Below are 55,260 nucleotides of genomic sequence, written 5' to 3' on the forward strand. Positions count from 1 at the left end.
AACTTTGAAATTTTGCGTTGGAAGGTATCTTTCACGATGCTAGATATCAGTAATTTAACCCGAAAAATTGTAATCTTTTTAACATGAAGCAGTAAAACAGATGAGAAATACTTCTCTCGTCTTGCGCCTTAGAAATGCAGAAGTTACATCAACTGTACTGTTTCTTTATTTAGGCAATGCAAAGGTATGCTTTGAAATGAACGGATGAAAAGACGACAGCATCTAACAAAAAACCATGAAAAGAATTATTTAGGAACTATCATACTATATCATCTTAGAGCTCATAAAAATCCTACCAATTATTATGTGTAAATAATGTTCAATGTTATGGAATAAAATAAAAATTAAGTTATACGTAAATCACTATCACAAAATATATCTTGTAGTCACGTTACACAATTTTACATTATAACAATGTGACTTTAATTGGTGCGAAAAACCACGTGAGATTAAAAAGTGTGTTGAGCTGTACCTTCATCACCTGCATTCGGAGTTTATATGTATTAGTTGACTCGAAACGCAATTTCTAAAACGAGGTATATTAATGACAAACAGATTAATGAAACAAGAATATCAACAGTCTCGTTTAAAGTCATCATTTCGTAAGTTCTATGGTCGATACAATGACTTTGTCAGTAAATACGATTGATCATTGAATCAAATTCTTACTGACGTTTTTCATACTAATTGCTAGTCCTTTTTGTATACACTGAATTGATGACGGGTTTTTCCATTTTTTCCCGATCATGACAAGGAACACAGGGGATGCTCACTCCTCCATGGCACCTGATCACACCTCTGGTGTTTTAGAGGTCCGTGTTTGGCCTGGTCCTTCATTGTAATGTACGAATGGATTTTTATCTTGAATCCTATCTCCATAAATTTCATTACAGTATATTTTTTAATCATTGTTACAAGAGTAGAGTACAAACGAGTCCATAGAAAGTCCATGAATGCATTCCAGTCTCTTACTAATAGATACTGAGATGCAAAAATCAACATCAATAATAGCTCTTTGCATATGGTGCAAGGGTAATAATAGAAATGTTTGAGTTAGTAACATTGACTGAAATGAGCTAAGGTCTTAGAAGAAGAAATATTGGCTAATAGGTATATAGATTATATAGAAGGTAAGTATAATGTTTTTAGATTCTTTCTACTAAATAACCTAATTTCAGAAGTTTGTTTTGTAAATACTGAATAAAATCCCATATGAAATTTATAACTTTGCATTTATTCAATCACTACATTACATGACATATTGTTGTGAAACATGGACACTTTGGTGGGCCGGAGAATGTTGTGAATTATAGACAATAGTACTTTTCTAATTTACCTTGATCATGTTTATGTATGACTTTTACCGCACTATGGCGTCATAGTACTCTGACGTCATTGACGTTACTATAACGTTATGTTATATACTTGTTATGTTTCAAATAAACCACTGTACGGTTCAGATGTGTTTTCTATGAGTGTTACAATCTTGACATTGGTGCCGTGACCAAAAAGGAGAGATGACTTCTAAACTGAAGGCAGTAAGAGCAGGACAGAGAAGTGCTGTAACCAGACTTCTGAAAAGATTGTATGAAGAAAATGCAGATGCAGAGGAAATTGAGACAATTTTGGAGACATTGGCAGGCAAACAGGAAATTCTCAGAGATCTGGATGAAAAAATTCTAAAAGAAACATCATCAAAGGGGGCACCTCAAAGGAAACTTCAACAAGTGGGAGAAAATATTCATTCAGATTAAAAGCAGCAGAGAGAAACTCAAAGAGGTCAAATTACTGGTTTGAAAAGGGGGTCAGAGGTATCCAAGAAACTAGACAACGTTCATAAGAATAACCTGGAACAGAGTTACAGAGTAGGGACCCAGGAAAAGATGAACATCGTCAACCAACTGGAAAAGGAACGAAACCGCTACACTAATGAGAGCAACAATCTAACTCAGAATAACGCAGAGGATAACACAGTTAATGGCATGCAGATTGTTGACTTCAAAAGGATTTCCGCGAATGACACCAATACTAAGCAACAGAACATGTACAAGTCTTTCAGAGATGTCGAGAAGACATACAGTAACAACATCATCGAGTCACGGGATGAGATCGCAGAGATGAAGAGGAGAGTGAAGATTATGGATCATAAGATTGATCAGCATAAGGAGCAAATTCAAGCCAAGGAGAACGCATTCATCAAGAAGTACTTTGGGCATTAGAGTGATGAGAAACACAATTTCCTGTGTAAGACTTTGTTCATACATTGTGATGGTATCAAATTCAAAGACAAAGAGCAAATCCGAACTAAACCAATGTGAAAGAGCGTTACATTTTATGTGACACTGCGATTAACTTTTCGGGGATTTTTTATTCATCAATCATTCAAATTCCCTTTTATTTCTCGGTCCAAGGACTTACTCAATTCGTTCTTTGGTGGGCCGGAGAATGTAGTAAATTCGTACTTTTGTGGGCCGGAGAATGTTATGAAATTTATAACTTTGTATTTATTCAATCACTACATTACATGACATATTGTTGTGAAACATGGACACTTTGGTGGGCCGGAGAATGTAGTGAATTATAGACAATAGTACTTTTCTAATTTACCTTCCCAGATAGCAAGACATAGTTGGGCCAACGTTGGCCCAGTTTTTTTTTCAACGTTGGCCCACTGTAATTTTGCTTATCGGCCCAACGTTGGTCCAACATGTTGGCATATTGTTGGGCCAACGTAGTTATTTGTGTATGCCAACTAGCAGCCAACCTTAACAACTGTTTGGTTAGGTTGGCCCAACGTTGGCCCTATGTTGAAATGTCAGATGGCATATTGTTGGGCCAACGTAGTTTTTAGTGTTTGCCAACTAACAGCCAACCTTAACAACTGGTTGGTTAGGTAGGCCCGATGTTGACCCCTTTTTTTACAATATCAGATGGGGAATTGTTTGGCCAACGTAGTTATTACATAGAAACATTTGAAATTGGTTAAGTGATGCTTTACATAAACCTATTTTATGACTGTTTAAAAAAATTAATACACAATTCAATCTGCATTCATAATGCATACATGGGCAATGAAAAAACATTACTAATGATTCACTGTGAAAATATTTTATATACATCAATTCAATCATAATTTACAAAATAAATTTTAAAATAGACAATAGAGGTAAATTATGAAAAATTATCAATTCAAAGTTTTTAATCAGAGCTCACTCCCTTTATTACTGTCCTTTTGTTGTATTCCCGCTCTTTTTCCGTCCCTTCTCCGCCTCCCGATTTCTTCATCTTGATCTTTGTCATACGTACTCGTACTTTATACACTTCTTTATGCATGGTCTTCGATTTCATTGCTATTTACCGCCACAACATTTGTTTTCCTTGCAGTCTCTGACTGAAAATACAAAATAGTTTGATATCAAAAATAATACAATTACTGGTCCAACTTCTGAAAAGATATTACTTAAATTAAATCTTTAAATAAAGAGAATGATGTATCATACTATTAGTGCACCTTACTTTCCTTGTTACAATCGTGTCTGTAATAGACAGTTAAGAATTAGATAGAAACAAATTAAAAGATGTTATTTAACCTTAACTTACAGTGCTTGTGTGCAAAAACATGAAAAGAATAAATTCCGAATCAATTTTAACAGTTAACCTGAATAGATAAGAATAAATATACATACATTGCTTCTAAATGCAGCTATAGCAAGTGTATAATCCAAAAATTTAAATTTCACTTCTTCTTGCTTGCCCTGTATTTTCAGTCTATCACAACCTGTGAGCAATTGAATCTGACAGCTCAATCCACAGTTTGGTGTAATTTGATTCCCGAACGAACTCTCCAATCTTTAGCGAACGCCTAACTTTTGTTTCCATTTAATTATAAAGCTGTGTCATTTTGATTTATGTATATGTAGGCTTCATTCACATCCTGTCCCTGAGAACTTATTCAGTCATGAATACAACGCTCATGAAAAAATTCATTATTTCAAGGATTTTATTTCAAATAAATAAGCATGCATGTGCACAATTCAAAAAAATATAATAAAACACTCTTTGGTGCTGTGATCACTTAAGTTCAAAGTTAAAATATTGAAAACATTTGATCTAAATAAAAACAGTCATCCAATTAATAGCATGGACATTGAATGTCCTCTTAATTATTTCAGAATGTGCATCTAAATTAAAACTAAATTGGAACCAACGTTGTCCGTACGTAAAGCTCAGCAGCTAAAAATGACACCATCAATTAGTTTGCAGTAAAATAATTTGGCCTGTGTTGGCCAAATATAAATATCGCAGTCTGATTAAAACCAGCCCCCTTCTCCTTTCACTCGTCTGACTAGTGAAAGGAGAAGGGGGCTGGTTTTAATCAGACTGTAAATATCCCATCTTTTAAAAACACTAGTGCTAACATCGGGCCAATGAAATATCCACCCTTACACGCCTCTGTCAGCGGTGAATCAAATTCACCTTGTGGATTAACATCAGCCCCTACTTCTAGCAGCAATCTCACTAAATCAATAAATCCAACCTCACATGCAGTTGTCAATGGTGTACCGAATTCACCGTGTAGATTAACCTCGGCCCCTGCCTTTAGCAGCTCCTTCACTATATTCAGATGTCCAACTCTACACGCTGCTATCAGTGGTGTATCATAGGTACCGGTACCTGGAGAATTGGCACAAGCCCCTGCCTCTAACAGAGCCTTTACTAAATTCAGATGTCCATCTTCACATGCATTTACTAGCGGTGTATTAAACTCATTTAGTGGATTAATATCAGCCCCTGCCCCGAGCAGCTCCTTTACGATCATCATATATCCACCCTTATATGCAAGTGTCAATGGCGTATCATATTCATCTTGTGGATTAACATTAGCCCCTGCCCCTATCAGCTCCTTTACCACATCTAGATGTCCACTCTCACACGCAGCTTTAAGTGGTGTGTCACCAGTCATATTTTCAAAATCCAAATATTGAGAGCCCATGTTAACTGCATTTCTTCTAAGATATTCAATAAATATTCTTACAATTTCTAAATTACCATTATAACAACTCAGCAACAATAAGCGTTGTTGTTCAGAGATCGATCCATCAATGTCCAATATGCTGAATGGCCATAAATTTCTTGAATTATTTGCTGTAATGTTCATTTCCCCATGTTTTGTCGAATAGCTTAAATCAGGATTTAAAAAAAATCTTAAATTGTTCAGAATGATTTTCTTTTTGCATCTCGGTTTCTGTTAAAATATATTGAAGTATCTGACTATGTCCGTAGTAAACCACCCAACTGATAACCCGCACGTTGTATGTCCCTTTTATAAATTCAATCAACAAACTCTGTCTGTGCCACTCCCTGTTCCTTATATCTCTCTTCTTACTTTACTCCCTCACACGCTCTCCTTTACTCACTACCTTAGACACATCTTTCCGCACTGACAGAAATAAAGATTTTAACTCGGTATGGGACTTGTTTTTAACACCTCAATAAATGCCTGACATACCTTAGTGTGTTTTAAAACATTATTCAATAAAACATCATAAAGTTCCATACTTTCTATATCTCTGAATAAACGCTCAGCTAACATAGAACATTGCTCCTCTCTTAACCTTAAACAGAGATCGAATGACTGCATTTTATCACTGTTTTCAGCACTTAATACTCCCTTCTCCCCGTTTTGTGAACTTTCACAAGCAGTGATTATTTCATTTTTATCTCCACTATCTACTGCAACATTTTCCCTCGCTTGTTTATTTTCATTCTCTAATTTAAGCATTTCATCTTTTTGAATATTTACATAGTTAGCAATATAATTACTACTCATAAATTGTAAAATGAGATTTTGGAACTGAGAACCAATATGCAATGATCTCAAACATTGAATCATGAATAAAGGTATACTCAGAACCACAGAGTTTAGTATATGTCCCCTCCATTACTGATAATGCATCAACAAATTCAAAAACGTCCGTATAACTTCTAACTTTACAGCTATTCAATGCTTTTAATTTCATTTCACAAAAAGCCTTATTCTCTGTGTCTTCTATTATTTCTTCTGATAATTTATTGTCATTTAACAGGCATAAGACCAACGTAGCATAATGTAATCTATTTTGTTCTTGCATTCTGTCGAATTCCTCAGAAATGTATCTAGATGGACAGGTAAAAAACCGTTCAACATTGTTTCTAAATTTCTTCTCTTTTGAGTATAGTTTACACAAAAGAGGAAACATTGCAGATACTTCTCTTAGTAATGTAGGGGACAATAAATCTTTATCCAAGCTGTGTTTCTGAAGAATCGCTTTTTTGTCATCATCGTTCAATGCATTTTCTGAAACCAACATTTTGATTACATTTTTGTTATTTGAGAAAAAAGATTTATAGCATTCATTAAACACAGCTTCCCTGCATGACATCAGTACCTTTGTGTGTCTGGAAGGATCTGAAATAATTTTTCCATAGTCAACTAAAGTCTCCAACTTTTGTTTTTGAAGGCCCATCTCACCTACCACATCATCAATAACGAACACCTGTGGCTTGTGGAAGTCACAATAACGGTAAATCTAACTGATCTCTATAAGTGGTACAACCTCATATCCTTCTTTTTGTAGTACCTGAACCGAAACTCCCGCAAAATTTGTGCAAAATCTTTTACGTGAAAAAAAAACACTTGCTGTGACCTTCAACTCGACATTTAGAAAGATAGACTACGTATTGTCAAATAAAAATAGTCATTTCCATTCTTAAGTTGACACAATATATCCCGGTAAGCTTGAAATAATAGATACCAGAGAGCCTGACACATCTGATTCATTTACTTGGATGTTTGACTAGGAAAAGACGTTAGTGGTAATCTAACAACAAAGCTTCATGATAATAAAGATGATGACCTTAACTTTTCAATCGTCAACTTCCCTTATTTATGCAGAAAAATGCTGTCATCACCTGTATACGGAGTTTATATCTTTCGATCAGTTGATTCGATATGGAAGAGCATTGCTACGTACAAACAATCTCTAAAACGAGGTAAGTTAATGACAAACAGAATAATAAGAATATCAGCAGTCTCTATTAAAGTCTTCATTTCGTAAGTTCTATGGTCGATACAATTACTTTGTCAGGAAATACAATCTATCATTAAGTAAAATACTGACTGACGTTTTATACACTCTGATTTTTCACCTGATATTTCCGTTTTCTCCCGAACATGACAGGTATTGCAAGGCGGGTGTGACCGTTCGGCTGCAGATGCTCATTCTTCTATGGCACCTTATCCCACACTCTGATGTTCTGGAGATCCGTGTTTGATGTGCTCCTATTTTGTATTGTTTGATGGACTTTTGAGCTCGAATACTGTTCCCCACATGTTTTATCCATCTGACAAACTGTCAAGGTCTTTTATGTTTAGCCAGTTGTCTGGTGTGATTTTCAACAGAATTCATATTTTAAAAAAAATTGGGCTCCTCTTGAAAGATCAGGGTTCTCTAATTTTATCCTATTTAAAATTAGTGATTTAATATTCTCATTAATAATTGTTTTTACATCACTAGAAATGGAGTGTTCAGAAGGACTAATGTTGTGGGGTTAGGAAGAACACTAACAAGTTTCAATTGGAGGATTATGTTTCAGATGTTTTATATTTAGACGCCGTAGATTCTTGATATTAAAAATATTGGAAGCTGTTTATTTGTAAGTTGTGATCTTCAGCCTGAAAAGAAAGACCAGAGTCTCTGACGAGACTGTCGCTCTACTGGTTTAAACTTATAAAAAAGGAAGAGAAAAGTAGCATTGGAAGATGAAACTCTGCGAGAGCAAAACTACAGACTTAAAAAAAATTTCATTGCTTAAGATTTTTTTAGGCAAAGATTTATTGCTAGTAAATCAAAACTGTAGGAGAAGCATTTTGAAAATATTTCAAAGAAATTTCTATTTTTTGTAGCCATGGCAACACCGTTCATCGAAATCAAAAATCGCTAAACAGAGTATCTTAGTGTGGTTTACTTGTGTGCCAATTATATTGAAATCAGACCAAAACTGTGGGAGGAGTAGCATTTTGAAATATTTCGAAGAAATTTCTTTTATATTGTTTACAGACGGACAGACAGACAACTAGACGGACTGGCGGACGATGGACACCATATTATCGCATAAGCTCTTCGAGTATAAGAGCTAAAAAATTAAAGAAGGGTGACATTACAGTAATTTTATTACTAACTCAAAATAAGAATAAAATTCATTTGAGGTACAAAGTGAATATTACTTGAAACAACTAAACATTACTCTAATCGATCATAAATTGTCCACTGATTTGATTTACAAAATATTCATTGAAAACTAACGATTGAATTGAGCAACATACAGTAAACTTATCACATTTAGCTATTTATCCTTTCTAGTGCTTTTGGCGGAAAGAAACTCTTTCTTATTCAAATACACTTGCTAAATGTCTTACAGTAATATACAAATAAAAAAAATTAAGACATAAGCTAAATCAAATCAAATCAACACATCTAACCATTTCGACAAAAGTTGAAAAACACCAGATGATCTAAATATATGTCTGAATATATTTCTGAATATACAATGACACGATCAAGTTCAATTAAGTAAACTTTTCAATAGGCAAAAATAATGCTCAAAAACTTATGTATATGTACCTTAAAGTAAAATGAATGATAAGCATCGTTTTTAATGTTTTTATTATGTGACTTCATAAAAAATATATTAACAAATCTTTTGACTCTTTTAAAGATCTATTCTAAAAATCTACCTTTTTCATTTCATTAATTATTTTTTTTTTATTTTAAACAAAAGCAATAATATAACACACATCATATTAACACATTAATATACAACATTTCAAGATAAAAACCATTAGGGACAATACGGGATAAAACCTAAAAGATAAAGTGTAACTGAGCATTCACATAATTTTGCAGCAACTCTCATATGATATGAACTTGATTTTTAACCAAACAATTGTCGCATTACATCCAGAATTTCAAACATTGAAGTATGGAATCAAATATTGGATTCTTATATTTATGAATGTCAAGGGTGAACAAGTAAAATTTAATAATTTGTAAAGAATGATATTCTCCACTCATTGACAAATGTGACTAAAATTATTCCACCTTTGCAGAATGATTCAAAATGAGAATGCAACTAAACATGTTTATTACACAATGAGTCGGACAATTTATATAATTTACAACAACACATACTGAATAAACACAGATCAAAACATCAAAACAATCTCTTACTGAAACAATGCAAATCTTCATGCCTATAAATATCAACAAATCAAAATTTCAAGACTCCTTTTAAAGAGATCGAGAATTAAGTCAGGATATATGCTCGTATTTTCAAAATACTTAATGTATATTTTACAGAGTTACTTTTTTTCTTAAGAATATCAACTCTCATGTTTCTTTTCTTTATTTAGCATTATCTTCCTCTCAGTACGTTTTTGGTAGTCAAACAAATCTTCGATTTTTCTAAACTTATTTAAAAGTCACCATGTCCTCTCTAGAACCGACACACTCTCAATGTCTAACCCAGACATCAATACTAATTTCACCATCATTTTAACCTTGTCCAAGTTCACTTATCCCTCTTTTACTGACTTGCACATTCCTCAATACACTTTGCACTAATTTGCCCATATGTAAAGATTACCAAAAAAGTATCACCTATCCTATAAACTTACTCAACATTCGTCTTGCTTGATCTTTACTGACTGCCAATGCTAGAGTATCACAGAATCATACTCTCTGAACCTTACCCTAATAATAACACAAACAAATCCGGGAGAATATCCATCTAAAACTATGTCCAACAATCAGTGTTATCAAAAGATGTTATACATAAAACTCAAAATTTTAATCATCAATACTTAGAACTATTGAGTAAATATTACAATTTTAGTAAAGAGTAAAGATTTTAATTTTAGTAAAACCTATTCTCTACAGAGGAGAATTGTCTCTGAATATTTAGAATAAATACATAGCCCATACAAATACAAAATAGGAGCAGAGCAAACACGTACCTCCAAAAATTCAGAGTTGGGATCAGGTACATGTACCATGGAGGAGTGAGCATCCCCTACCGACCGTTCATACCCGCTGTATGTTCCTTCAGCAGGCCTGGGGCGAACTACATTGTAAAGTAATGTTTAACATTACCATACCTTAAAAAATTTGGGCATTAAATTACCATAACCATTACTCTATTTTCTTAAATCAATGCATTACATTACTTTTACTTTAGTAAAGAAATGCATTACCATTACAACATTACTTTTCTTTCTTTTAGGTTTTTAAAACTAGAAATTTATTTTAAAAAATTGCAATGTTATTTTTCATAAGCATGTATTCACCCCCCTTCAATACTAAACATGATAAAAGATGACTCAAATTTGATTTCAAGTTTTTGTATATATTGCACTGTAAATAACTTGCATTCACAGAAAGTTCAAACTTTTAAATTGGTAGTTATATAGCACATGCACAATATCCACTTTTTGTAAAACTATCGATGTCATGAAGCAACATTTTTACTTTTGGGGCTCTTTAAACCCTGCCTAAATTATCTAATAATAAAACATAAAGGCTGAAATGCATTGACAAACTTTTTTCAAAAAGTAGACAGGATGTATATTTTGATCTGCTAAGCACAGAATGCCTGCATGTCTTATATTTTCTTTTGGTACAATGAAGGATATGGAGATACGAACGGTATTCAATCTCAAAGTCCATAAAACAATACAAAATAAGAGCAGAGCAAACACGGACCTCCGAAACATCAGAGGTGGGATCAGGTGCCATGGAGGAGTGACCATCCCCTGCCGACCGGTCCCCCCCGCCGTGTGCTCCTTGTCATGATCAGGAAATAACGGAAAAATCCGTCGTCAATTCAGTGTATAAATAATGGACTAACAATTGGTATGAAAAACGTCAGTAAGCATTTGACTCAATGATAAACTGTATTTGCTGACAAGGTTATTGTATCGACCATAGAACTTACGAAATGATGACTTTAAACGAGACTGCTGATATTCTTGTTTTGTCAACTTGCTTGTCAATAATTTACCTCGTTTTAGAAATTGTTCATACGTAGAGCATTCTCTTGCGTATCGAATCAACTGAGATATATATACTCCGTATGTATTTTTCATGGTCGGTACAAGCTAGACCAGCTTAATTAATGTTTTATAAACACAGTCAGGAGAAAGGATTGGTAATTTTGAGCATTTCTTCAAACAATGCATTGTTTTATTGTTACCTAAATACGGAGGCATAGACAGTGTGTCTTTGTAACATTCTAGCTATGCAAAAGGTGGTAATTATTAGTTTCGGTGTACATTAATTAGTGTATATCTCATATGCGATTTTTTTTAAAAATAAACTTCTATAAAATTCTTTGTAATCAATTCTTATCTGAAATAATTTTGAAAACTTAAATGTAACGGTAAGTATACTTTCAACAGAATAAAAATTATATTTAAATAGATACAGCAGAAATATCCAAATAGGTTAAATTTTTAATTTAATTTTATCATTTGCAAAATAATAATTATAATAATAATAATAATAATGAAAATAAGTAAATAATAAAAAAAAATAATTTTCATCACCTATGTCTATTTTAATTTCTTTAAAAAATATAGGTAAATACAAAATATTGCTTTGTAATGCTATGTAATGCCAGTATTACACTGGATTTTATGAATTAATACATTACATTTACTGGCATTGCTTTACGTTCATATAATTGTCATTCATTACCATTACAATTAACATTACCCCAAGCCTTGTTCCTTGTCATGGTCGGGAAATAGCGGAAAAAAATCCGTCGTCAATTCAGTTTGTAAATAGAGGACTACTATTCAGTATGAAAGATGTACATATCCACCCTTAGATATGCACTAAAAACTCCTGTAAATGATAATTAGCCCCAGCCTGTAGCACTTCCTTCAAATATTAAACCTCTAGTAAATCTTCATAACATCTACCCCTCTCACCCTCATCCGATGTTACCTGTGGAGTAAGTATCTGACAAACCTTATTGATATAAGTCTGCTTCTATTGTAGCCACTCATATGTCCACCCGACATGATGCTGTCAGTGGTGTACTATGTTCATTAAGACCAGCTCCTGTCCCAAGAAGCTCGTTCACGACACTCAAAAATCCTTCCTTACATGTTGCTGTCACTGGTGTATCAAACTTACCTTTTTGATTGGTATCAGCACCTGCGTTAAGTAGCTCCTTCATTACACTTTTATGTCCACCTTCATATGCTGCTGTCAGTGGTTTATTAATTACTCCTTGTTGATTGACATCAGCTCCGGCTTCTATAAGCACCTTCACTACACTCATATGTCCACCTCCACATGCTGCTGTCAGTGGTGTATCAAACTCACCTTGTTGATTGACATCAGCTCCGGCTTCTATAAGCACCTTCACTACACTCATATGTCCACCTCCACATGCTACTGTCAGTGGTGTATCAAACTCACCTTGTTGATTGACATCTGCTCCAGCTTCTATAAGCACCTTCACTACACTCATATATCCACCCTCACACGCTGCTATCAGTGGTGAATCATCCTCACCTTGTGCATTGATATCAGCTCCGGCTTCTATGAGCTCCTTCACTACGATTATATGCCCTATCCTACATGCTGCTTTAAGTGGTGTATCAATCTTACTTTGTAGATTGATATCAGCTCCGGCTTCTATAAGCTCCTTCACTACACTCATATATCCACCTTTACATGCTGCTGTCAGTGGTGTATCATACTTACCGTCCTGATTGATATCAGCTCCGGCTTCTATAAGCTCCTTCAATACACTAATATGTCCACCCTGACATGCTGCTGTCAGTGGTGTATTACACCAATTTTGCTGATTGATATTCGCTCCGACTTCAATGAGCACCTTCACTACACTCACATCTCCAATTTTACATGCTACTATCAATGATGTATCAATATAATCTTGTTGATTGATATCAGCTCCTGCTTCTATCAGCTCTTTCACTACACTCATATGCCCACCCTCACATGCAGCTATCAGAGGTGTATCATTCTCACCCTGCTGATTGATATCAGATCCTGCTTCTATCAGCTCTTTCACTACTTTTATATGGCCACCATCACATGCTGCTGTCAGTGGTGTATCAAACACACCTTGCTGATTGATATCAGCTCCTTCTTCTATAAGCTTCTTAACTACACTAATATGCCCACCCTTACATGCTGCTATCAATGGTGTATCATTTTTACCTTGTTGATTGATATCAGCTCCTGCTTCTATCAGCTCTTTCACAACAATAATATGCCCACCCTCACATGCAGCTATCAGAGGTGTATCATTCTCACCCTGCTGATTGATATCAGATCCTGCTTCTATCAGCTCTTTCACTACACTAATATGCCTACCCTCATATGCTGCTGTCAGTTGTGTATAAAACTCACCTTGCAGATTAATATCAACTCCTTCTTCGATAAGCTTCTTCACTACAATAAATGCCCACCCTTACATGCTGCTATCAATGGTGTACCATTCGTACCTTGTTGATTGATATCAGCTCCTGCTTCTATCAGCTCTTTCACAACACTAATATGTCCACCCTCACATGCTGCTGTCAGTGGTGTATTAAAGTTTTCTTGATGGCCGATAACAGCTCCAGCTTCTATAGGACCTTTTAATATACTCATATGTACATTTCCACATGCTACTATCAGTGGTATATTATATTTATTTTGTTGATTGATATCAGCTCCGGCTTCTATTAGCTCCTTCACTACACTCAAATATCCACCGTCACAAGCTGCTGTCAGTGGTGTATGATATTTACCTTGTTGATTGATATCTGCTCCACCTTTTATTAACTCTTTCACTACACTCGTATGTCCAAACTTACATGCTGCTGTCAGTGGTGTATCATACCCACCCTGTTGATTAATATCTGCCCCCTTTTCTAGTAGCTCCTTTACAATACTCACATTCCCACACCCACATGTTGCTGTCATTGGTGTATCATACTCACCTCGTTGATTGATATCAGCTCCGGCTTCTATTAGCTCCTTCACTACACTCATATGTCCAGCCATACATGCTATTGTCAGTGGTGTATCATACTCACCTCGTTGATTGATATCAGCTCCCGCTTCTATTAGCTCCTTCACCACACTCATATGTCCACCCTCACATGCTGCTGTCAGTGGTGTATGAAACTTACCTTTCTGATTAATATCAGATCCGGCTTCTATTAGCTCCTTCACTACACTCATATGTCCACCTTCACAAGCAGCTGTCAGTGGTGTATTATAAAATATACATTGCGTATTGTTATTTATATTTTGTATATCGCCATATTTGATTAATATTCTGACAATCTCTAAATCTCCACTATAACAACTCAATAGAAATAAGCGGTCAAGTTCGGATACAATCCGAATATTGTTCTGTTTTTGATTTCTTGTATTGCTAATGGAGTTCCATAAACATGATTTGTCCGTTGCATTATCTGTTTTAATGTTAAATCCACTCATTTTTGCTTCATAGTTTACCTTTGAGCAATATACATTCCAAAAAAGTTCAATCTCTGTTTCTTTGTGTAAATCAGTTTGTTTTAAAATATATTGTAAGATCTGAGTGTGGCCGTAGTACACCACCCAACTGATGACCCTCACCCTGTATGGATTACCTGTTGTAACTCTCACATTCAGTAGCACATTCCGTCTGCGCCACTCCAAGCTCCACCACCAATCAGCTCCTTTACTTACTACCTTAGACACGTCTTTCTGTACTGACAGAAATAAAGACTTTAACTCTTTGTAGGACTTTGTCTTTAACACCTCAATAAAAGCCTGACAAACACGGGGGTGTTTCAAAACATCATTCATAAAAACATCATACAGCTCCATATTTTCAATATCTCTGTACAAACGCTCTGCTAACATTGGGCACTGATCCTCTCTCAACCTAAGACTGAGATCATACAAATTCTGGCTTCTTTCAGTTCTTAATGTTTCATGCTCCTCACCACTAAATTCCTCATTCTCATCTTGTTTACATTCAACCTCTAACTCTTTCTTGCATTCTTGTACTTTCACGTTATTAGCAATGTAACTACTGCTAATATATTGCAAATCAAGATCTGGAAACTGAGAACCAAAATGATATGCAAGGATTTCAAATACAGAGTCATGAATAATGGTAAACTCAGTACCAAAGACTTTTGTGTGTGTCCCCTCCATAGCTTCCAATGCTTTAACAAATTTAAATGTATCAGTGTAACTTTCAACTTCACAGCTTTCTAGTACTTTTGATTTCATTTCCCGGAAAACGTTGTTCCCTGTGTTTTTCAATGTTTCTTTTGATAGTTTATTATCATTCAACATGCACAAGACCAATGTGGCATAGCATAAACTATTTTGCCTTTGCATTTCATTAAATTGTTCTAAAATACATTCAGCTGGACAGGTAAAGAACCTTTCAACATTGTTACTAAATTTCTCCTCTTTAGAGTATAGTTTACACAACAGAGGAAACATACCCAATGTTTCTCCCAGTAATGCAGGGGACAACAAATCTCTATCTAACCCATGTTTCTGAAGGATAGCTTTTTTATCTTCATCGTTCAATGCATTGCCGGAACTATGCATCTTAATTGTGTTTTTTTCATTTGAGAAAAAAATTGATTTGTTACATTCATTAAACACTGCTTCCCTACATGACATTAATACTTTTGTATTTCTATTGGAAGGATCTGAAATTCTTTTTTCATAGTCTATCAATAACTCTAACTTTTGTCTTTGAAGACCTAAAACACCTACCACATCATCAATGACAAAAACCTGTGGATGACGGGAGTCAGAATAATCTTCAATCTTCCTGATATCTATAACTGGTACAACCTCGTAACCTTCTTTCTGGAGTATCAGGGCTATGTGATGAATGGTTGATGATTTTCCGGACCCCGGGACTCCAACAAATGTCATATAAGGTTGTCTCCTGACTTTGTTAAGCATTTCTTGGAAAATGTGAGTTTCACTGTAAACCTCATCTTCTTCTCTCCATTGTTTTAATTGTCTTTCATGAAGATCTGAAATATATTATACCCATTTTTGATAATACCTGTGAATTTAAGAGCACAAATATACGAAAAGGGCCATGGGCATTAATGGTCACTTGACCACTGTAAATCACGTTTTATTCGCGAGAACTAAATTCTTGCGTATTTTCACAAGACAATGAGTTTGCAAAAATTTCTTTCTCGCGTTTGAAGGTATTCCTTACGATTATATAGAGGGAAAACAACAATTCGTGAAAATTATAAATAGTAAAATTATAATAAAGAGTCAATGACTATATCGCGAAAAAAAGGTGTTGCAAAAATTTAGAGATCCACAGTATATTGGGATGTTACATACAGTACAAAGTACTGCAAGTACATACATGCATAACTGGACCTCTGCAAAATACCCCTGTGTAAGTATATAAGAGTTGTTTACAATTTGATTGAACATAGAATGTGAAAAATTAATTGCTCAGTGTATTTCTTTTATGAATGATTAATTAAGCCACAGTCCTACAAAGCATCAATGCTAAAACTTATGTAGATATTTTTTTAAATATTAAATTGAGGGGGATAAATATTGCAACTATATATTACAGTGTATTTTTATATTACTTCCAGGAATTCATTATTGATTTATATTTTATTTTTAATGAAAGATAATCATAGTACATGTCGTATATAATATCAATCTATCTTGATATCTTCATCCGAATTAATTATTTCATAAAAGTTTTGCCGACCAGTCACATTGTATTTTAATTTGAACAGACTATCAATTGCAACTCCAAGTGAGTCAGACCTTTAATTCTCCTGCCCCAAAGCCAGAGATATACATAACATCTGCTTTATCAGGGCTAATGTAGCAGCTTTCCAGAATAAAATAATTAATTAATCTGTAACCAGATGGATATATGCATGTATTCAACGAACATTATTCACACTCAAAAGTCAATACAAACAAAACAAATTAAGAGCAGAGCAAACACGAACCTCTAAAACATCAGAGATGAGATCAGGAATCATGAAGGAGTGCAAATCTCGTGCCGACCGGTTGCACCTGCTATGTGCATTTTCTCTATCGGGAAATAAGGCAAAATTCCATCGACCATTCTTTGGTTCAAATAAGAGCTTAACAATTAGTAAAAAAAAGCTTCAGTTGGCATTTGACTTAAGGAAGAAATTCTTCAAAGTCATGTGTCAGATTTAAATATTTTTAATTTTCCACAGAACCAAAATGAATTTGAACTTCCATATATATTAAAGTCCGAAACTTTATAAAAATCCTTAGAAACAAAGATACATTGCAGGTTCCAATAAATGTTCAGCCAAACCTCTTTCGTTACTCTTAGAAGTAAGGAAAAACTTCAAGAATACTATGCAACAATAAATTCAAGACGTTGTGTGAATCAGATGACGACACTCAAAAATTCCAAAGAACTTTTGGACAATTTGAAATCACAAGATTTTACCAAAATCAACAGCTTAAAAGCTTACGACTTTTCAACTTTATACGCAACCATTCCCTTCGATAAATTAAAGTCCATGGTTTTTAAATCATTGACAGCTGCTTTTTCAATAAAACTGGAACTCGTAAATTTACTTACCTGGTCATAGGTCATTTACAAAACTATTTTGTTAAAACACATTCTGATTGCACACACAAGTACTCTGAAGTTGACATCAAAAAGATGCTTGAGTTTCTGATTGACAATATCTATGTGGTTTTTGGAGCCATGTTACTGCATAATTCATGACTGTTAGATTTGCAGGATAATCTACCATAATTTTCTTAATCCTACAATGAAAGAAGAATACTCAGAGGGATTCTCTTGTTCCCTCTGGTTTGAACATATTCACTTGTAATTTCTAATTATAAAGGAATTGGAGACAGATTCTTAAAAAAATTGTCGCCCTCTCCCTAGATGTCAATTACGAAAAAATAAATTAGGTAACAGTTGAAAAGGTGCACTTAAAGTCGCTTGGTCCGATTCTAATCGCTAAAAATATATATTCGTTTTTTTTCTTGAAAAATAATTGTCCATAAATTGTTTATAGACTTTCGTCAAATTATATCCCAAAAGTCTTTTTCTTTTAAAAGATATCAAAATTCAAAAGTTAGAAAAATAATTTTTGTTAGGTCACACAAAAGATAATCCTATGTTCATATCGGGTGAAATCACCTTCGAAAAATTAAAGGACAATTCTCATTTAAGGCTTATCTTTGGTCCCCGGTTACTCGTCAAATTTCGAACATGTATCAAAGGCTTTAAAAATTAAATGTTCTTAATAACTAATGTCTTTATTATTTGAATCTTCATCTAAAAATGTCAAATAATAAATATACGCAGAATACGAAGCTGCGTTTTGAAGTTTGGGTCCTTTGATTTTCATGAATATCAAAAGAAATCACTGACAGGTACACACTTTCAAGCTTTCGTAAACACCGAGCACATGTTTGTTCAGAGTCGAGATTGATATATAATGTGTATATTATATGGGTAAAGGTTGAGTAAAAATATCTTTGTTGAACAACCTTGTGCTCTATGCTTTCTAATTACAAGTATTGTGATTTTGAACCTCTTCGCTATCTTCATTTACATGCGATTAACCTCTTATGACCTGTCTCGAATCACAACAAGCCACATGGATTTGTGTCGTTACAGGTAAATGCCCACAGTAAACGTGCTAGCAAGCACTCAGTTGAAATGTACTCAGTCGATCATGTATCAGTCAGCATATGGACTTGTTTGGTTAATCTTGTTATCGTGGTTCATTCACATATAGAGTTTTGTGAATAGAAAATTGTTTTAGTTGTTGATTGTGAATCTTGAACATATAATTCGTCTTTGAAAGGAAAAATATTATATATCACGGATATTCTTTTTTTAGTATCTAATCTAAATGTCTCCGCCCATTTACATATAACAGAAAAACCGTAGTCTGATGGAAGGGACAAGTTCCGGTATTTTGTAGCGCGATGGGTGTTAAAAATTGGCTTGTATTTTTTGATATATTTGATAATTCATTATGAATGCACAATGATATTATTAGAAATACTTTGTTATACACAATGAAAACATACAAAATACCCATTGCTACTATCTATCCATGAAACCAAGGGTGTAAAAAGGGACCACGCTACTATACTTAAGTGGAATACTTATTTATCGCTAACATTTATATATCAATAAGAACAAACCCTAGCATTTTTTCACAACAAAGTACATATATACTGTACACGGACAATATTTTAGCTAATTTTAAAAAAAATCTTTTAATATATCTGATTTTCCTTTATTCTTTAAATATGCATATTAATATAAAAATTACTATGGATTATATTCAATTAATTTCTTAATTTTTAAAAGATGTATTATGACTAAGTCTTCTACTAATGCAAAAAAAATGCCCGGGTTTGAATTATCTTCATTATTAGATATAAACGATAATTTTTTTTTTTAAATTGACTTCACAACAGATCTTAACTTCCCGTCAGGAAATACTGTTTGTAAGTAAGGTTTTTGATCTGCGTTTTCCATGTAAGGATTGTTGTAAAAACAATTAAATCAATTTTATATTTTATTTCTATATATTATCTATGTAATACTTTTATTGTGTAAGATAATATATACCTGTTTCGGAATAAGCGGAATTCAATATTTCTAAATTTAGAAATCAATGCATAATAAAGACCATACAAATAATTGTGTACATACATGCACAGATAAATAAATATATTTAAGGATATCCAATCCTCGGCCAGGAAGGATAACTCCAAAAATTAAAATTTAATGATGAACAGGCTTGAGTTTTCCTTTGGCGCCTCCTAAAGGAAAGTTAACAGGAGATGGTTCGCCAATGAAATGCATCAAAATGAAGCTTGAAATGAATTTTTTTCATGCAACAATTTTCATTTTATTCATCTTTATAGCGAGCGCAGCGAGCGTCGCGAAGCGACGCTCGTCACTGCGAGCTCTTACAGCAACGCCTGTGCGAAGAGAAAATTCGGACTACTGCACATTCATTCGATAGATTTTTTTGATGCCGTAATTTCGACCCACAATGCATCACTTGTTTTAGCTACGTTCTCGCGAGAATAACGACAAATGTTCAACAAAAAGTTTACCCGCCTTGATTTAATGTATATATATTGAAGATAAATAGAAAACGAAACGTTCTTCATTACCTTTCAGCAGTGTTCAGGCTTTTTCTTGGAATTGAAACTCACATACAACGTCATGTGACGTCAGAGTCTAGACGCACCAAATGTCACGTGCGGTTTGACGAGCCCGATCTAAATTAAATCAACAGACAAGTTTGCGCTCGCTCTAACGGTCGCAGCGTCAACATATTAAGAATAAAGGTTTTGGGAAGCCTTAAAGCTATATATGCCGTATTAGTGTTTTATTCTAAAAGTAATAAATATATGTGGTGTCTCATCAAGTTATGTAAGTTATATACTTTCTGCAAATAAGACAATTTCCCTCCATCACTTTTAAAAGTTATGAAATAAAATTTGGTAAATTATTTTCTCTCCGTGTCGGATAAAAAACCGCCTCTTATTGAAATATTCATGATCACGTTGTCTCGCATGTTTGCAGCAAACAATGGTCCAATCTCGTGAATGAACCGAAAAGCATGATGGTCTACTACGATATTACTACAAACACGTGAGTTAGGGATTGTCAATATTGAGAGAACCTCAGAGTTGGTTACTTTTTGTACCGAGGAATAATCACGTGCAATTGTCTTTTCAATGGTTCGGTTGGGTGAACTTCTACAGATGTCATTGACTATGGATAAAGAAGTGTGGAAACCATGTTGTGCCAAAATGAAATAACTAATACAAACAAATGATATAATTTGATCAATCAAAATGGTTATTAGATACATTCGATTCTGCATTTCTTAATGGTTCAAAACAACAAAAAGTATTCCACAGAATATCATGTATAAATCTGCACAAGATACCGAATGCCAAAACCAGAATACTACTAAATAATATAAATATATTCTTTACATATGAACCACAGTATTTCTGACCCCTTGAAAATAATATAAAAAATCTTGCAAGTGGGTTATCAGCATTGGCTCGGGCTAATTCGAAAGTGAAATTTGAAGTTTGGCGGTAAATTGTAGTGACTGAATAAAATTTAGTCATGTTTAGTAGTGAAAGATATTGGAACCTGTTTTCCTTGTCAGATTTCTTCGAGCTAGTTGATTTTTATTCTAACTGTTCTATCCCCCCCCCACCCCTTGGATGAGACCGTATAAACCGAGGCCCCGTGTCGCAGTAGGTGCTGGCACGAAAAAGATCCCTCCCTGCTCAATGGCCCTGAGTGCCGAGTATAGGACAGAATTTGCAGCTCTCCACCGGCAAATGGTGGCGTCTCCATATGAGTAAAAAAATCTCGAAAGGGACGTTAAACAATCAATCAATCAATCTATTCCCCCACCCACTTAAAAAAAACCCGATGCTACCTACCTGAATTAATTTTTCTTAAAGGTGTTAATCGAAATGCTTGGTTGTGCCCTCGAACTGGAATACTTTTTAGAGGCCTGGAATTCCTTGACCAATTTTATTTTATTAGCCCATCTATATTTCTAAGAAGGCAAGATGTATGGTATGTAAGTTTCACCTACATATGTTATGTAGTTCATATTAAAAAACCAAAAGGGATATTATTGTTTTACAAACAGCGTGACAGTTTGCTTTATAGGGCGTGCTAAACTTTTGTATGCTGATAATCATTTTACTCATCGATTGGATGTTTGATTCAAGGGAATCAAAAATACTTTGCATATGAAACATAGAACCCAACAATACCACTGACAATACTGACCAATCGTATTGAATCACATGTTTACTAGCATGCAGTAAACAACAGTTACATGTGGACGGACAAAGCAAATTTTACAACCTACAATGATGATATTGATAGCTGCATAGTACAGCAGCAGCAGAGTAGCCTTACTAATTCTATTCTTTGAATTTTCTTGTGCGTATATAAAACCATCCGGTCAAATCATAACAAATATAATACATGCTTTTTTGAGGACAGAGAACGGGCTTTGACTGACCACGTGTTGCTGGGGAGTACAAATGCCGCACTGGTGAACAAGCATTCTATGTGATTGGCCACTATTCTCAGGATATTGTTGTATTCTGAGTTTCATATGCAAATTAGTATTGATTCCATTGAAATAAAGCATCCAATCACTGAGTGAAATGAAAATCAGGTCACTAAATTTTAGCACGCACCAACTAGCAAACTGTCACGCTGTTTGTAAAACAATAATAATTGACGATATCCCATTCAGGGTGTAAACATAGCAGTTTAAATTACTTTCCATACATTGTACTTGACATAAAATATTTTTTGCGCATAATGCGCTCCATACTGAAGATCCGTAAATGTTCACCCAACCGAAAATGTCCACTAGCAGTACGGCACGCAGAAACTCTAAACAAACAGACCTGTACAATGGAGTGGGGAAAACTTTAATTTTCATCATTGTTAATCATTTGTATGCAAATATGAGCATGGGATTAGTAGATAATAATGTACATAATGCATCAAGTCTTTCTGAGAGCGATTTAAAAAACTAGCCTTTTTGAAAAACACATGTAGTATTTTATGTAGTAACCCATAAATGCATTAAATGCAACTCATTGAGCTGATTGGTCTATTTGTGTCCCTCACTGAACAGACGTCACAAAATATATTTTCCTCGACCTGATGATTCTCGCGATGGCTTTTCCCGCGCACATGCGCAGATCCAGGATAAACGTCAATCCTTTATAAATATGCATGAGAATATCGTGTTCTTTTCCTGACCAGTACTTTGTTAATATCGAATAAAATTTCGTCGAATTTGCAAGAATGCTTCATTTTTGGTAGCTTATTATACTCAGAAAATTTTTGTTCGGTTTCAGCTGTGCAAAAATACTGTTTAACACGGCATACATATCTTTAAAAAAGAATTTATAAAAGTTGACTTTTGTACCTCATGAAAGGAAAAAATGATTAATGATGTTTAAGAGAAATAAGATTTTCTTGAATTAAGCCTTAGAAACCCTTGAATCCAGTCTTACCAATGCTTATTAGCATGATATGAAATAAGAGGTGATTTGTGGTGTTTTGCAATGATTGCAAAAGCCTTTGACGCAATGTATTATAGAATACATGACGGAAATAGAAGACAAAAATACCAAATAAGTATGAAAACCATGACAATTTCTTTGAATGCCTTAATACCTATCGTTTTTTAACCTATAATATATTTGTTGATCGCTTTGCAATTAGAAAATGCATTAGTGATATTCCAATTCGCTTTTTCTGCAAAAATATTGGAATTTTGACAATTTTCACTATATAATATGATCAACTTTAATCTTTAACTTTAAAGAAATATTGTGGATAAATTTATGTAGCTTTGTGGATTCAGAGATACTTTTATGAGTATTTTTGATTACTTATCTGCTAGTTTTGTAAACCTAAGGACTGGACTACCCTGTTAATACCAATACCAACCGGAAGGGGATAATAAGCAAACTTCATTAATGACCCACCTAGAAAAATCAATCCTGTGTATTCTAGTAACATCATTATTCTGGACACAAAGTTAAACGGCAGCTAAATCATATGTTAGTTAAGGTCATTTCTGCTGCAGTAGGAGATTTTATCTGCGGCTGTAGAACTACACATACATGTTTTAGAGAATGATAAGTCAGGCGCATACATGTACATGTTTGTAAACATAACAGATACCTACGTACTACATTTACATTAATTGATACATGTATAATTCTTTGTATAAAATCATGCCTTTAAATGCATATCTAATTATTAATCCCGCTTTTATTGGCCTCATGTAAGTTTGTTGATAAATTGTGTCAAATTGATACTTGAATATATTGTCTGCTATGGAACGAAAGAGTCAAAATATTTGGTAGCAGTTTCTTGTGCATTCTGTGGTCTGTTTTGGTTTCCTCTAGATGTTTTCTTAATTTTAAGGACATTGGCAACGTTTCTGGATTTTGTATAGAATTTTTTAAGAACTTTTGAACATGTTTATTGGTACCAAACATGTTCAATTCAGGTCCTTTTTACCCATCAAGCCAGCCTTCCTTTAAAGATTTTGTCAAATCAATGTTTTTATAATTCTCAATGCATTTCCTATGTAAAATGTTGATAAAATGGTCTTATATTATTTTTAACCACAAGTTTTTTCTAAAACCCATTTATTTCATAAAGTTATACATAAAATACATTGTTGAATCTTCATTTCTGATGACAAACATATACTTTGGCTCAAATTGCAAATATAGAAACAAAACACAGAAATACCAGCACTGTTATTTGATTTTGAGTTACTTCCCTTAATATCTAATTATTATTCATAATGATCAAGAGACTGGTTGTTTGTTTCTATACTATAATTTACTTTATTTGAAAGGAACTGTCATTAAACATTTTGGCAAGGATTTATTATTAACTTTTAATGACGCCTCCTTCACAAAACTTATAGAATTGTTCTCATCTGGTCTACCTAGCTATCAACACTTTCAGCATAATTATGTCACGTCTGTGCACTTCCCAGCATACATGCACCTATTCTAAATGACGACATGTTGACTGTCTGCCCCCTCAGCACAATGTTAACACACCCATCTCTGCTATTCTTTTATTACTCTAGAATTGTATATCAGATAAAAACACACACGTGCTTTTGTTTACCTCTCAGTCTGTAACATACGCTTTATTGGTTTTCACCGCCTAGAGAATTCCTTACGGGAGATCACTCTCAATGACTATTTTTATAAATGAAAAAACCTAGGTATAAACCCTTTTTCTCCGGAAACCCTGCATTGCCAATGACCTAACTCTGTACTGGGAGAGCATTTATCAGCCGAACAGCAAAAAACTCTTTTACATCACTGACCACGTGTCTTAATTTATATCGCGCATACTAGATTATCAAACTCTTCCGCACTGTGGCTGAGTTTTGGAAATTTACAACTAAATTTTCAAATGTTTTCAATGTAATGAAATTGAAAAATGTTTTTGCATGTATTGATAAACAATGTGTTCATGATGTATTTCATCGAATATTTCGATCATTTTTAATTGCGTGAATTTTTCCTTGATGATTTTTTTTCTCTCAGAGAAGTGATTCGGTCGAAATACTGTTTGGTCTTGGCTACTGTTATGGAGAGTTTATAAAATCAATTCCCAAAATTGGTGTCTAGATTGATATATATTTTTTGACCTGTTTCTAAAATATTTAAAAATCATAAACTTTCTATGTGTTTAAAATTTTATCTTTTTGTTCCCATATGTATCAATCTATACACATTTTTATCACGCAAAATTCAATTATTGTAAAAGTTTACAAGAAAATTTAAAATTTTTGAAAATTGCGACTCGACTTATTCAATTTACTTATATAAATATGACTTAATTTGATATTTTCAAGTCTGTTTTAACAAGAAAACCATTGTTCAGTTGTTTCAAAATCACTTCGATACAAGTAGTCCTAATTGTAGAATATAGCTAAATGTCAAGATAATTTAAATTACGCTTAGCTGTTAAAAAATTACAATTTCCATGATTAAGGGCAAGGAAATTTAGTTAACAAAGGACAAGATGACTTAGGTTTGAAATTACAAATCATGACAAGATAATTCCGTTTACAAATTATAATTAGGAACAAGATAATTTAGTTTACAAATTAACAACAATATTTTTGAACAACAACATTTGTACATACCCTTAACATTTGGTGGGATAACATACTGTAGTTCCTCGATTTTATCTGAAAAATAAATCGGAAAAATAATTTTTAGTTGTCAATTTATAGAGTTCTTAATTTAAAAAAATTACAACTCCAAGCTCATTGTCCTTGTTTTTCTATTATGGGGCTATATGGAATGTAACCGAGATTACTTAGTACTACATAACAGTATCCCAGACTTCTGACAATTCCATGTTAGACACAAAATACTGATATAATATTTTTATTAAGTTACTTATCACTTAAATGTTCAAAGCTATAATATTATTTAATATTATTACTGGAATGAATTTTCATGAATGATGGTCATATGATAATCAAGAAAATAATAGTGCATTCAAATTATTGGTATTTTCGAGAGAACCCCCCCCCCGAACCTTCTATCATTCAATATCTATTGTTTACTCGCATAGCAAAGCAGTGGATAAAAGGATAAAACTATTTAGTTTCGCAGATTGAGTCCTTTTAACACTTGGTAATATTAATGTCCTAAAACAAATTTTTAAGAAATCACTTAAAATTTTGTTTGTGTTTTTGTACTGCTTTTATTGAAAGACAAGAAATTCTTTGTTCGATATCTTTCCATATTTTTTTAATTACATTTTTTGTCGATGTCTTTTAGTTCTATATTTAGGGTATAAGTTCTGAACGATCCTGGTATCATGATCTTTCAAATGTAGGTAGAATGCTTATTGCTCACTTTAACCATGTAATCATTTGTAGTTTCCGTTGAAAAGGAGTAAGGGTAATTTTTATGCACCCGGATCGATAAATCCGAGGCGTATATTGTTTTTGTCTTGTCTGTTTGTCTGTTTATCTGTTTGTCTGTTTGTCTGTCTGTCTGTTAATCTTCACCATAACTTTTGAACCTTATGAGACAGAGACTTCATATTAGGTATGCATACTTCACTAAAGAAGTTTTTTCAAATGACTTCAAGGTCAATGACCTCTTGACCTTGACTGTGACCTATATGCTAAATATAGCTTTTTTGAACTTTTGCAATAACTATTGAACCATCAAAGATATAGACTTCATATTTGGCATGCTTACTCCACTAACGAAGCTCTTACAATTGACATCAAGGTCATTGACCTTGTGACCTTAACTGTGACCTATATGTTAATAATAGCTTTTTTCGAAATTTGGCCGTAACGTTTGAACCATGTGAGATAGGGACCTCATATTTGGTATGCATGCAATACTAATTAAGCTCTTTCAAATGACACCAAGCCATTGACCTTGTGACCTTGACTGTGACCTATATGCTAAAAATAGTTTTTTTAACTTTGTTGCCACCGGGCGCATAGTGTTTCACAAACACATCTTGTTTAAATATGTAATATGCATTTTCAACATCCTATCTGACTGATAAGTATGACTACCCATTAAAGTAATTCAATCAGCTTGACCAATTGATGTCCAGTAATGAAGAAGAATATTTTCAATGTTGGCATTTGAATTTAAATTTTTATATGTTTGGTCAAAGCTTAGAATTGCAATCGAATTGATCGAATTTTATTCAGTCTTCCTTAGGATAAGGATATACGAATAAACGAATATCTACGATCGAAGGAATACAAACAATGTTTACCTAAGTAACCTAGAATTAACCTCACCTGTGTGACTTTTAACGGTTTCACACAATTCATCAATAAGTAACAGTTTATCAATGTCTTTGGCCTCTTTTTCTGGATCCATGGAACATGTTCTTATATCATTCACAGCATCTTGGTAAACAGTAGAAGTCCCCATATTTTGCTCTAACTCAACAGTAATATCATAAATGTTTTGCCATTCCTTTTTAAAATCTGAATCTGAAAGAGAGAAATCTGCTGCATGTCCATAATACTTGTTTCTTGTCAGTCTGATTCTTTCTATGTTGGCAGATACACTATTGTCTGAAGGATAGGGAATTTCTCCCCAGCCTTGTATATGTGGAGTTATTTTACACACGTTACGTAGAAGAAGGTACATCAAACTAATGTCAAAATCTGAATAATCTCCGCCATACTGTGTATTTGGTAAGGGAAAGATGAGAGCAATTTGTTGTTTATTTAGAGGACTATTCTGTTTCTTCTTTTTTAGGTCATCAATCCAAGTTTTGACCGTTTTTGATAAATTGGAGGGTGGAATTTTTATTCTGAGAATATCACGCAGCAGATCTGTGCATGGACCAAGGATAAGTCTTGCTACCCTTGCAAGATTTGTGGTTTCTGGAGTAGACTTGTACTTTGATGACGTTGTTTTATTGACATTTCTCGTCGTTGAAAATAACTGTAAATAAATTGTCAGAAATATTATATAAATTAATTCTACCAGACTCGATTAATTCTGAGTATAAGTGTATAAAAAATGAAAAGACTTTTGTTCTTCTGAAATAACATCTATATTGACAGTAAAAGCGCAAAATTGACCCTTAAGACTCGATTTTCGTTGATGTTTTGTATTATACATTTATATTGCTGAAAACAACATTTATGTAAATAATTATTTTCTTTAGAGTTGTTTTCTTCGGAATTTAAATCATTTACATTCCTATAGATAGCTTGTGATGGTTTACTCACTGAGGCATATACATTGCTGAGTTTGGCTTTTAGCCTAACTGCTATGGTTTTGAACCAAGAGTTACCATACTGGTAAAGAAGAACAAGTAATTTGTTTTAAAATCTATAGTAGGAAAGATACATTAGAACATATGTATGTATTTTACTTACAAATTCTTCACAGTTATTAAATCAAATAGTACATTTGTAATATAAAGTGTTCGTTTCATGCAACATTACAAACTTTCGATTTCCACAAACAACATAGATTAGTGATTAGTGATATGATAGTTGAGACAAGTGAAACAAGCCAATAAATTACCCGAGAGTTCCTTGTCCATTCCCGTAGATAAAAGATCAACACACACAATGCTATAACTATGACTGTCAGCTGTCCAAACTCGTACAAACAAAATTGTCTCCACATAGAGTACATCTTAACGTGTGCACCGGGAATCAAATTGTCTGACTGCAATAAAAGTAAAGTAGATATAAAGGCAATGACGACAGAACTTCTTGTTTTATCTTTCCAAGTCTTACTAGTATGTTCTGGATAAATGAGGACTGAACTTCTTGTTTTGATCTTTCGAAATCTTATCTCCTTGTAATGTATATGCAAGCAAGAACTATGAGAAACCCTCTTTGACATACTTGAACTATGGTCACATCCAGCATCACTATAACATCCCTACTAATATTATTGTGATTTAAATTCAAGACAGGTGGTCTAGGTTGATCTATTCAAAGGTTGTAGGGTAGAACCGGTTTTATAAATAAAATTGGCAGTAAACAGGATTTTGCTATAGCCTGTTTCTTTTGAAAACATGTCCTATAATAAATGTTTCCAGACCTTTCTGAAAGACTTTCATGATTTTCAACAGAAAAAGGGTGGCTAAGGGAGGAAGTGTTAAAATAACAATACATCTTATACTTTTCGGCGAAAATTAGGGCTCAATTGTGACCAATTCGCTGGTAAAAAATGTGAATCATCATCTACATGGGCAAATCTTTGATTGCCTTACATGGCTATTGTTATAAATGTGCATGGAGGATCTTACCATGAGCAACTGACCAATCGTTGAATGAATAGCAACGTTTACGCCATATGCATGTTTACAATTAACTTCTAACACGTGGTTGACGTCATGATCATGTCAACGGACTGCAAAATAAAAAAGAATATTCTTACGAACAAAATACAAAGATAACAAACTATAGCAGATGTTACGGGCGTTTTTAATTTGTTATTAACTGGGAAAAAATTGTTTAATAAAATGTAGTTTGTGTCTAGTTCAGAACACCAAGGAAAACGAGCAGCATCTCTTATGCATTTAAATGGACAAAACTTTGTTTACGTTCGTGATCACATGTTCGGCTAGGGAATCCACCTGTCAATTGATTGATTGTATACTGTTTAACGTCCCTCTCCAGAATATTTCACTGATATGGAGACGTCACCATTGCCGGTGAAGGGCTTCAAATTTAGGCCTATGCTCGGCACTTACGGCATTTGAGCAGGGAGGGATCTTTATCGTACCACACCTGCTGTGACACGGGGCCTCGGTTTATACGGTCTCATCCGAGGGACCGCCCCATTTAGTCGCCTTTTACGACAAGCAAGGGGGTACTGAGGACAATTGTATTCACCGATAGTACAACAAAGGAATTAATACAGACGGAAATCGCTTTTGCAGTATGACTTTCAGAAACCTAGACTTCCATCGTTTATTTAACAAATGAATTGGTTGTCATTATGAGCATGGAAATAATAATATTACGCTTTTCATTAACCATAAGATTTTCCATTTTTATTCAAGCGTAAAATTCCTGTAGTATTCGTAGTAACCCATAATTCAATACTCATTCAGCTGATTGGTCAGTTAAAATCATGCTGGTGCCTCATTTGCTACATAAGGATATGGAAATAACGAACAGTATTCAATCTCAAAGTCTATTAAAAATATCAAATACTCTGACGTCAAAAAAATATAGTCCCGGTTCCCATGCAAAATATTTATCCAAAAAGAAATTTTAATTCGTGACTGCAGAAAATCGTATTATAGAGAATACTTATTTTAGTTTGAATGAATGTGAGAGACATCGATTGATTGAAGTACATTTCTACAGACATTATCACCTGATTCTAAAGTGTTGAAAACTGAAACGCAACATAACTTTTCTGTTTACCATGTCTCCACGTGCTAGTCACTTCCTAGCCACATTTCGTGGATAATTTACCCTATCTCGCTGAAGTCTCGCTAACACTCGCCAGAGCCACTGCGAGAGTTACTCTGAACTCATCGGGTTTTATAACTTGCAGAACACCAAAAATAAAAGGTTCCGAGCACATTAGTAGGGGTGCATAACACAGTTCGGTCAGTATACCTCAAGAAAAGGATTTATAGGTTTATAGGGGCTTTCCTTTCTTGATTTCTGTGAGAAGATCCACGACCTACAGCACCCATACGCTGCTTTAAACTAAAAAAAGAATACATAAGACGGTTTTTCTAAATTCTTCATTCACTCTATCCACGATGTACATATAGCTATTTCTTAAACATGTTTAAAATAAGATATATATGTATATATATACATTGAGCATAAAGTCAGGCCAGAAAATTGACATATAGTTACATGTAGAAATTGAACCTTATATAATATTTGTAGAATACAGGATACCAGTAATCAGTAAAAATGTTTTAATTTGAAAATCAATTGAGAAAATTTGGGTAAAATACATGAATATGTTACATATAAGTCAACAGTAAAACCGGATAGTGAACTGTTAAAAAATATACACAGCACACTACCAAGCCTAAAAAAGAATTCGTGAAGAGAACAAAATTGAAAAGCGAAAGAATACAGAAAAGCGTGTAGGAGCAGGCAAGTAGAAACCCCAAACCATAACCTGTTTCAAGTGACTGAAAAGAGTGTACAAATAAAGAAACAGTATAAAGATAAGTATATAAGATGGTAATTCTAGAAAAATTTGATAGAATAAGAATATGGAGATAAGGAACAGCATTCAATCTCAAAGTCCACAAAAAATACAAAATAGGAGCAGAGCAAACACGGAACCCCGAAACATCAGAGGTGGGATCAGGTGCCATGGAGGAGTGAGCATCCCCTGTCAACCGGTCACACCCGCCGTGTGCTCCTTGTCACGATCAGGAAAAACGGAAAAAAATCCGTCGTCATTTCAGTGTATAAATAATGGACTAACAATTGTTATGAAAAATGTCAGTCAGGATTTGATTCAATGATAAATTGTATTTGCTGACAAGGTCATTGTATCGACCGTAGAACTTACGAAATGATGACTTTAAACGAAACTGCTGATATTCTTGTTTTGTCAACTTGCTTGTCAATGATTTACCTCGTTTTAGAAATAGTTCATACGTAGAGCATGCTCTTGCATATCGAATCAACTGAGATATATATACTCCGTATGCAGGTGATGAAGGTATATTGCTGCATAAGTAAGGGAAGTTGGAGATAGAAAAGTTAAAGTCGTATTGGAGATAATATAGCCAAGTGTCCAGAAAACTTTATCAAATATGAGATTGTATTTTTGTAGACAAAAGCGGTTTATTAATTGGTTGAATATTGTTTAGCATCCCTCTTGAGAATTTTTCACTCATATGGAGACACCTTCACTTACAGATGAAGAGCATCAATTTTTTTGTCCTATGCCCGGCACTCGGCCATTAAGCAGGGAGGGATCATTTTCGTGCCAGCACCTACTGTGGCACGGGACCTTGGTTTATACAGTATCATCCGAAGGAGCAATCTCCACGCCCATCATTAGGATTCGAACCCGCGACGTATGGATCAACTACTTACTTTGCGACTCAAGAGCAGACGTTCTAACCACTGCGTCATGCGGGCGACAAGACTAAAACGAAGGTCCATTCGGTAGTTCCAAGACTCATTTACCAAAATAGAAAAATATTCGGGTTGAATATTACATTTAGATATGTGCTCCTTATACAATAAATTGATGACGGATTTTCTGTTATTTTCCTATCATACCAAGGGGCACACGGCGGGTGTGACCGGCCAACAGAGGATGCTCACTCCTCCATGGCACTTAATCCCACCTCAGGATCTGATGTTTCGGAGGTCCGTCTTTGCTCTGCTCCTACTTTGTATTGTTTGATGGACTTTAAGATTGAATACTACGTGTATTTCTTTATTTCCATATCCTTCTTCTTAAATAAAATGTCAGTTAGTAAAAATTATTTGTCTGGTTTCCTGATTACAAAGATCACACTGTGTCAGCAAAATCTTTACTGTGTCGCACGCATAAAATTTCTGTTTCGGGACCCAACAAAAAAACAGCTCATGGAGAACCTTGTATTGTTCGGTGTTTAAGCATTTTGAATACTGCACTGAATACACGTCCGCCATTTTCCTTTAATTTATTATTTACATAGCGACGCACACAGATTTCCAAATAGTTACACGTCTATCGGGTTTTACCTTTCTGTAATACACAAATACATTGCAGATCTTTATTGTTTCTGTCAAAAAGTTTTGAATGAGTATCGAAATAAACGCTAGCTGCTCACACAAAGCTAGTCTTGATTACAGTATATGCGTTGTGTTATTTGGGGGACACTCTGACAAATAATTAGTAGAGAAATATACTTTATTATATGGTGCATAACGAAAGGAAATTGGCAATAAATATCATGTGATTAAATATCAATATATTACTCTCAAAGAGAATAAAAACTATCATTAAATCAAACTGTTAATATATGAAATAACATTAAACAGGTTCGAAACAATCGCCTGTTTGAAATAGGATTTAAATTTACAGTGCTAAAAATATTTTTTTTATTTTTGTATTACATTCATAAATACGCATCGAAATACTTGAAAAGGAATAACCTTTGGCAAAACAGTTTTTCTTCATTCCTACAGTTTATTTAGTTTGATCCCCGAGAAGTTTAGGAACTTCCGAGGGATCAATTGACTAAACAATGGGCATACAGACAAATCGGTTAGCCAAAAAGCATTCCTTCATTTTTAGCACATTTATTTATATCCCATTTCGAACGGGCTATTATATTCCATTCGGGCGATTGATCCGAACCTGTTAAACTGACTGTAAATGAAATTTAACTTAGTGTAAACACGACAAAACATGGCGGTCTACATTTTACAAACTAAATTTACATGCTTTCTAAAAAAAAAAGCTATTACAACAGACACTTATCAATACATGATATATAAACAACTTACATATTACAGGTCAGAGATAGAATAAATGTAGCAGTGTAGTCAATGCCGCGGGACCGCTCCACGTTATGTCAAGGCAGGTATGAAGTTAGGAAAACAAGAGTTACAATATTAAGATCTATAACTCTTAACACTTTTTCTCAGCATACACAAGAAAACACAACTCTTCGTACTTCGTTAAGCAAATAAATATAATTGCCAAAAACAAGATTTCGCACTCTAAATGTGGAAAAATGAAGTTACAAACTTGAATTTACTAGTTTTATCTTTTATATATTCTAAAGCTTACAAATGCATCTCTAACATAAATTTGAAAGTCAATGTTAACTTAACTTAAATTACTGCATGTTAATGTGCGTGTTTCAGTGAAAAAAATCATTAAAATTGAGCTAAAATTGACTTCACAACAAGTTTTTATAAAAATAGGTTTTTCAATTAAATATATAGTGTAAAAATGCAATTACGACTTACTTATGTGTACCTCCTATATCTTATATATATATATATATATATATATATATATATATATATATATATATATATATATATATATATATATATATATATAGGACTCCAAAGTGCGATGGGACTCCAAAGTCCGATGGTCACGCCAAAGTCCGATGGTCTGCGCCAAACCCCGATGGTTTGACACGCCAAAGTCCGATGGTGCAGAAAACAATTAACGTTGATGACGTCATAGTACTACTGCGCAAAAATGCGATGCCGCGCCATGCCAAGCCCGATTTGTTTAAAATAAAATACAGATAAATATTAAATGCTAAGATTAACCCTAATCTTTTAGATATAGGTGCGAGACTAACACTTATCAGTCAAAAAATGTGTTAAAACTATAAGCTAGATATCTTGGATGGGTGCAGGACTAACCCAATCAATCCAATAGTGTGCGAGGACTAACCATAAAATCTCTCGGTGAAACACATTGGTGTTCAAGAACTAACCCTTATCAGTCGAATAATCTACAAGGACTAGCCCTAATAACTCTGTTAGGCGAAAACAGTAAGCAATATCAGTAAAAATATATATGAGACGAATACTGAATCAATGGATTTTGAACGCAGGACAACGTCATGACGTCAGACTATTGTGACGTCATAACGGTTGATTGTTCCTCCGCACCATCGGACTTTGGCTTGTCAGACCATCGCACTTTAGCGTCGCGCGTCTCATAGGAAACGAGCCATCGGACTTTCGCGTGACCATCGGACTTTAGCGTCCGTAAAGACAGCGAGCCATCGGGGTTTGGCGCAGACCATCGGGGTTTGGCGAGACCATCGGACTTTGGCGTCACCATCGGACTTTGGAGTCTTACATATATATATATATATATATATATATATATATATATATACTTACCGTCAATGAAAATGCAGCACCCTAATTATAGGGTGAAAATCATATACGGGATATAGCTATGTACCAAAAGAATAAAGGACATCTTTTACTTTGCCAAATCAGTTATTTAACGGTTGAATGATTTTCGTTCCATTACCGACAGTTAATTTTTTAGCCCTCTTAACAGATAACATTTAAACAAAACACCCCGCCCCTTCCGACCATTTAATCAAAACATGCTAGTCCGCAATGTACAACATGCATGTACGCAGTCTGATTTCTACCATGCATTAGGTTTATCAATGTCTTTATCTGAGCGAAATAAATATTCTTGGGCATTCTTAATTGCCTGTTGTTCAGATACTGCGGTCGAATTTCTCTAACTTGGCGTAGTGTAGTAACTCTTGGACTTCCCGTCAAGAAACTGTCATTTATGTAATTGAAACACATGAGCCTGATGAGTCGTTATATAGTGTACATTTGCATCTGCAGCTCCTTTTTTTCTTTATTTTGAGAATTTCCAGCATTAACAATGAAAATCAATCATTTTGAGGAAATATAGGCATCACATCTGGTAAAGAAAGGATTTTCCCCCGGCATTTTAGTACAATACTTATGATTAACGGCTACAAAACCTTGAAAACCAAAAATATTGTTAAAAATTTTATGAAAAATGCAAAAATTTGATTTCTGTTAAGAGGGCTAAAAAGCAACTTCCGGTAGAAAGAAATTCATTCAACCGTAAAAGAACTGACTTGACAAAGTAAAAGATGTCCTAACTTGTTTGGTACATAGTTATATCCGTATATAATTTTTCACCCTAAAATTAGAGTGTTGCGTTATCATTGACAGTGAATATATATATATATATATATATATATATATATATATATATATATATATATATATAAAGCACTAAAAAACCAACAACACTGTATATCCTAAATGTCGGATCTACCAAGTAGATACAAGGTCACGGATGGAAATTTATATAAAGCACTAAAAATGACCAACGACACGAACAATAAAGATTGTCAAATTTTCGGGACGCCCTGTCCCTTCCTCAGGACAAAAAAAAGTTAAAAGGTCAACAAAGGAACAAAGGAAAAAGAAAAACAAAAACAACTTGCACTACTACTAAACTACTAAACACTATATATTGAGTGTGACTAAAATGGGTAGCGAAACCCGGGCCGGGCCGGGAATTTCGAAACTCAAAACCGGGTTTTTTAGTATTACGAAATAAATACCTGTTCTTTCTTTATGAAATTTTCGGACATAGTTTATAACTATACGAATTGCCTTCGCTGAGAGTTTTATCTCAAAATGTTGTGTTTTTCGATGATTATCGCCGATTGTCCTTTTCCAGGTGACTAAAATGGGTAGCGAGCCCGGATTACTCATTTTGGCGATTTTAAGCTTAATGCATCGAAAATGTATGTGATATTTGCATTTATTGGTTGTTAATTAACTTCAAATAGATAAACTTTACAACCATTTTGAAATTAAATGTCAATTATTGGGGTTTTTGTTATATTTTATAGACCCGGGACAGGTCAAAACCGGACGCGTTTGCCCGGGATAAACTTAATAATTCCGGATTGCCAGAGAAAGAACGTACATCTAAAAAATGAATAAAAAAAAAATAACAAAAATATGCAGCTCAAAGCACGGTCAAATTATATTTTAATTATATGTTATTGAAAAGTTTTTTCAGCACATTAGCTTGGTGTTCAGGTACAAATTTGAAATTAATAACCAGTGTAATATCAGCACATCTGGCTTGGGAGATTCATTAAGACTAATTAAGATTTAATAAGTATGATAATATCTGCACAGCTGGCTTGGTATACAGATATTAGCTGGGGGTTTTAATTAGTTTAAAAATCTGAGTTCGTGTTCATATTGTTCAATTTCCATTGGGATGAAAGTGAATAAATTTAACAATTATTTTAATTGGGTGTCAGAGTTATTCTAAGATACCCTATATATATATATATCTTGTCAGTATCAGCTGGTGTTTCAATACTTAGTACCGATCACTGTGTGATGTACACACATTAACGCACTTCAGATTCTCACGAATCTCAAATTAATAGGTATGCAGGTTTATGTATTATTCAAATAAAATTTAAAATACCAATGTATGTTGACTTTCAACTCATCGCACTGGATACATTGAATTAATATGCTGTCTATCACATATAAATACTAGCTGGTATTAATTGACTAAATTGTTATATATTTAAAATTAAACAAAACAGCATATTAATTTGATGCAGGTATAGTATAACATGTATGGATACCTAACGGTGACAACTAAGTACATGTCTACGTTATTTTTCCACACCACACACATATCCTTTCATATCTGTGTCCAAGTTCCTTCGGGAGCTTCTGGGAGGAGATAATGCTGGACCCGGGGTTAACTGCAATATAACTGTATATGTTATATGAAGTTCTCACCCATTGCACGTCCTAACTCCCAGCCAGGTATTACAAAGAAAGGAGATGCTATTTTTTTACTGTAAGGAATTAGAGAATGAAGTTCTTGACTAAGTTTAAGAGTCTAAGTAGTAAGGAATAAGAATGATATGGAGTACAATACTAGTACTTGGATAAGAGGGTTACTATAAGGAATTAGAGGATGATGTTTAAGTTTAAGAGTTAAAGTATCAGGAGTAAGGTATAAGAATCATATGGAGTACAATACTTGGAAAAGAGGGTTACAGTACTTAGGAATTAGAGAATGGAAAATGTGCTGAAAAGTTTAAGAGTCTTGGTATCAGGAGATTACAGAGTGGATGGGGATTTGGATTTACCATTAAAATAAATTGAAATAAAAATAAATTTAGTGTTAAATTGTTTATGAAATGTGTTTCTTTTGTATTTATTTATTTATTTTTTTTTTTTTGACATTGAAATTAAAAAGAATAATTTCAGAATTTCAAAGAGGCTTAAGTGACACCGACCCAAAAAGAAGATGAAGAGATGGATTTGCAATTTAGTAATTTTTGTATTATATTTAATCTTAGGAAAATGAAAATAGAATAATGAACTCATCTGTACGTTTAATTATTTTTTACCTATTATTTTTCGTTTTAATAATTGTTTTTTAAACTCATATAACTATAAATACAAATTATTATTTTTATATAATCAAATAATATGTGATTAATCGTGATAAAAGAAATATGATTGTGAATATTTTTATGATATTTTGTGAAAGTGGAACTAATGAGTGTTATTATTTTGATTTTCAGGATGGAGCAGAGTGTTTTAACCGCAAAGGTTTATAGGGTACAGTTAACAAAATTATCAAGCAAAGAGGCTTGCAGCATTCTTCAGAATCATGATCAAGGATTGATCTCAAAAATCCCCCCAGTACGACCAAAAGCAGGCGAGATTTATCTTATATCTAGTGAGGGAGATGACAGAAAAATAAATGACTGGTCTCATGACGGATATCAATGGGTTAACAAAGGAGGAGATGGTTATCCAAGGAAGGAAAAAATAATGTGGAAGAAATATTACAACATAAGTAGCATGCCTGGGGACAAAAATGGCTCAGCTGAGTTCCAGAGAGCATCTTTCAAGCTGGTTGAGAATTCTTCTTTAGTACTCGTACACTACACTGGGGATGAGACTACATATGTGCCAAGACCTCATGGGAATCAAAAATCAGAAACAGGAGACTTTGTGTCAACGTTGCCTTCTGTATTGTCACAGATAAAGGAGAAATCTGTTCAGAACAAACCACAGGAGGTGTACAGAAGCATGCTTTTAGAGAACACTGTTAGTGGAGAATACCAAGGTGTACTAAATCCTAGAAATGCTAAGCAGATTAGGAATATTCAGACGAACATGAACAAGGCCAGAAGGTTATCTCACGATGAAATTTATAACACACTACAACTGGCATACCATCTGGATGATTTCGTGCATCATTTTTCAATTTTTCCTGATTTGCAATGCTTTGTAGCAAACAAAGATCTCCTGCAAGACTTAAATAAAGTTCTTCAAGTCAAATCAGACGAGGTTCCACTTTTGTCATATGACACTACCTTCCTTATTGGGGATTTCTTTGTGTCAGTATTAGTTTTCAAACATGTTTTATTTCAGAGCAACCCATCCATTCCAGTGGCCTTCTACATTCACGACAGGAAATCGGAGGAAATACACCACGACTTTTGGAGGAAAATTGCCACACTTGTGCCAAACATCAATAGGGCGTCAACTGTCATTGTGACTGATAGGGAGAAGGCAGTTGTAAATGCAATTAAGAAAGTAACCCCAAATGCAGCATTAATCCACTGCTGGAACCATATACACAGTGATGCTAAACACTGGATCAAACAACATGGTGGCAAAATAGACGACCAACTTGTCTATGTCAACAATTTGAGGGAACTGCTTCACACTGAAAATGAAGATGACTACAATGAAAAGTTAGAGGAAGTATCACAGTTCTGGAGTAAACCGTTCCTAGAATATTACAATGGGAAACTACACAAGGACATAATTCAGCATTCCTCAAAATGGGTTCTGGAAGAACACAAGGTTTACGACCCTTATTCCGGTGTGACCAACAACATGTCAGAAAGCATGAATGCAGTCATTAAGAGGATGATGCAGTGGAAACAATCTCCATTAGATGCTACAGTACTGGCCTTTAATTATCTACAGAAGTTTTATGTATACGAGACAATGAGAGGACTTTGTAGTATAGGAAATTACAGGCTCAAAAACATTCACTCGGGTGCTGCCGTTGATAAGTGTGATCTAGCCTTCCCAAATGATGTATGTGCCCCAGAGAAAATTGTGGACCTAGTGAAAGGAAAGTTGGAAGAGAATGCTAAGGAAGTTGAAGAAGAGAAAGAACAAGAAGTAGATCTGCCAAATAATGCCACTATTATTGACGAGAAAGAGCAACAGAGTACGACCCAAAGATCCCTGGCAATGGCTGCTGTGAAAGACAAAAGGGTATTCCACGTTCCAGAAGCAGGATCATTTGTAGTGAAAGGTTCTAATGGGGATAATTATAGCGTTTCTTTATTTCCAGAAAAATGCCAATGTCCCTCCGTCGGCACTTGTTACCACATCATGGCAGTGAAAATGAGTATTGGAGAGGAAAATGTTGAGGAAAAACGCATATACAATTTGACACAGCTGCGGAGAAACAACAGGAAAAGGGTAAACAAAAAGGCGGGCACCAAAAAACCAAGGCCATGCGACAAAGAGGTAACGGTCATTGCTGCACCAGATTCCTGCATCAAGAAAACAGAAGAATGGACGGATGATATTTTGCCTTCGCCAGTGGCAACTTTAACACCAGTGTGTGAAAAAATAGATGAGCATGACACAGCTTCAATTCTAAAAAGGAAAAGAAACGACTGCAAACCAACTGCCAGAAAACGCATAAAATTTGAGGACGAGAATTTCCCAGACAAGGTAAAGGAAAAGACACACATTGAAGAGAGTGAAAATCCAGGTGCGGAAAATTGGACTGAAAATGGCAAACACATTCTTACCATCAGACACAAAAATGACATCCAGAACAATGCCATGCTGTGTAGTGATGTAATTAACTTTGCTCAAACCATCTTGAAGGAACAGTTTCCTCAGATAAATGGATTTCAACACACTGGATATGCACCAGTAGTAAAGGAAGGAAATTGGGAGTACAAATTACAGATGTCACCGGAGAAGGCCCCTGTAGCTCAGATCCACCATACTGGTCATCAACACTGGATTGCTAGTCTACAAATGCAGGATGCCGACAAAGTTTTGATTTTGGATAGCTGCAATAAAAAAAGAGATTATATTTCACAATCAACCCAGCTACAGCTCGGGAAGATGTATGGAAGAGAAAAAACTAATTTGAATGTGTCCATCTTGGAGGTCCAACAACAAACAAATGGAGTTGACTGTGGTGTGTTTGCGATTGCAAATCTAACAGATTTTTGCATTGCAGAAGACATCAAGGACCAGCCAATACAGTTTGACACGGAGAAAATGAGGGATCATTTGATAAAATGCCTGGAAGAAAAAAAATTTGAACCATTCCCTAAAAAGCAAAAGCAGAAGAAACGCCTGAGTTTGACAAAGAAGCGAGAAAACATTCAGAAGATCAGTATAGACTGTGCAGCCCGGTGTAGCCTTCCAAATGTGTATGATGACATGATTGTCTGTGAAAATCCATCTTGTGGACAATGGTATCATCTCCGCTGTGTTGGAATCCAGGATCCAAAAGAGAGCCTCATCTTCATTTGCCCATCGTGTGCTAACTGAAGAAATAAAAATGAATTGAAAAATGAATTGTGTTGTTTTTGTTTTTAATGGGAATATCATAGTGCTTTTTTATATTACTTGACAATTGTAAACCGAGTCTGTGCCCTGGTAGGGCGTTGTAGAAATACAATAAGAACGGTTTGCATGTAACTATGTAAATATAGTGCTTAGAAACATTAAAATGAAATAAAAGCATTAAAACCTGTCTTTTCTTTTAATACTTATTTTTTTAATTAGTATTGCATAAAATCTTAGTGCTTTAGAAGTTAAGAAGTTTGATTGAAAGTCAGATGAAATATAAACCGAGTCTGGACCCTGGTAGGGTGTTGTATTTTATACAATAAGAACGGTTTATGTTTTAAGTTTTTTTTTTTAAATAAAACATTAAATTATGTTTGCATGCATAGATATTGTATATATCAAAAGGAGGGATGGGGGTGGGTATACAATAGGCTCAAATGAGGATACCTCCGCGTGGTTTGGGCTGGGCAATGTCACGAAAGTGATAGCTAACATCCTCTGATAAGTATTCCGGAAATAAAAGATTCGTCCCGGGTGAACGTTTCCGGTTTTAACCAATCCCGGGTATTCAAAAAATGCTCATATTCTTAATAATTGGGATTTATTACTGAAACAGTTAGACGTTTTAGGTAGTTTAAGTTCAATTTCAAAGACCAAAAAGAAATAATTGTAAATATGTTGCCGAAATAAAATTTAAATCGCCAAAATGAGTAATCCGGGCTCGCTACCCATATTAGTCACCTGGAAAAGGACAATCGGCGATAATCATTGAAAAACACAACATTTTGACTTAAAACTCTCAGCAAAGGCAAAACGTATGGTTATAAACCATGTCTGTAAATTTCATGAAGAAAGAATGAGTATTTATTTCGTATATTATCAAAAACCCGGTTTTGAGTTTCGAAATTCCCGGCCCGGCCCGGGTTTCGCTACCCATTTTAGTCACACTCCTATATATTTACAAACTTAGTTACATGTTGAATTGGAAATTTTTAAGAACACTATAATTAAAGAAAGAAATCCGGACCGCTATGAAATACGTCCGGTCTATCGGATATGCTCTGGTGAAGTGCGATTTACATAATTGAACGAATTAATATTTTAAAATATCCCTGCTGTATTATGTTTCTTTGATTATTCTTTATCAAGTATAGTTACGCCACATTGTGAGAATGAAACAATGTACGATTTACTGATTGTCGTAATTAATCAGCATAATTAATTCGTTCAATTATATAAATCGCACTTCACCTAGTGCATATCTATTGTTGTGATCCATACCTGATCTCCGTGATCCCAATGTATGAATGACTTACCTAGTGACGTCTGACCATCATCAGCGTCTCATTTACGGACGTTCCATTCTTAATCGGAGGATTCCAGGGCTTTTTCCAGTAATCCTTACCCCAGGGACCGTTGAGGAAGGCATGGTGGCATATGTTGAACCACCAGCCGCCTAAATTACCACACCTTCCTCTGCTCCAGTTATCATTGTCCCTGTCGGGGGTACTGAAATACATACCGTGCAGGTCAATGTAATGTAATCCCGTGTTTGTCATCCTGTTACCTGAAAAATGGAAAGAAAAAACGCAGTAAATACGTACTACGTCAGACCACATCAAGTTGAATTCTGTTCCTTATTTTATATCAAGCTTGTGTCTTCCCACAAATTTTTATCAAAATAGAAAAAAAAGTCATAACACCAAATTTTCTATTTTAATAAAAAATTGTGGGAAGACACTTGTAACACGACATTTAATTGGTAAGTAAAGGCCCTTTCACAATTGGCGCACGAGCACTTTACAACACTTTGCGATCGGAAACTTTTAGCGTCGCACGAGCTATCGCCGAACTCTCGCATATGTTGCACGAAGTTTCGCATTCATTGCATGCGTTTCAGTGGTCGCATCAATTCTCCTCAAAATAGTCGACATGCACACTATTCAGACGCGACCAAATGCGATCCACATTTATCGCAAATCAACGCACGAATATTCGTACGAGCGTCTCACAACGTTTTGTGTACTCGCAAGAGTGATGCACGATTTTTAAAGGTCGTAAGATGAATCGCAGCTGTATATGCGTTTGTTGTGCGACCATGAGACTGTTGCTCAACGTGTCTCGTGTAATCTTGCAACGTTTTACTATGCATGATTTATCAGCTTCAATTTCCCATTCTTTATCACTAGTATATGTAAACCCTGTCCTCATCCTCCCTGTACCCATCAGGTTCTAAAAGCTCAACTGGCTGGTCTGGTGGGTCTGCCCCCTCGAAAAGTTCAGAAACGGTTGATATATATATATATATTCCCCTTCTCACTCGCACGATCATTCGTACCATAAAACACATGATTGCACGAGCGCCTTATGTCCAATCGCATTGGTGCACGTTCAATCGTCCGATCACCTGATCACTCGCGCGATCCTATGGCATTATCTTACAACACTCGCTTTCATTGCACAACAGTCGCCTATAGACGCAAGATATATCGTAAGATTTAATGCACAAGGGTCGCTTTAGATCGTGCGAATTTCGTACGAATACTTTTTCATATGCGATTATTTCTGCAACAGTTTACGATCCAAATCAAAGTTTTTCGGTCGCACGAATATTTTGTCGCTTCTGCTCGTGCGCCAATTGTGAAAGGCCCTTTAGCCGAGTACTCCCCTCTTGGACCGGGGGTAAATAACATGGCCTCACAATGCATGGATTCTATAACTAATAATATGAGGTCATGATACATTGTAAACACCACTGATTGACCTTGGGAGTAACAAAAAATTATTTGGTAACTAGTAACATAGAAAATGAATTCGTTTTCCTGGTCCATTAAAGGTGTACGGGGATTTGGTCCGGGTTCAATTCCATATATCCTTCAGCCTCGAGCACTCATTCATATATAGTATTTGATTGCCTGTTTACAGCTCGGACTGTATATAATACAAAACTGTTTTAATAATTGTATTTTATTACAAAATTTATCACATGGACAAAAAAGAAACTTGCACTTATATCTGATCTAAAATATGATGAATTTAAGATCGATGCCTCTTTTATGAAAAATAAAAGTTTCCCAAGATACGGTATCAAAAACCGTATTTAGTCAGATTTTTTTAACACATTTGAATAATAAGTACTACATTTAAATTTTTTTTAAACCAATTTCTGTCGCTAATTCTGTATCAAAAAGAGACCTGTTGCTTTGGCCTTCAATTCATTCAAAAAAAATTAGCGCCTTGACGTTTTATACGTAAAAAACATTTAATGTTATTCATACTTGGATTTGAAATATCCTATTGAACTAAACTACACAACTGAATTTTTCCTGTATGGACATATTCCTAACGAACGTCATTGAAGGTAGACTAACGACTAAATATTATGATAAGCACGACAGATTTCTTTTTTTCTGTGGTCAACTATTTTTGAGCTGTATACAATTATCACCTTCATGAAAGTTTTATGTCTTTAAATTGATTCTATACCCAAAACGCATGCATGTTCCATAGCTTCTTAAAAGAGGCATACGCTCTACAAATAAGTTAATAGTACAAGGGTATCTACACACACACTCTCTCTCACACACTCTCTCTCCCTCTCTCTCTCTCTCTCACTCTCTTACTTTAATTTAGTCACTTTTTTACATGGATCTTAAATAGGGTTCCTGTTGCGTTTCCTGCCAGAGAGAGTCGATACATTGCTGCTTCAGAGGAAATGGAGAATCGCTCGTACAATTCATACAGTTTTGTACCATTCAGTATTGTGATGGATACATAGAGGTAGGATTTCTTTCCCTTTACTAACTTATAGATTACATCATTTCCTGTAGCAATGTATATATTGAATTATATTTTATTTCATATGTGTATGGACAATAGAAAGTTTTCATTAACAAGTTATTTCTCGTTGACTCTTGGGGGGTCAACTTGGTAATTTTCCCTCTTTGTCCTACCAAATATAAGAGGGTGTAGCAGATATATTTGAGGGAAATCTTTATGGAATACACATTTTGAAATAAAGTAGGCTCTAACAAATGTATATTTTTCAGAAAAAAAAACAATGCTTACCAGCCCAAAATTGCTAGTTTAAAAAGTTAAAATTGGTTGAATTTTGAAGGAATATGAGCCTATTGACCCCCAATATGGCGGCCGACGGGAAATTATTCTTGTTAATTTGGGTCTACTGGAAACCATCTATTCCCGTAATTTCTTTAATTTTAAATTATCTGCAAGAAATTTTCTTGGATGATTTTAAATTATTATTTTTATTTCTATTTTTTTTTATTGTTGTTGTTTTCTTTCCTGATTATGTTATGACTTCATGACCCAATAAATGATTACATTAGGATTAGTTTCGTCGAATAGATTTATCCAAACCAAAAGAACAACTTTTTTTCACCTCCAATTTTTAATATTTCTATAACTTGTTGTAAATCGAAGATCAAGTTTGTATAAATTTCATATTTACCAATCCAGAGGTTCTGATCTGGTGTACCGAAACCATTCTTATATTCTGCCCAATTCCTTATGAAGTCCAAAGACCCATCTACTCGTTTCTGAATTACATAAGAAAGACATCAAAATGCATTCATTCAGTTGTTATGGTGAGGATCTAAAAAATAAGTTCATAATGTTTCAAAATTTTATGAACAACGTACATCAATCTTTGCAGTTTTCTATACTTATGATGGATGCTACCTGGTAGATAAAAAAAGTCGCTTAATATGATTTTTTTTAATTTTTAGCCAATTATCTTTTTAGTTTATAATTAGATACCGTCCCCCCTCCACCCATTGTCAACATGTCGCAGTAAACTTTGATTGGACAATTCCTGGCCCCATAGAGGTAAATCTCGTACAAGCCGGAAGTAGTGTGACCATCTTCACGAAAGTCTTTACAGTCCATGGGAAGAGCTGGAACAGAAAAAAAAATACTGAACTGAAATATTATTGTGAAGCGATAACAAACGGAGGTCGATCTCAAAAATCTATAAGTAATTCAAATATATGAAGAGGGAATAAATCTTGGACACCTGGGAATTCCAGAAGTGGGGTCGGGCACAAGAATTCAGATTTCAGAAGGTGATACAGTTTGATAACCACATTAATCGTGATAGCAAGATACTGCGTATATAAACTAGTACCTATGTTGCAACGTTTTTGAATATACTATATTAAAAATATTTACATTCAGTGTATTTTTCTTTATGAAATCCGTTAGAAATGAAAGACGTTCAAATACCTATAGCACACGCGAAACCTTGTCACCGCGCGTTAGAATACACAGAAGGAACTATATGCATTTTCAATAATTTAAGAACACCAAAATGTACATTTTTTAAACATAATTTAATTTTTAAAAAAACTCTGTTAAATTAATGTAAAAATACAACAAAATGTGAAGGTATATTATAATGTTTCCGTCTTTTTCCTTTTTAAAAAATCTTTTTGCCATTTCCCTGTCCTTTTCTATTGTTCTACGCGGTCGATTTTACTGCTTTGTATTATTTATTTTGCAAAATCCGATTTCATTAGCAATAAATGATAAAAGAAATATTGAAAACATAAAATAATTGTTTGTTGGTATCAATACTTTGAATAATAAAACCAATTTGGTTTCTTAGAGGGATACTAAGTTTGAAGAAAAATCAAACAATAATTCAAAGAATTAATATTAGAAATCTCTTCAAGTGCTGTAATAACTAGACTAATGTAATTTATGGTGTGTCTTTTGTATATTTTAAAAAATTAAAATTTTTTAAAATGTATACAAACGATGAGAATAATATATTTACTTCCAACTTCATCGGACATTACAGTGTACAAATCTTTCGGTGGATTCGGCATTTCTTCAGAAGAGGGTTGTATCCGATGAAACCACAATTCCCTTGACACATCGTGGAACAAACTAACAATGACTGAGCATTGTAGTCTCCTAAAAGTTCGTTATCAAACTTTTTATTATCAAGTTCTGGGTTTGCAGTAAAATTCCATGAAACATCAGCAGCTTGGGTCCAGGTAAAGAGGAAAATATTTAAACAGAAGCCACAAATGATGCTCACATTGAACAGTGTGTTAAACACAATCTAATGCGCTACTACGAGAAGCTGATCCTTCTGCTTCTAAGTACAAATATAAATATCAGAGCTTAAATGTTTTACGGAAAACTATTGGCTAACTATTGTCTATTCTGCATTTTAGCGCCGCCGACATATCGATTTTGAATTTTAAACATTGGATTCTAGCTTTGAGACAGGGCTAATTATATTGAAAAGAAAACGGATTTCATACGGATTGTTAGTCCTTTGCTTTTATAGTTAATTTAAATACTCATTACTCAGTGTCAGTTGAAATGGATTATTTTCTCCTCCTAGACTCCTGATTCTACCTTTGGAAACTGATTTCTTGGGTTCGTATTTTGCCCTGTTCACAGATGTTCACAGATGGAATATGACAAGCTTTAAAATCCAATTAAACAATACAAAAAAAAACTACAAATCAAAAATGACCTGAAAAACAGGATTAGGTGCCTCTTGGCCTGGCACTCCCGTCGTGTGCTTCTTGACACACACAGACAGACAAAAAATCCGTACATAATTCAGTGTAAAAGTAATTGGACAAAACTTAGATTTAAAAATTAAAAAAAAGAAATACTAGAGAACAAAACATTGAGGTTAAAAATACAAGCTTTTCACCGAAAAGTATTTATAGGATCTGTACCTAAAGTTGTAAACTTAAAGAAAAAAACAGATCACCAACACAGCGGCAGTACATTAATTTTGTTGACATGTTTCGACCAGGGACGGTAGTTATCAGAACAACCAAGCATAGAAATTCATCTACCAAAAATAAAAAAAAATTAGTTTAAAAAAAAAACTCAGCCAGCATTTGACTCAATGATAAATTGTATTTGCTGGCACGGTCATTGTTTTGACTATAGAACTTACGAAATGATGACTTTGAACGAGACTGTTGATATTCTTGTTTCATCAACTTGTTTATACGTAGAGCATACTCTTGGGTATCGATTCAACTGAAATATTCAAACTCCGTATACAGGTTCTGAAGAAATAATGCTGCATAAGTAAGGGAAGTTAACGATAGAAAAGTGAAAGTCATCATTAATCATAGAGCTTGGTTGTTAAATTACCATAAACGTCCTTTTCAAATAAAATATCCAAGTATGAAACAGATGTGTCAGACTCTGTGGTATATATCTTTTATCTCAAGCTCGTTAGGATATATCGTATCGACATAGGAATGAAAATTATCATTGTTATTTGACAATACGTCATCGATATATCTAAATATCGAGTTGAAGGCCACAGCAAGTGTTTTCTTCTTTTCACGCATAAGATTTTGCACAAATTCTGCTTCATATGAATATAAAAAAGGTCTGCTCATAACGGAGCGCTACTGGTACCCATGGGAATTCCAATAGATTGTTTGAATACACATGATCTCCAAAAACATAGATATTGTCAATCAGAGACTCAAGCATCTCTTTGATGTCAACTTCAGAGTACTTATGTGTGCAATCAAAATGTGTTGCAAAATGAGTGTAGAATCAGCAGAATTTTAATAAATCAATTTTGTAGTGAAATATTAATATTCAATGTCCATTTATTTTTTTTATACTGAAATTGACTACAAAATGTTCCGTCTACCTGATTCATACAAAGAACCTCGGCGGGTGTGAGCGTTCACAGGGGATGCTTACTCCTCCGCAGTACCTGATTCCATCTCTTAGTGAATGGCTTCAAGTATGAGTATCTATTCGTCCTTTTTATCTCAGTGCCGTATTTAAGCATCAGTAATTCATTCTTAGCAATGGTCTTTAAGATCAAGTATTTATGCACAGTCTATTTATTTATATTTAAAATTCTACCGCAGCAACGATCTTTAAAATAAAGAATTGATGTACAGCCTACAAAAATAAGTTTTTAAACATCTGAAGTAAGCAAACGTAATAAGAGTCACTCCTTCATAGACAGAATTTTTTTATCTTTAATCTTAGTGTCTTATTTGTAATCTGCAAAGAGAATTTTTACATCTGATGTAGGCATCTTTTTTAGCGAAAGTGTAAAATATGTTTTTCTGAGCAATTAGTCAGCATTAATATTAGATTTGAAAGGAGCAGGAAAAAATTATAACATAATGGCATAAATAAGAAAGAACTACTTACTTGAATGCAAAAAATGAAATAAAAGAGAATTTCCAGTCTTAATGGAAACAGATACGAAAAAAGACATTGACACCTTGTCGGAATTGATTGAAAGTATCAGATCCATGTAAAAGTCACGTATAAAAAAAATTGAGGGGCAATATGAAAACCATCTATCCTTCTGTGTTTAATAATCCAGAAGTGAAAGAGGAACTGGATAGATTACATGATCAGTACGTACTGGTCCCTGCCGACAAAGCAGGTAACAACATTGTCTTCGTTTGTAAGGCTCATTTTATAAATTGTATTTTAGAAGAACTTGGGTTTAATTCTGGTAATCCTACTTATACTCTTACTTCCCTTTCTAAGGAAGAAATTCTTTAAAATCATATATCGGTTTTAAATATTTTTAATATTCCACAGAGCCAAAATGAATTTGAACTACCATATATATATATTGGATTCGGAAACATCAAAAAAATACTTACAAACAAAGATACATTGCGGGTTCGAGCAACAAAGCCTCTTTCGTTACTCCTCACTAAAATATTGACAGTAGTTAAGGGAAAGCTTCAAGAGTACTGTGCAACAATATATTCAAAAGTGATGTGAATCAAATGTGGATACTCAAGAACTTTTGGACAATTTGAAATCACAAGATTTTACCAAAATCAACATCTTCGAAACTTATGACTTTTCAACTACACAACCATTCGCCATGATAAATGAAAGTCCAGGCTTTATGACATCATTGACAGCTGCTTTTTTTAAAAATAAAAATAGAACTCGTAAATTTACTTATCTGGTCATTGGTCATTTGCAAAATTATTTTGTTAAAACACATTCTGATTGCACACACAAGTACTCTGAAGTTGACATCAAAAAGATGCTTAAGTTTCTGATTGAAAATATCTTTGTGGTTTTTGGAAATCAATGACATGTACATGTATTCCAAAAATCTATAGGAATTTCCATGGGTACCAATTGCACCCCGTTATGAGCAGACCTATTTTTAGACGGTGGCTCTATATATCCACTGGCTATTCCTGCTGGTATGGGCTATGAATAAACAATAGTGTAAACACACGGGGACCCTAGCGGAGATTTTTGCAGAGTCAAAACAATAAAAGTAGACTTGTTCCGGTGTTTGAAAATAAAATGTACACAGTTATCAAATACGTTCAATTTATTTCAGAGACTTTTCGTAGATGGAATCAAAGCCTAATTCCTGATATTTTCTGTTACCAATATTTTTCGCTTCGTGAATATTCATTGTATTACGCTGAAATACAACTAACTCGCACACAAACGGACTCGTTTAGTCGTATGGTATGCAAACAACAGAAATCAATTCGTACACAATGTTTTCGTTTTTTTTTCTCACACGTGCAAAGGTACACATATTGTGTTAGTTTAAAATTACAATAATATTTAGTTAGAATATTTGATGAAAAATATTTGTAGATAATTGTTTCACTTTCTAAATCCAAAATCAAATAATTAAGGTCTTCCGTCTCCAACGGAAGACCTTCTTGTTATTCTTCGGTTTCTTTTTCCCTATTATTATTATTCTTACCGATTTTGTGCACGCGATTTCTCGTAAACTACTGGGCCGATTCTCATGAAACTTTCACATCTGATAGGTACTGATCTGAACCTTATTGGAAATTTTTTTCGTTGACGTCGTCACTTCCGGTCGTGAGATATGGCCAATTTTCTAATTTTAAAATGCAATTTTGTCTTGATTACTTAGCGAAAACTGCTTAAGATATGAAGTGAAGATTAATTGGAGATGATAGTTCATAATCTATAGCGTTGCAGAATCGCCTTTTCGTGCGTTGTCAGTACTTCCGGTCGATACCGGAAGCGAATTTAAAAAACGCAATTTTTCAACTTTTCTTTTTTAATATTTTTGTTTTTGATTTGAATAGAGACCCTTTTGCAGAAGCGAAATATGTAATTTGTTTGAAAATCGAAAAAGCCAATCTCGAGATATTTGCATTTGAAAACGCGAAGCGGCGATCCCAATGGCTAAATGGTTAGCGCGTTGGATTGTCACGCGGGCGACCCGGGTTCGATCCCCCAAATGACCAAAAAATTTTATCATTTTTTCTGCTCGAATTTTCGATATTATTTAATTTTAGACCATTTGGAACAATATAATTTAAACTTTTAAGCATATCTTGCGTAATTAGGGGTCACAAGGGGCCAGAATGTCACATCTTTGACGCTTTATAACTCGAAAAGGGGGAATATTCTGATAAGCAATATTGAACAAATGATGATCAGAATAATGTTCTAAACAATATGCATACTTTGAATTTTTGTAAAACGGCCCCATTAAGGACTTGTAGGAGTGGCCCTTAAATATTTTCATTTAGCATAGCTCAACAACGAATAGAAATCTCTGAATAAGTGTTGAACAAAAAATCTTCAAAATCACAAGACCTTTCATTTGATATCAAGAAAAAGGGGCTGACCCCTCAAATTAGGGGCTCAGAGGGGCCAAAAGTCTTTTATCTATAACTCTCTTATGATCAATAATTTGTTATAAATTACTGAAGCAAAAGTATTCATCTTAACGATTTGCAACAATAAATGATACTATTTTGATAATATGTTACGTAATTAGGGGTCACAAGGGGCCAGAATGTCACATCTTTGACGCTTTATATCTCGAAAAGGGGGGATATTTTGATAAGCAATATTGAACAAAAGATGGCCAGAATAATGTTTTTAACAATATGCATACTTTGAATTTTTGTAAAACGGCCCCATTAAGGACTTGTAGGAGTGGCCCCTAAATATTTCCGTTAAGCATATCTCCACAACGAATAGAAATCTCTTAATAAGTGTTGAACAAAAAATCTTCAAAATCATAAGACCTTTCATTTGATATCAAGAAAAAAGGGGCTGACCCCTCAAATTAGGGGCTCAGAGGGGCCAAAAGTCTTTTGTCTATAACTCCCTAATGATCAATATTCTGTTATACATTACTGAAGCAAAAGTATTTATCTGAACGATTTGCAACAATATATGATAACATTTTCATCAAATGTTACGTAATTAGGGGTCACAAGGGGCCAGAATATCAAATTTTTTATGCTTTATATTTTGAAAAGGGGGAATATTTTGATAAGCAATATTGAACAAAAGATGGTCAGAATAATGTTCTAAACAATATGCATACTTTGAATTTTTGTAAAACTGCCCCATTAAGGACTTGTATGAGTGGCCCTTGAATATTTCCTTTTAGCATAGCTCAACAACGAATAGAAATCTCTGAATAAGTGTTGTACAAAAAATCTTCAAAATCACAAGACCTTTCATTTGATATCAAGAAAAAGGGGCTGATCCCTCAAAATAGGGGCTCAGAGGGACCTTAAGTCTTTTATCTATAACCCTTTAATGATCAATATTTTGTTATAAATTACTGGGGTAAAATTATTCATCATAACGATTTGCATCAATATATGATAACATTTTGATCATATGTTACGTAATTAGGGGTAGCAAGGGACAAAATGCTGTATTTTTTATGCTTTATGTCTCAAAAAGGGGGAGTATTTTTATAAGCCTTATTGAACAAAAGATGTTCAGAATACTCTGATAAAAAATGAGAAATTTTAAATTTAATGAAGGAAAACTTAGAGTCATTCTCTTTTAACGATTATCTCAGTCAAAATCACATCTCATCTTATCTAGAAATTCAACGGAAGACCTACTCGTTGCTCGCAACGAGATCTCATCTAGTTATAATTATAATTGCTAAACAACACACGCGCGGCATTTTCTTAAATAATATTTTGTTCGATTTTTATACAATTAAAAATGAAATAGTTTATTGTAATAAACTTTATTGTAACTCTTTTGATTGATTGAATTTCTCATATCTGTTTACAATGATATATTACAAAAAGAATATATGTAATTTAGGAAATAAGAAAAAAGAGATCATCAATATAATGGTTGTTAGAGGTATATATACGCTGTATATATATGCTATTGAATTTGTTAAGTTTATTACCATTCTATTTCGAAAAAAAAGATTTTGCCTGATTATCTTGGACACAAAAGCGACTTAATGGATTTGTCAAAGCTATAATTACAAAGATTGTAACGAACAAAAGTTACTCATATATTTCATTCTTTTTTTAGAAACTATATCGTGCCTTTAAAAAAATTACCCTATAAAAAGTGTGCAAAAACTAACTACTAGTATTAGGATTTTCATCCGATTTTAGTGGGATGAATTTAGGTTAGTCTTTGTGTGTGTTCACAAAACTATGTTTTGCGCAATGACTTGCAGGGTCATTGTATATTATAATATTACCTATGAGAAATAGCATAATCGCAAACCACGGCCAAAGTGTACGATCCTCGTAAATACTACACTTGTATTATTTCAAAATAAAAGGACTAAATAGATTTTGGTAAACATTATCCTATTTTTTTATTCACTGTCTACTGTGTGTCGTCTATTGGAAAATATATCTATTTAAGTCATAAATTTTTGGCAGTTGACCAAGTATCCGAAATGGGAAAGTGGTAAACACAACACACCAAAAATGGCGACGTTCGATGACGTTACTACGCACAGGAAAGCAGTTCAGTTTTTTTTCATTTTTAGTGCACAAGGGAAATGGTGGGAGTTATTTATCTTTTTAGCTAAATCAATTTTAATCAAATCCACGAGTATAACAAACAGGAATAGCGAAAAACGTTGTCAATATAAGTCTATTTAGCTAAAAATACTGTTCATTATTTAATACTAAAATATTCTCAGGGTCCCATTTGTCCGCGAGATTGGTTACTGACTGTTATTTGAAGAATTTAGGGAAACTCAACTATGTGCATCAATGAAATTCTTTAATTTGAGTTATCTAATTTGTTTTTAGCAAAGAGGAAACGTGACTTTGCTTTGAACACTTTAACAGTATTATCAGTGTGTCGTGAAACAACACATTATTTAAAATCTTACAATTTGTTTATTTATGCATATATATATATATATATATATATATATATATATATATATATATATATATATATATATATATATATATATATATATATATATATATATATATATTTGAAGTTTGCTATAATTTTAATGAAAAAAATGTCCTCAAGAGTAGTGAAAATTCTAGATTACAGTGAGAATTCAACCCACTTTACTTTTTAGTACAAAAATATAGAATGGAGGCGTACAAGGCGAGGACAATTCCCCGCTCTGAGAAAAGATATTTCTCAATTCTAAAAGTTATATTTTTCAAAATTATATGGTTTATATCATCTTTTACACATAGTATTCTATTTTCATTGATTTTATATTTTATTAATAATTCATTATTTACTCATGTTTTATAAGATATGTGAAAACGAAAAAGAAAAAGTTTCATGTATGACTCGAAGAGAAGGATATGGAGATAACGAACAGTATTCAATCTCAACGTCCATTAAACAATATACAAAATAAGAGCAGAGCAAACACGAACCTCCGAAACATCAGAGGTGGGATCAGGTGCCATGGAGGAGTGAGCATCCCCTGCCGACCGGTCACACCCGCCGTGTGCTCGTTGTTATGATCAGGAAATAACGGAAAAAATCCGTCGTCAATTCAGTGTATAAATAATGGACTAACAATTGGTATGAAAAACGTCAGTCAGCATTTAGCGAAGGGTTTAGTCCAACACTTTCCACTTTAACCACTACGCTACGAAGGATATGAATTGTCGACGTCTGTC

General features: G+C 34.1%; 4 protein-coding genes and 1 long non-coding RNA gene across 5 annotated transcripts; all 5 read right to left on the bottom strand.

Moving 5' to 3' along the window:
• Positions 1-3,092: 3,092 nt before the first annotated feature.
• Positions 3,093-3,939, bottom strand: LOC134236317 (uncharacterized). Its single transcript, XR_009985584.1, has 2 exons — positions 3,687-3,939; positions 3,093-3,391 (listed from the first exon to the last, which is right to left on the bottom strand). It is a non-coding gene; the product is annotated as an uncharacterized LOC134236317 (long non-coding RNA).
• Positions 3,940-4,375: 436 nt separating this feature from the next.
• LOC134236313 (ankyrin repeat domain-containing protein 17-like) lies at positions 4,376-4,993 on the bottom strand. Its single transcript, XM_062718489.1, has one exon. It carries the CDS (start codon positions 4,991-4,993, stop codon positions 4,376-4,378), a length of 618 nt encoding a protein of 205 aa, XP_062574473.1.
• Positions 4,994-5,336: 343 nt separating this feature from the next.
• On the bottom strand, positions 5,337-28,874 carry LOC134236314 (uncharacterized). The gene is made up of 5 exons (XM_062718490.1): positions 28,761-28,874; positions 28,460-28,528; positions 27,512-28,169; positions 14,802-16,120; positions 5,337-5,420 (listed from the first exon to the last, which is right to left on the bottom strand). The coding sequence occupies exons 1-5, from the start codon at positions 28,872-28,874 to the stop codon at positions 5,388-5,390; spliced, it is 2,193 nt and encodes a 730-aa protein (XP_062574474.1). The 3' UTR covers positions 5,337-5,387.
• LOC134236318 (ankyrin repeat domain-containing protein 17-like) lies at positions 12,103-14,303 on the bottom strand. The gene is made up of 5 exons (XM_062718492.1): positions 14,156-14,303; positions 13,868-14,035; positions 13,580-13,711; positions 12,813-13,526; positions 12,103-12,692 (listed from the first exon to the last, which is right to left on the bottom strand). The coding sequence occupies exons 1-5, from the start codon at positions 14,301-14,303 to the stop codon at positions 12,103-12,105; spliced, it is 1,752 nt and encodes a 583-aa protein (XP_062574476.1).
• A 13,792-nt stretch (positions 28,875-42,666) lies between the features above and the next one.
• On the bottom strand, positions 42,667-47,196 carry LOC134236315 (ficolin-1-like). The gene is made up of 4 exons (XM_062718491.1): positions 47,145-47,196; positions 46,127-46,263; positions 45,819-45,906; positions 42,667-42,917 (listed from the first exon to the last, which is right to left on the bottom strand). The coding sequence occupies exons 1-4, from the start codon at positions 47,194-47,196 to the stop codon at positions 42,667-42,669; spliced, it is 528 nt and encodes a 175-aa protein (XP_062574475.1).
• Positions 47,197-55,260: the final 8,064 nt, after the last annotated feature.

The sequence above is a fragment of the Saccostrea cucullata genome, unplaced genomic scaffold (genome assembly GCF_032062105.1).
Source record: "Saccostrea cucullata isolate Sc308-1 unplaced genomic scaffold, CSIRO_AGI_Scuc_v1 ctg8360, whole genome shotgun sequence".
NCBI classification, from domain to species: Eukaryota; Metazoa; Mollusca; class Bivalvia; order Ostreida; family Ostreidae; genus Saccostrea; species Saccostrea cuccullata.

What these genes read in the sequence shown, in the direction of transcription:
- LOC134236313 (XM_062718489.1), bottom strand. Translation starts at nt 4,993, where the DNA reads ATGGGCTCTCAATATTTGGATTTTGAAAATATGACTGGTGACACACCA.
- LOC134236318 (XM_062718492.1), bottom strand. Translation starts at nt 14,303, where the DNA reads ATGAGTGTAGTGAAGGAGCTAATAGAAGCCGGATCTGATATTAATCAG. An exon ending in AGCTGATATCAATCAACGAG is followed by an intron (nt 14,036 to 14,155) that starts GTGAGTATGATA and finishes CACCAATGACAG; the next exon opens with CAACATGTGGGTGTGGGAAT. An exon ending in AGCTGATATCAATCAGGACG is followed by an intron (nt 12,693 to 12,812) that starts GTAAGTATGATA and finishes CACCACTTAAAG; the next exon opens with CAGCATGTAGGATAGGGCAT.
- LOC134236314 (XM_062718490.1), bottom strand. Translation starts at nt 28,874, where the DNA reads ATGTACTCTATGTGGAGACAATTTTGTTTGTACGAGTTTGGACAGCTG. An exon ending in TCAGCAATGTATATGCCTCA is followed by an intron (nt 28,170 to 28,459) that starts GTGAGTAAACCA and finishes ATTTATTTACAG; the next exon opens with TTATTTTCAACGACGAGAAA. An exon ending in AACCGTTAAAAGTCACACAG is followed by an intron (nt 16,121 to 27,511) that starts GTGAGGTTAATT and finishes AATATATTTCAG; the next exon opens with ATCTTCATGAAAGACAATTA.
- LOC134236315 (XM_062718491.1), bottom strand. Translation starts at nt 47,196, where the DNA reads ATGCCGAATCCACCGAAAGATTTGTACACTGTAATGTCCGATGAAGTT. An exon ending in AATGTCCGATGAAGTTGGAA is followed by an intron (nt 46,264 to 47,144) that starts GTAAATATATTA and finishes TTTCTGTTCCAG; the next exon opens with CTCTTCCCATGGACTGTAAA. An exon ending in AGATCAGAACCTCTGGATTG is followed by an intron (nt 42,918 to 45,818) that starts GTAAATATGAAA and finishes TCCATTTTTCAG; the next exon opens with GTAACAGGATGACAAACACG.